Source organism: Columba livia, chromosome 4, assembly GCF_036013475.1.
Source record: "Columba livia isolate bColLiv1 breed racing homer chromosome 4, bColLiv1.pat.W.v2, whole genome shotgun sequence".
Lineage (NCBI taxonomy): Eukaryota > Metazoa > Chordata > Aves > Columbiformes > Columbidae > Columba > Columba livia.
In genome coordinates, this window is record NC_088605.1 from 5,968,441 (window position 1) to 6,030,813 (window position 62,373).

At 42.4% G+C, this 62,373-nt stretch overlaps 1 protein-coding gene across 1 annotated transcript; it reads right to left on the minus strand.

Moving 5' to 3' along the window:
- Positions 1-40,825: 40,825 nt before the first annotated feature.
- SUCLG1 (succinate-CoA ligase GDP/ADP-forming subunit alpha) lies at positions 40,826-60,547 on the minus strand. Its single transcript, XM_065060249.1, has 9 exons — positions 60,381-60,547; positions 50,116-50,219; positions 49,292-49,408; positions 48,594-48,806; positions 48,448-48,505; positions 46,329-46,412; positions 45,570-45,721; positions 44,028-44,216; positions 40,826-43,040 (listed from the first exon to the last, which is right to left on the minus strand). The coding sequence occupies exons 1-9, from the start codon at positions 60,430-60,432 to the stop codon at positions 43,014-43,016; spliced, it is 996 nt and encodes a 331-aa protein (XP_064916321.1). The 5' UTR covers positions 60,433-60,547; the 3' UTR covers positions 40,826-43,013.
- Between the last annotated feature and the right edge of the window lie 1,826 nt (positions 60,548-62,373).

The window sequence follows — 62,373 nt, forward strand, 5'->3', positions numbered from 1 at the left end:
ATGTTAATTAGCTCTGTTTCTGCCATTCAGCAGCCTGTATGTGATCTCTGAACCCATCTCTAGGTTGCACTGATGATGTTTAAATTGCGACATTAGTCATCACAGCATATTTATAATACCTGAAACCAAATTCCTCACAAATTACTTGGAAAACAGTCAGAAGAACAAGTGAGTATAAATCCTGCACACCTTGTTTTCATTTCTTTTCCTGACCTTCATGATTATGGCTACAAAACCATTTCCTTCTTTTTGGCTCTTCTTCATGAAAAATGTGGCAGAAAAGTTACTCTCAGAGAAGTTTGGGACTTTGAAGAAAAATACGTTGCACAAAAGCTTGAAGATCCCAAGTAAACCACATTGTTTCTCTAAGACACTATGTCCTGTTAATGAGTTATAAGAATCCTTACTCCCTGAATAAACAACAAGAACTTGCATTTTTTGTCTCAGCCTTTTTAAGCGTTGCAAGTGACATAAAACCAGAATATCACCACTAATTTTAAACAGCTAAAAGTTAGATGTGTTAACTGGGCTTGTAATCAAGAGGAGAATCCACACCATAATAAGAGATATAATAGATCGTTCTACAGAGGTGCTGATCTCTCCCCATCATTAAGGAAGATACAGCTTTCTGTCAATAATATGTTTTCACTAAGATGTTAAATTAAATTCTACAAGGTGTTATTGCAGACCGAAGCACCATTGCCTCACCAGGTCTGCACAACAATGTCCAAACCCCTCGCAACTTCATGGCATCCTTGTCACCGGTGTCTGGGGTGGGTCAATCCCCAGTAAACAGCTCTGCTTCTCCACAAGCAAACCCCAGTTTAAACAGATCCTGGGTCTTTTGGGGCTTTGGCTTTTAAACCTGATGCAAACCAGTGGTCAGTTTTCTGCCTTTCTTTCTTGTACATGTTCTTCAACTCTGGGAACTATTGGCCCTAAATCCAGAAGAGATCTTTTAGTGCTACCCTGCTCCAAGGAATATGTGAAACAAGCTGGGTAAGGGTTGCCAAAGAGACTTGGAAAAGGAAAAGAAAGAGAAAACAACAGCTTAGCCAGAAAACATATCACATAGCTGTGACTGTTAAACCTCTGCTACCATCTGGGACATGCTCTGTGTAGCTCATACTGGGCCAGCTATTCTACAATATTAATTTCTTGCTAACCAAAAGGTTGGAGAAAGCTTTTTCCACTTTTTTTCCATTGCAAGCCTTTTGTGTGTGATAAAACAGGCCAGAACAGCATTTCACAGCCTGCTGTTCACATCTTACACTAGGAATTTACTTCTTTTCCCCTCTTTGCCTTCTTTCCCCCCTATTTATTTTTCACCCCTTTGGACAACATTTCAAGGTAGAAACAGCTCTTCTGCAAACAGTCGAAAGAAAACAAAACAAAACAAAACCACGCTTTATTTCCCACTCTCCTTAACCAGCAACATTGATTTTTTTAGTCATTAGCTTCTGTGAGCTGAATGTTAGTGAGCCTGCACGATATAAGTAATGATAATGGATGCTTTCCAGGTGCACTTATGGATAGTCAAGCATTATGTCTTTCCATAGGCTAATTGTAACAGCTCTTACCAACAGGGAGCCACCATTTGGCACATATCAATCCATTACTGTGCTATATTTTCACCGAAGCTCAATGTATGGGGTAACCTCAGTTCATAGAATTAATGCCTAATCACTCTGATTTGGGGAATCCCCCTTCCTTCACTTATTTATTTTTGACATGGGAAAAAACTGTATTCTTTTAAGTTTTCCCTCCTGATGCATTCTCATTGAACTCAACAGCCAAGACACACTTTGGGGTTTTTGGTTGCTTTGGCTCTTTTGGTGGTGTTTTTGGAGGGGTTTGTTGCTCTTTTATTTTGTGGTTTTGTTGGTTTTGTTTCTTTCTTTCATTGGTTTGAGCGTTTTGGTCATCATTGTTTGGTTTTGTGGGGTTTTGTTTTGGCTTTCTTTCCATCCCTAAATATTTGCCACATGCAGGTATTCCCGACTGAGGCAAGTAGCCCCTAGGAAGGTCACAGAGACATTTGTATCAAATAAGGAGGAAAAAAAACAAGTAATTTACATTTTGCAAGATATTCCTTCACTCCTTCCTTCAGCAAAATTCTCAGCCCTAAACAAGAGCTGAATAATATATGCAAGTAATGACTCAACAATTGCTCATTTTCAATATATGTATCTCTACTAAAGTAAGCAGTCAGTGAAGAATTACTAGGTTCTCTTCTGTTGTTCACATCTAAGACAGTAGATATGTTGCTGGAGAACAAGGCATTGGCAGATCAAGCTAAGCATCCTTCTACAGAATTACTCAGTCTCACGTAAGAATTAATGAGGCTGAGCTGCAAAGCATTATCCTGGACAGCAATGAAGGGCAAGTAATCTGACCAGACTCTGTTGGGTGGATACTTCCAAATGCAGACGTGGTTTCCAAAAGAACAGCTTTTGTTAGAAGAGTTTAAGACAAGTTGCTTCTGTCATAAATGTTTTCCAGGGAGAGATCTGAGTGAGCACCGAGACATAAGCCTTAAATAGTCTCCAGAAGTAAGAAAAATTTTAGAGAAATTTGATCCTGAACAGTAAGCAACAATGTTTGTGACAAGGATTAATAGTGATGTGCCTAGACATCTTGCCTGTGCTCTCCTTGAAGAGATCAAAACGGCTTTTCAACCCCAAAAGGCTATATTTTAATAGAATATAAGCTAGAAGAGTTAACTTTTGTAATAGAGAAAGCCTGAAGAGACTAGATTAACCAGTATTGAAATAAATGGAGTAATGCAATACTTTCTCCATGCCTACTGGGTCCTTGCTGGGAGTGCTGGGGCCGCAGTCAGATGACAAAGCTCTAGCTGAAATCTAGATAACTGAACAGGATGTGGAAAACTACCACAAACAACACAAGAAAGTGCTGGATGTATTAAATAACAATGCAAGAAACCAATGAAGTTACAGATAGCACTGTGAGGCACAGACAAATTAGACAAGTAAATAGACAGGAGCACTAGGGACTTTTTGGTGAGCCAAGCCTAGCAAGGCCAGCAGCAGTACCTAGGGAATTACATCAGCAATACTGCGTAAAGATGCAATTGCCTACATATCAGAAATAGGAAATAATTATATCAGAAACAGCAACTTTGAATATGGACATGGCAAAATTGTCATCAATGCAAAAAAAAGGTGATTAGGTAGGAGTTGATTACTTGGAAGGGAATGAGGGTGAAAAGGAAGAAAGGGGGAGCAAATCATACTATCGGGTTTGTTCAGCGTCCCTGCAAGCAGCCCTGTGTCATCACTGAAGTTTAGGGCATGACAATAAACTTACTGTTTCCATCATACCCACACATTTCTTTCATAATCAGGAGAGACGCAGAATGTCTAAGGTAACGTTGATGGGAGCCCTGGGAACTCCGTTCCTGGCAGCGTTGGGGAATACGGGGATGGCGCCACCTAGCTCCACCACCCTTTCCTACCCCTTTAATGGAGAGAACACTAGTTTGCTTTGCCCAACTTCATCAGATGGCAAGCTTTACGAAATTGAAATATTCTGACTACTTTTATTTTTCACCCTGCCTCTCCACGCTCAGACCATCCACTCTCCTCAAAAGGACAAAATCCTTGAGGAAACCTCCTGACACTGGGTATATTTGAAATAAACTGCCACAACCCAGTGGAAGTCTGTTTTTTGAGCATGGGAGTGACAGTATTTGCAAGATTTTAGCCACAGGAGGAAGATATTGCGAAGGAAGCCAAGGTGGGAACTACAAATTTGGAAATCACCAGGATGTCCCAACTCCTCACCAAAACAAGCTTCTCAGTCTAGCTAAATCATTTTGAATAAGCGACTCCTGCTCTCCTGATTCATTCCAGACTGAAATAGGTAAGGAGGAGAGGAAGGAGGGAGAAGGTTACTTCCCCAGGTAGCAAAGTTGTGTCCAGATGCAGATGCACATCTGCATGCTCACAGGGCAATGTGCAGCTGTGTTGCTGTTCTGTCCCCACCAAAGCACCAGCTGTGAGCTGCATCGCAATGACCACCATGGTCCCCCACCTCCAGCTGAGAATTTAAATGCATTGGATTAAACCAGGGTGATTTACAGACATATTAGCCTAAGCTAAACTGCATAAAGCTGCTTTCCAGGCAAAAATGTGTCTACCTAGAAAGTTAACATCCCACAGATTCAGGTTTGATTCCATTTCCAAGACATCAGATCATTCCCATTTCTCTCACCTGGACTTTCTGGGACAGGTATTCACAACGTTTGTATATGGAAAAAGGCAAATCATTGATCAGCTGGACAAAGCTAATCTGATCACATGAGGATCTGAGTGCAGATCTGTTTCCAAATGTCTTCACACCTTGACGAGCTGTGCTCCAGTACACAGCATTTTCTTCACCACAGACAATATTTCTCCCCTCTTTTGGGCCTGACGCAATCCCTGCTTTCTATTAACCAGCACAGCCTCAGGTAAGGAAAAACCAGCAGCACTTCCAGCCATAATTTACCTTATAAAGGAGCAATTCCCTGTTTTGAGATTCCTCCTGCCTCTAAGAGTTTACCTAAAGAAAAACGGCAGTAGTAGGACAGAGAACTCATCCTATCCAAATGGTTCCTGTTTTCAAGTTAGTTTTCCTCTTTTTTTGTTTGTTGGTTTTTTAGTTTGGTTTTTGGTCTTGGGGTTTTTTTGTGTTTTGTTTTTTTTTTTTTTTTTTTTGTTTTGTTTTGTTTGGTTGGTTGTTTTTTGTGGGGGTGGTTGTTTTTTTGTTTTTATCTAATTTTCAAATGAAAAGGAATAGCCAAGCTGAGTGGTGCAGCACTAGAAACAGTGGATAATAACTCTCAGCTTACAGCCACATGAAAGCACTGGTAATTGTCCTCTACTTGCTCTGGAAATAAGACATGGAAACAATAAGGTCTGGAGGTAAGATTTTAAATACCAATAAATGTTTTTGCTATCCACTGAGATTTTAGTTTGGACCTGACGGTCACCATTGACTTATGTGTCGCTTGAGCAGGAATTCTGGTGTCATTTGCAGGGACATGTGGCTTGATGGGCCTTTTAGGAACAATTACACAATAGTGTAATTTACAGCATTAGCCTGGCATACTCAGTGTGTAACAGGATACACACAGCAGTAAGGCACAGTGTGGAGGGAAGGAAGTCAGAAGAATACAACACTGCCTGGGCAAACTCCCTGTAAAGATAGCAGCTGAGATGCGGGGCACGAAACCACATGAGATCCACTCCGACAGCTGCAGAAGACTATCCTCACCTCTAAGCTCATTTTAATGCTGATATACAAATTAACACTGGACGCTTTTCCTTTGGAAGGCAGAACTTCAGCATTTATGAAACTGCCTTAGGTTTATCGACATTTAAGTTCTCCAACTGTATCCATTAAATCTTTCCACCAAAAGCCATAACGATGATGGCTGTCATTATTATTATTATTTGTCATCACAGTAGCAGCATTTTGCAAGCACCCAGGAGCCCAGTCAATTGCACTGCAATGTTTAGCCCTAACTCGTATCGATTCTTCAGCTCCAAGTCTCAAATCAAAAGCCATTTCTGAGATTTTTAGCTTGTGCGGATCAAAGGCAGAAAAGAGCCGTGGGATGCATTAGAGTCACTCTTCTGTAACAAAACTGTGAAGAGTGGTTTTAAACTTACAGTTCACGGACTGACTTGAGACATCTTCCAGAGTTTACTCTGTCAGTCAGGTCAGAGACTCTGTTTCTCTTAACAGACTCCATCTGAAGAACATCTGAAGCCAATAGAAGGTCTCACAGCATCTTCTACTGCACCTGTCAGCCATGCACCAGGTCCAGGTTCCAGGATATAGAATCATAGAATCAGTTTGGTTGGAAAATACCCTCAAAATCATCTGGTCCAGCAGTTAACCAGACACTGGCACTAAGCCATGTACCTAAGAACCTCATCTACTTATCTTTTAAACTCCTACAGGGATGGTGACTCCACCGCTTCCCTGGGTGGCCTGTTCCAATGCCTGACAACCTCTTCTGTGAATAATTTTTTTTCCTAATATCCAGTCTAAACCTCCCCTGGTGCAACTTGAGGCCATTTCGTTTAGTCCTATGAAGAAGAGGAAGGGCCCAGCCAACCTGGGAACTGACCAGCCCATCTCCTCTGGTGCACCAGGGCTCAGATGACACAGCTACAACATGGTTGTTGGTAGGGTAGTTCAAAATCCCTCTCCCAAAAGGTGTACATTGGGCTCACCTTCCTGAGCTGTTGGCTCTTCTCTGTAGGAGACTGCTGCTAGATAGAAAACAGAGCTGGGACAGCAAGCCACAGCTCTCACTGCTCACTTAGCCCAGTGCTTAGGTGCCAGGGTAGAAAATTATTTGCCCTCCCACTCCAGTCCATGCATTGGATTCTTGCCCACAGGGTGACACAGCAGTGGTCTTCAACAGTATACAGCTTAGGAAGAAGAGCCATGCAACTTTAGAACCCTAAGGCTGAAGAGAAAATGACAACAGATATGCTACTTCTGGACCAAATACTCTTATTACATTCTCACGCAGTAGGCAGACATCACTGACACCTGTTGTCTTTTTAAAGAAAAAAAATGGCCAGTTTTCCGTGCTTAAAAAAAAAAAAATTAAAAAATTAAAAGCCTAGATGGAAGGTACAATTTTGTCCAGCAAATCTACCTTCGAAGACTCACCTGACCAACAATCACAGGTGCACACTAAAGCCAGGAAGATACATAGGGGCTCAGCTGGACTTGGACATTTCCCATTACCTGTCGTGGCCTGACAGGTGCTTATGAGCATCATTTCCCAGTGCATCATTTTCCCTATTCACTATACACAGGAAGTAGGTACCAAGCTGTCTTCTGAACCCCTCTTCACTCTCTGCCCCAAACTGCTGCACAGTCATGCCTTATTATTTGGAATTAGACTTCACCAAATTTCTGCTGCACATTTTTTAGCGGGAACTGCTTCAGAAGTGGCTGAAGTATTGTCTACGCATTGCTCAGTTTCAGGCATAAAAATTTTGAAGCCAAAAGTTTACTTGCACGTTACTGCATTTCCATTGTGCTCTTCACTCACAACTGAGGAAGGTGACTCAGAGCTCTGAAACCCTTTGCCCCAAACAACAACAGAGATCCCTTGTTTTAATCCCATACTTAGACTGGTATTTCACTAACGACAGTTATTGAGCACTGAGTACCTCCTGCCCCACCACCAAAAGGGGACAGTGAAGTTGATATTAATGTATTCTTACCGCATGGACATTTTTGCTGCAATTGGGCCAGTGTAAAAGGAATAGCCTCTGGTTTAGCTGCTTTGAAAACTGTGACAAACTGCAGAGTAAGTGATCACAAAAAATTAATCAAATCCCCTTGCCATGCACAGCAAAAATAATCCATGTTCTTTTTGTAGAAGAGTTGACAGGCCTATAAAAAGAAATATTTCATTAAAGCGGTAAAGCTCATTGTCTGCAAATGTTGTAAAGTAACATAAATGAGAATCAAAAATAATTCTTCATTAAGTTTTGATGAAGACTCTGTCCTTGAGCTGTAAATCCATAGCACTCCTCTTATAGAAAGCCACTAGTAAAACAAGGCCTGATGGTTAAGAGATGTATACAGTATACCACAGATGCAATATGTTCTTGTGTATCCTATTGTTACCATGCTAATCTCCATGGAGGCCACCCACTCCACTGACTGTCTTGGAGGTTCTTCTGGTCTCTCATGGCCCTCTACTGAAATCACTGAGGAGTGTGGGTGTGAGTCAGAGCTGAATTTGTTTTATCTCTTCCCAGACTGTCAAGTTCAGGAACCCACAGATGGCCTTGCATGCTGTCCTGGTTTTGGCCAGGGTAGAATTAATTTTCTTCATAGTAGCTGGTATGGTGCTACGTTTCGGATTTAGGATGAGAAGAATGTTCATAATGCATTGTTGTTTCGGTTGTTGCCAAGCAATATTTCTATCAAGTCAAGGACTTTTCATTGAGAAGGCTGCAGGTGCACAAGAAGCTGGGAGACAGCAAAGCCAGGACAGCTGACCTAAGCTGGCCAAAGGGGTATTCCTTACCATAAAACATTGTGCTCAGTATATAAACTGGATTTGGCTGGGCAGCAAATACAAGCGCTGGCTGGGGTTAAACCATGACACCTGTGCAAGGACGAAATCACGTGGACAGTACCGTCAGGAGGGTTGGCAGCAGGAAGAGCTGTGCCCAAGTACTCAGTAGCTTGTGTCTGACATCCACTCCAAAATTTCATCTTTACCTTTAGCTACCTAAAAGCTAGACACCATGGCAAGGGTGGTCACCCAAGTTCCTCGTGGGCAATAAAACAGACAGGTACTTCCATAATGAACTTCATCTGTTCATACTCCATCAAATGTAGGTGTCTTTAGAAGATACCTTCTGTCATTCTTGGGTGATACCCATTTCCCTTTAATAACTAGACAAACCTGAGACTGGAGGCATAGCTATTGCATACCTGAAGTTAGACAATCTGTACTCTACTGCAAGATCCACCAGTAGACTCTTCGGTAAGAATGAGCATTCTTTTATCCTAAGGCAGACATACATGGAGTTCCAGGCAGAGGAAAAGATATGAAGCTATTGTAAAAAGGAACAAAATTATTATTACACTTCTACAAGGGGGTAAGGCTGAAATCGGAAAAGTGGTAGAAAACTGTTCTGAGGGCAAAATGTGGATGGAGAACCCTTCTTCAGAAATAAGTCTTGCCCTACCTGATAAAGAGAGTGCTGAGGGGATCTGATTCAATTTGTACCAAGAGACAGAGAAAAGTACCCTGAAGCTGAAGGAAAACACCGACAAAAAGAAAAATTGGTGTAGAACTGGCCATTAATATATTTAAACTGGCAATTAGAAACAAATTTCATTAAATCCAATCCCAGCTGGAGCTTAAAGCAGAGAGAAAAGCCAACTCTTTAAGCCAGAGCACACTGTCTGACAGAAGGGTATGAGGTGCAACTTGACCTATGAGACCCCTTCCAACCTCATGCCACTGTGTTCTCCAATACTGTCACTGTTTTCATCATTACAAGTGCAAATAGAGGGTGCTCAGCACTGACCGGTCCCAGATCCCCATACAGCAGAGAGCTCTAAGGCTCAAATCTGCTTTTCTCAGTGGCTGAAAGTATTGGCTCAACAGAATCAAGAAAAATGCCAGCTGGGCACAGCATCCCCTGGCCCTACTCATTTCTTCTGAAATAATTTCTCAGAAAACATGTTTCTACTTTACAACAGACTCCCAGGAAAGTCCTGGATCATCCGTTTTATTTTTTTCACCTGCTCATGCAAACGCATTTTAGCTGATAATAACTCAGGCTGCAGTGGCCCCCTCTGGAAGGATTACAATGACAGCAGAAGAGGCTGATGAAAACTGTGACAACTCCCTCTTCCCCCAGCTGATTTGGAGCAGCAAACACTGATGTGAAAATATACAAATGGCTCTGCATGCAATTTTAATATGATTATCACATGAGAAAAAGACAGACCATCTGTGGAAGCTAGAAGATCTTAATGTGAGATTTAATTGACTTCATTTATCTAAGGGGAGATACATGCATCTCAGGGCCTCCAAACCAGTTTGGCAGATAACTTTGCTGTGCTAGAATTAATGGTTGGCTTGATGGAGGGTGCGGTGTACCTAAGAGATTGTAGCTGTCATACCTCACCTTTATCATCAAGACGACAATTAAGGACAAAGTAGTGTCTTAGTGTAACAAATGGATGAACGACTGCCACAGGACCCAAAGGCCTCAGACTGTAAAGCAAATAGCTGTGATTAAGCAGATCAAAAGTCTTTAACTTATCCAGGGCCATAAGGACCAAATTAAACCCCAAACCATTTAGGAAATAGCTTTCATAACATTTCTTGTTACAAGCATCTTGGCGAGCGTTCAGGAAGTTCATTAGGAAACAGGAGCGACAAATCCAATTTATTGAGTCAAAAAGATCAAGTTGCTTTGAACACAATGTGTCAGAAGGAAAGTCAGCAGCAGAGAGGACCATGGCTTTAAGTGAACACAAACCATCCAGGCACCACCTGATTGCTCAGAAGGGTTCAAATCCTTGTACTCCCCATCCTACATGGCTGCATTAGCATTGCGTGCCTTTTTTTACTTCATTTTCCTTTTGATGACTTGTAAGGACATTGTCACCCACCAGCAGAAATTGGCAAGGAATTTCTAATTAAACAGTGTTGCAAAATGCCAGTTTGTCCAAATTCGAGATGTGTCTGTGTAAGGGAGACAGAGACAATTCTCAATATTTTTTCCGAGATTTTTAAAATTAATATGAGTTTTCCTATTCAAAACAGTATTTTCTTCAGAAATGTTATTTCTGATTACTAAAAATTAAGAATATAAGATAACGGTTGAAAATTAAGATTTTTTTTTTTTTCCGGAGTGACCAAAAGAAAGTATTTCAACTGACACAAATACCTTGGCCTCCTTCTGCCCAAATCAGTAACTTGCACATTTATCCCACAACTCCCCAGCTGGATACGCATAAGTAGCTCTTGGTGACAATGACAACTCAGGGCACTCAACCCATGTTGACATGAATCTGTGCAGAGTGCAGGCCCCGGTCCTCATTCACTGCTCCTAGTTATTTTATGTGACTTTTCTACCCAGCTACACAGTTCTACACGAAACACATCTACTTGTAAAGTAATCCAGTGGTGAATGTATCAAAAGGCAAGTCTTTAGCACAAGAGTCGTCCAGACTCTGCTTCAGTCTTCAAAAAAACCACCTATGGTACCAAAAAAAACCCCTCTCACATAGTTGTTCGTCACTGAAATCACCATAGACCAAACACAGAAGAGTACAGCTGCCTCTCTCCCCATCTCTGGGCTATGTTTCAGATGCCTACCAGATGAAGTTTACTCACTTTGTTCAAGAATTTATGGCTCAGATAAATGGAGGTGCTATTACTAACAGGCACTTTCATTAGGAGACACAGTCAGTGATGCGTCAGCACAAGGTGAAAGCGAAGTAAAGTAGCCAGAAAGCTCAAGAACAGCTCGTTTGTTGACTTAATTCATCCAAAAGCAGATGCAAGAAAGACCATCCTACTCATGCACGTCTCCCAGTGTGAGATTTAGTGTGATGTACCAATCAAAGGGAGAAAACAGGTGATAAGGGGTCTCCCCAGTATCCTTAAAAAGTCCTGTATGATCTTGCCTATATTATTACAGTACACTTAGTGTTTGTTATGCAAGACCTTCCTTGCAAAAAAAGCAAATATAGAATTCTCACACTTCAGAATATCTGTAAATATTAATGTGCAAATATACATGTATTATCTCAAATGGCACAGCTGTTCTCCAAAAGCTTCCTCAGCAGCAGCTACCAAGTTTCATTTTCTTGAGTTATAAGAGATGTTTTATAATCACCAAATGAGACATTTAGACCTCTCCTTTCCAGACCCATTGAGATGACAAAATGAGATGTTCTGGGACTGCTACTATTTATCCTGAGCTGTGAAAAGTGCATTGGTGAAACAGCAGCACAGAGGATGCTTACACACTTCTTCAATTATTCAACCACTCTTGATAAAGCGAGACTAGCTTGGGAAAGTACAGATTTGCTCTGCAGTGCTGGAGTAAGTCATCTCAGTAGGGATGAAGAGGGTAAATTGATAGTCCTCATAGTATTTAACCCAGATTATATCTGGCCAGATGTGTTTTCTGAACCCTCCCATGACTGACCTGTTTAAAGCTCCTTTTACACTGCAATTTTTACAGCTGCAATTTTGGGTGAGCCCTACAGCCTGGTTCCTGGGGATCCCCCAAACGGGCTGTCGTATCCTTCCAAAGTAATTAGCATCATATGTATGAGAGGAGGATGGGGCATATTTAAACCTTTTTCCAGTATGAAGAGGCAGGATCCTGAAAAACCTTGGTCTGACAGCATGTGCTTTGCCTGGACCCCTGGAAATCAGACTTCAAGTACAGCATCACACCTCAGTGCTGCACAGAAGTTTTGAGCATTTAACCACTACTTCTGCACCCAAATATCACTATTAAATTGTCTTTAAACAACGCAGCAGCTAATGCTCACACACAGCAAGCCCTGCCACACACAGACTGCAGCAGGCAGAGGCCAAGCCTGCTTTCAATTTAAATGCTTGCCGTCAATCTGTTTTTAAAAAAAAACCCACTCTCAAAAATAGCTTGTGCTACTCTAATAGAAGCTTTTTCTGTGTAATACACTACCCTCTGCTGCTCATACATGCTAATTGCAGTGCAGTGTCAATATTCCTGTGCTTCTGAGCTCAGGAGATACCTGGTGTTAGTGTTAATCCTGGCATTAAAATCAAAGGGTCTGACTTATTAATTACTGCAATCTAAAGGAAGTAGTGGCATGTCTGTTCATGATAATTGGATTTATCTAAAAGGCATATTTGGATTCTATCTGAACTTTGAGGGTTTTTTTAATTATTATTCCTGTATCTACACTGAACCAGAATTTGTTCTGCACAGAAATTGAGGTCAAAGACTTTCTGCAGCAGAGTTTTACTGGGAGCCTGATGGATCAACGAACAGCAACACTTGCAAAATGTGTTTCCAAAGCAGTTGTTCAGTCAGCCCACCCCTTTTGTTACAGTATAGGAATTGAAGCTCATCTCATTAACTATAAAAGAAAAACCACATACCACAAACAACACACAACTTGCTTCATCAGCTTCATTACAGAAAATAGCAAAGTGATGGTATTTTAAAGACAACCGGTAGCTGTGGATCACACCCTCACAGATTTACTTGATTACATTTGTCTAAGACAAGGCACAGAGACACATTTTTCCCAGGTCCCTTCCTGCTCATTCTCAGTGATGAAGGAGAGCTCACTCGCACATCACCTCTGTGTTAGGACCTGCAGGGAACTCCACATCAGCCTCCTCTCACCTAAAAATTCCCCAGTCGGAGCAGCTGCCAGCAAATGGATATTTCTGTGGAAATTAACTGCTAGAATTGTTTTCCCATCTTCCCTAATGAACCAAAAGGCACCAAACCCTCCTGCCTCTCAGGAACCATCCACAAGCTTTTGGCAGGGATGAGAAGGAATAAAAATAAACCCCAAAGCTGAGTCTAGCCCTCCAATCTACCTGCAAGGATGCTACTGGTAATACAGAGGATGAAATCAGTGTTTCAACATCTTTTGATTGCTAAGTCCCTCTATAGTCATTGCTCCAAACTACATCAGCACAGATCACACAAAGACTGAGGGAACTTGCTTGGTTCAGTACATTAAACTGTTCTCTAGTAGATGTTTCTGGTTTTTGAGACCCATAAAAACTTAATAACCTTCTTTCTTACTGCTTTACCTCCCACCACAGATCTGGAATCAATTCCCAGAAAAGTATTTTCCTGGCATCTCTTTAATGGAAGGAGAAAAATAGCACTTGTTGGACTGGACAGCCATGCCAGAAGGTGAGATACACTCTTCTGCTTCTCTAACAACACTCAGAAATTTCCCCAAAAACACAGAAGAGCTGACCCAGAAGAAGCTGAAGGAGGTGGGGGGGGGTGGACTTCAGCTCAACACATTCAGAGATACCATCTCTCCAATTTTATTTCCTCTTGGCTATTGCAGCCACCCTTAGTTAGATCTATTTTCGCAAAGCTTCAGTGACGTGTGATTAATTTTGTGCTCTGGGCAAAGTCCCCTTGAAGGCAAATGTGCTTTAAACACACAGGCAGTGGAAATTTATTCTGTTTGCAAAGCCAGGTACATACATAAGTCTTTGTTGATTCAGGATCATGTTCACAAGAATAAAAGCAACTGAATAACTATTCTTTGTGTGACCCTGCTCAGAAGAACTTGTGAGATATTCCCTTTTAAATTTCTTGAACTGGTTGTAATCAACTTTCATTCAATCCAACTGTTTTATCCTAATTTGTGCGTAACAGCCCAACACCTTGTACATAATGTGAATAGAAACTGCAAAGTCCCTGGTGAACTGAGTGTCTGGTATCGCTTGTAGGAACTGATTTCTTCTTAGTGCAATATTGACGGTTTTACAAGGATTTTTTGTTGCAAGAGGGAGGAAGATTGCAAGTCGGTGTCTAATTGGTTATAGTGTCATTCTTTTACATAACCATCTCTTCCTCTTACAAGATAAAATTGCTTAATGCATGTGACAAAACAGGCAAAAATATTTGTTTTAGTTACTCAGCAGGTGTCAAATACAATACACAGATCAGAAATTATGAGCTACAGAACAAGAGGGAAGTTTTAAAGTAAATCTTGGCTCTCAGCCTTCACTGGAGGCACTTGAGCTTCTCTGAGGAACAGCAGCAGCATCACAGAGTAAACGAGAACTGAGGAAACCTATAGAAAAGCACTGGAAAAATACTTCCCCGGGTCATTTTGTCTATCTTCTGGGGAGAACCAAAGTCTTCCTAACATGCTGCCAAAGACTTTTGACCCCAGGTGTAATGGAGACCAGGGCTTCGGTGCAATGAACATAAAGGAGGATGATCCATGCTCCCCACAGGAGACATGAGAAGTTCGCAGTATGCAGTCTGAAATGGCTCAGGAAAAAAAAGAAAAAGAAAAAGCTTAAAATACCTTAAGAGATGGTGCAAGATCAGAGTGGAGGCTCCTTGGCATGTTGGAGCATTTGGGCAATATGCCTCTATGTGCTCTACGTGGATTTGCCTGAGAATGCTCAAAGAAGTCCTCACCTTGCTGATTTTCTTCCCTTCTAGAGACTAGAAATAAGTTCTCATCTCTAACTGGACACTTATGTTTCTTCAGGTACCATTCCTAGTCAATTTTTGGTTTAAAATTTAGTGGCAAGACACACAGAGCTAGCAAACTTTGTTTCCTTAGGAAATCAGGATAAAACAATAAATTAACAAACCTAGCGACATCAAACTCTACCTTGAAACTTCAGTTACTTATTAGCTTTGCAGGTGCTAAAGACAAAATTTGCAACATTGGATCCCTCAACAGATATTGAAAAAAGGCAACCAAGCTCCTGAGGCTGGGGGACTGGAAATCATCTGTTTCTCTGCCAAAACTAGAAGAAAGTTAACAAGCAATTTAAATTTCAAGGCAAGCCGTTTTCATGTGTGCTGTTCATTTATTTGTCTTCACTAGGTGCTTGTTTCCTTTTGGTCCTTAACTTTTAACTATACAAGACTGCCAGGGAGGAAAATGACATGTTGTGGGGATGAATTTGAAGGAGACTCAGACAATATAAAAGTGCTTGTTTTAGAGGCAGAGACAGTGGGGCTGAATCAGGTCAACTCTGGTAGATCACAACAACAAGATATACACGTAGGAATAAAGCGATACCATAAAGTCATCAGCCTACCTAACCTGGAGACAAACCACAACATAAATCAGGCTGCTCAGATTCACTGGTGATGTTGTATTGATTGTGTCTTGTGTTGTGCTGCCTGAGAAGAAATACAGATTCAGCTGCACCAGCTCTGTCATCCTCAGCCATCCAAGCCACAAGCTCCTGTGCTAGAAAATCTGTCTGTAAAGGGAGAAACAAGATGCAAGCTCTCAGCAGGTCTGCAGAGGTCCTATAAACAAGCTGGCTGTAGCAATGTTTGTCCGTCCTGTTCAAGGAAATACTCAAACTATTTCAACTATTTACCCTGGTGAGAGCCCAGGAAGGCTCACAACCCTTCCCAGCCTTCCCACTCTCCATGAAATCCTTTAGCTCAGTCCCAGCGCGATTACTCTACTCTTTTTTTTAAGTCCATATAATTCAGGTGCTGCTGCTTTTCCTTACAGGTGAGCTGTGAGTCACCACTGACTGATTCTGCTGTTCAGACACTGAGCTGACTCCAGAGGAGGGGCTGTGACCACCTTTTTTGCTGCTAAATCCACCCCAGCAAAGCTCTTTGGAGAAAAGTGCACTTTGGAGTGATTAAAAGGTAAATCATTAGTCATTTGCACTTCAGCTGCCAGGATTTATGTTTTGTGTTTTTTTTTCTAAATTGGGTGATTGAATTTCAGTTGGAGGATTAGTTCCAGAGGCACATGTCCATGTATTCCACCTTTCCTTCCACCACCACTTTGAGATCTTCCTGGATATCAAAACCTAGATGATTATTTCCTTCCCGTCATAGAATCAATCATTTTGGTTGGAACAGACCCTCAAGATCAAGTCCAACCATAACCTAACTCTGACACTAAACCATGTCCCTAAGAACCTCATCTATATGTCTTTTAAAGACCTCCAGGGATGGCAGCTCAACCATTTCCCTGGGCAGCCTGTTCCAATGCCTGTCAGCCCTTTCTATGAAGGAATTTTTCCTACTATCTGATCTGAACTTTCTGTGGTGCAACTTGAGGCCACTTCCTCTGATCCTATCACTTACTACTTGGGAGAAGAGACCAATACCCTCCATGCTACAACCTCCATTCAGGTATTAATAGTTGTGGAGAGCAATAAGGTCTCCCCAAGCCTCCTTTTCCTCCATGGAGACATGTTCATAGTAGAGCATGTCTCAGGACTGAGGCAAGAGAGCTACCCAAAGAACTTGGCTAAAAGGAACAAGGTTGGAATCACTACAGGGAAACCCAGGCATCTCAAGGTCACCAAGTGCAAACACAGAGGGCCAGGACTTACAAGATCTGCACAGAAACCCTTTGAAGACACATGGGCAGGAGTGTGACAAATGGACCAGAAGGAAAGATCAGTTCAGTTCTGTCCCAGGGTAGTTCTGCTGGTTACAGTAGCAGTAGGTCACCCGTGGTTTATTAGGTGCTAATTCACATCAAAGTTCTGTGGCTTCCTACAAGCTCCCCCTTCCTGCTCAAGCCCACATCCTTGTCCTACCTTCAGCTGTCTCCTCTTTTCCTTTCTCCCTTCAGTTCCACCACACAACCTTGTAAGCCACATGCTGACAGATGGCAGCTTGGCCAGGCTGTGAGCTAAATGCTGATTCTGGAGACAGGGCAACTGCCCGAACAACCCAGGAGAAACAACCACTTCGCCCTTTGGAACAAGAACAAATGGGAAAGGAGTATCAAAAGCACCAGCACTGCCAAGGTCATGCAGAGTCAGGAGGAGGGAGACCTAATGTGTCTCAGATACCTGATGCGTTGGAGGAATGAGCAGCTGCTGAGGCTTTTTGCAGGGCTCAGAGGCTCCAGGCAGCCATCTGTGGCGGTTTCAGAAGGTACCATTCCACTGTTCTCTGATCCTCTGCCAAAGGGATGGGGTGGACAGACAGAAGCAGTAACATTTTGGATCATCTGCTTCAAGGCACAGAGCTCAGTTCTTGGACCCTTATGGTTCAGTTTTGCACCTAACCCGCCTACTCTGTCAACAGGCCAAGTAACACTGGGAAAGTCTCACCAATTTTTGCAGAGCAGTTGCTATCCATGGAAATCTGTCACACTGGGGTTTTCCCAGAGAAGTAATTTTAGATGGGGTGGGATTTCTCAAAAACTCACAATTCTTTCCAGCTGTGCAGTCTGTGAACATGTCATTATGCTTCAGTATTAGCATATGTCTTTGTACTATTTCTAACTAATGTTAAATGTTTATGTGTTTCTGATTTATAGAGCTCAGGATCATTATGACAGACCCATTTAACTTCAGAACCACCAGTCAGCAAGTATATTCTTCATAACTAAAAAACTTTCGCCAATCTGAAGACCTGTGTCTAATCCTTTAATTTGTATCTACATGCCAAACACTGTTGTACCAAAAATCAACTAGACAAACAGGTCTTCATTGGTCTTTCTATAAAAGCATATCCTTGGCTTAAAGGTCACCTTGGAGAAATAAGCCCTGACACAGGTTGGGTGTCATGTAGGGAGAAGCAGCTGTTCTGCAAGATCTGGTGGAGGGAAGGGCCACTGCAATGATAGTTTAAGTGGTTCCTCATTCTCTGTTAAGGTCCCTTTTGGGCATGAAGCCATATGCCATGTCACTGAACAGCAGCACGCAGCTTTCCAAGGTTTCATGGACAACCAGCAGTTCACAGAACTTTATTCAGATCCTGCTTCTTTGTACACCTATATAGTTGTGTACATCTCCAGCCAAGCTAACTATATTTGGGAGAAAAATAACTTTCCCTTGCTGAGGGACTAAATGCAACATCCTTATCCTCGCTGATTAACCTTTCTGTTTTGTCATCCTTTACTGCATTGCTCCAGTGACAACTTCAGAAGATGACTTAAACTTCAAGGGACTGCCATAATCTTGCCCACAGGGAGCAGAGTTGATGATGCCACAAAACACTTGCTCTAGCAGTAGCTATGAAGTTACTACAGCTACAATACATTCTATGGGTGCAAGGCTTCAGGCACTGACTTTGTAGACTCACATGCATATTAGTTCCAGATTTTCTGTGCATTAAATTAGGCCATGAAAGTACTTAGACCTCAAAGTAAAATCACCATAGACACTGAAAAGTACCTCAGCATTGCTAATTAGCAGGGAATTTGCAAATTTCCTTGTAGCCAAACTCTTGGGAAAGCCTACAGGAGCTGTCTGTAGTCTTCTTAGTGCTGGCCCAGGCTGCCCAGAGAGGCTGTGGAGTCTCCTTCTCTGCAGACATTCAAACCTGCCTGGACACATTCCTGTGTGATCTGCTCTGGTGAGGGTTGGACTGGATGATCTCCAGAGGTCCCTCCCAATCCCAACCAGTCTGTGATTCTGTGTATGATTCCACATATAAGGACCATAGACTTGAAGCTTTACCCTTTCATACAACAGCTTTTGCCAACACTCTTCACCATGGTCAGCTGTGCTGCACCAGTTCTCACTCTATAATAACCATGGCTGGGATCAGACATGCTGCTACTGTACATATTTCTATCATGCCTCAGGACCCCACATTAGTAGATAACAAACATACACTAAACACAGATGCCTACAGCAAAGGCATCTTCATCTCAGCCCACCTTGCCAGGCTCTTCATCAGCAGTGGAGATAAAGCACTTCAGGTCTGGGTCTATTCCTCCTGACACTGATGTCCCAAAGAGATCTCATTAATTACCCACCATTTTAACACTCCTGTTTCTCTCCACAGGTTCAGGTAGGGGTAGCTCAGCAAACATCCTCGGTGCAGACACATACCATGAGAACAAACCTACCCTATCCCAGCCTGGCCTAAGTATGTTCCCTACCCAAATTCCCAAAAATCAACATCTCTGCAAAGTCTGAGGTGCTGTCAGCCCAATCTTGAAGCAGTGAAGATGAAAATGATCTCTCAAGCATTTTCCTAGCCTTGCTTTCTATGGCTGCATGCTTAAATCATTCATAGCGTTATTAACCTGCTTTCAATATCCACACATTGTCACCTTATGGGATACCTGTCCTGCAAGGGAAATGCTCTGAGTTTCACTGAAATCAGAGTTATTATAAACACACTGGGATTTCTCGAGGTATAAAGGCTGTATTCCTATTTACAAGGTGACAAAATGCAAGACCCAGCAAATGAAAAGAGTAACCTAAGCTAAAGGTGCAAAGGTCAAGGCATATACCTTGCTTCATGTATAGATTTATACTGGAAATGAGGTGCAGTCAGATAACAGCACCTAATAGTGCCAGTGGAGGAAAATAACAAGGTGGAATTCAGACATTGGTGGGTTTCTGAAGGGAATTAGTGGTTCACATGGCTGTGAAAGCAGAGAGCTGGCATTACAGCTCAGGCAATCCCTTCCCACACCACATGCCCACCAGCAGCTACAACATTCCAGCCCTTTCCACGAGCAGGTTGCTACAGCATTTTTTAAAACCCCCACTCATGCCCAGCACTCCTGCAGAGATTGATCTCCTTGCTGCAAGACAAATGCTCTTTCTGCAGCTACTGCCACTGCATTAAAAGACTGATTAGGTCATTAAATCTATCTCAGGGCCAGTGCAAGATTTTCCCCAACATGTATTTTCCAGTTCTTTGTTCAGGCTGATTTTAATGACTTCACTACCGAGCTTGGCTGCGTGGTATAAAAGCACCTTGAAATAACATGGGGAACAATGTTTCTTCCAAGGGAAGCTGCTGTTTGCAATTTTTTGTTTCCCTGACTCCTTCAGATTTTACAACATTTTTCAGGGCCTGGAAACAGCTGAAGTGCTGTCATTAGCAGCCAAAGCAAAGGAAGGAGAAAAAAAATGGAGCCATTCTTCTAACCATATGTCTGTTCCCCGTGTCTGTCTACAGAGTGCAATTAGCACTAGGTAATCACTTACTTTAGAAATGCTAGGCCCTCTAGGCAGCTTTTGTGACTGAACACAAGGGATATGCAGTATTAAGTAGTTACTCTGCCTCAAGAGATAATTCTCAGTAACACTTAGCAGGTCAGAAATCCTGACTGCAATCGAATTTAGCTTTTACATCGTGGTCCAATAAAAATATATCAGGTGCAATTTAGAAACAGAAGAAGAAACTTGCATACAAGCAAACACAAAACCAGGAACTTTCACATTTCCCTACCCATCCTTTATAGGTTTGCTCTTCATTAGAAAAAGAGGAGGCCAAGATCTGCCTCTTTGCCACATTGAATTTGTTGCGAGGTGGATCTTCCTCCAAGCTCAACCAGCTCACAAGCTACATGGGCAGAGGGAGAAAAAAGTTAAAGTTTCGCTCCTGGAAGCTTTGCCTTTCTATAGATATGCATCCTCCTTCTTCCCAGGTAACTCCTTCCCTTACTGCTTCTTGGGTGGAGTTACTGCAGCTGGTGAGGAGCTACAGAGACATCGCTGGGAAGCCCTGGCAGAAGATGCAGAGGGGACGAAAGCCCCAAGCCTGACCCTGCAGCTGAGCTCAAGCAGCTCATTACACAGATGTCTTTCCTATTGAGAAATGTGAGCCAGGGAGGCCAGAGAGCTGGTTCCTGTTTCCCATCTGCTCAGAGACTGTGTGACCAAGAGCAACTCTTCTGTTCCTTGTGCCATCACTCTGTGCCTTTGTATCACAGGTCTTCCGAGCAGGGCCAGCACTAGATGTCCCAGACTTGGCTGCTGCAAGGGGATCTTGCCATCAATTTATATCTTTAAGCACCACTACAACACAAGCTCACTAATCCTCTCCTGGCTGTAAGAGCAAGCAGGATGGATTTTTCCAAAGCACTGAAAGAAGCTTCTGCAAAACAACTCAGTTTCTTGAGACAGGGAGATAAATAACTGCAAGGAAGAGCAGCTTCTCTTGCCCCCATACAGGCAGCTTTATTTATGTTTTTGGTAGTTCTGTAACAATGCCCTTGACTAACACATGAAGTACTCAGTGACCAAACACCAGGTTACAAAACTAAAAAAAAATAAATCAAATTTTCAGTTTTAACAGGTGACACGGCCATCCCAGGTCAATTGTTACTGCTGCTTCTGAGAACAAAAGTGGGCTGGCTACAGGGAGCAAAGAGGGGGTGAGAGCCTGCTTCCCCAAGGCCCCCAAAAATAAATAAATACATCCCCTCTCAGTCTTCCACCAAGACCCCTGAGAAGTTCAAATGAAAAAGCTTCAGCTCAGGAAGCAAAGGCAGAGTCAGGAACACCAAGGACCATTCCTGGCATGATCCCTCCTTGACCTTACAGACAGCAACTTGTTTTGCCCCAGATAAACCCCACCAAAATGCTCACCCCAGCATCACATTTCTGGCAGACTTATAATTTGAGGAGCATTTCACAACCCCACAACTGCTGTCAGTGTTCCTGCAGTACCTGGAGTGCTCCAGCCAGAGCCAAGAGGTTCATAGAATCATAGAATGTCCTGAGCTGGAAGGGACCCACAGGGATCATCAAGTCCAACTCATGTCCCTGCATGTGACAACCCCAAAATTCACACCATGTGTCTGAGCACATTGTTCAGTCTCTTCTTGAATACAGCACACATATTTCTCTTGCTCTATGCCCTCCACCTTCTTCCCAAAGCCAATAGAGATGGATCTCTTTCAACTCCAACATATTTTAGATTGGTATGTTGCCTGCATGAAAGAGCCTTCATTTGAGGAGTTTTATTAGAGGCCAAATGAGAAACAAGCTTTGGTGGTAAGTATGGATAACAATGTATGGATGATTTGCCTTCAACAAATATTATTTGGGCTTTTGTTAATAAGGCAGAAGGGTAAAAAGCCTTGAGATGTATTTATTAGTTAAGTTTGGAACAAGTTTTTATCAAGGAAACTATCTGACATCCACAACTCTTAGCTGGTTCATAAGACAATGTGTTTCAACTTGATACTGTTAGAAACTAAAGTGCAGGGTTAAATATGACATTATAACTCAATGTTTTTGTGCTATAAATGTGGCTGCAGTTATGCTAAAATCAATAGAATGTGGTAGCCCAAATTTACTGCAGAGTCACAGCATAAATAGCTAATTCATGGATATTGCTTTACCTGGTTTAGAGGTAAAAGGGTTGTTAAGAACAAGGCTCTGGAGCTGTTCCCCAAGGCTGCATCACAACGGCCGTCATTCGTCTTCCACCCATGCTGCCAGGCTTTTGAGTGTGTTGAAACAGACTTTGATTTTAGCAATAAAAATTGGTAGCTTGAATTTTGCTTGTTTTGTTGCTGCACAAGCACAACTCCCCTAGAATAATTTCACATGTCTCAATTTAAAGGGATGAGCCTTTCAAAAATACCAGCCTAGCAAACATGTTTTTAACTTCATGAGATAAATGGAATCTACTTGCTCCTCAAAAAGCAGGTTACTTTATTTTTTAACTTTTTATTTATACCAAAGTTACTCATATTAATTAGCGCCTATATGCACACACACAGTTTTGCAAGTGGTATTGCCTTAGACTTGCAGCTGCCTTCCCTCTTGTTGCTTGGTAAAAACACCTCCCAGAGGCCCCTATGTCTTTGGAAACAATCTTCCATATACGCTACAGGGTTAAGAAAGATAAGAAGAGGTAAGAAGTCAGATGCCATGATAACTCACCAATACCATGTGCCTTGAAAGTGTTAGAAAGTATGATGCAAAAACCTATCTTAAAGGGAGATAATTGTGATATGTTGTTTCAAATTAGTTTTGATTTTAAAAAATAAATTGAAACAACTCAGATATGTTACACAGGAGGAAAAAACATCTTTTCACAACTATCATCTCTGCGCCTTTCATTAAGGAGATTTTTCCAGCTCTTGTTTGTGTAGATTGAGATTTGTATGCACCTGGGTCTTAAAAGAAGTGGTGGGTTTGTGCTTGCCTGGGAGTTTCCATGAAAATCTTGTCTTGGGTTTTTGTGAAGGTCTTACCATGTTAATTCTTCTGGAATGGTTGAGAAAATTCATCTCTGAAATCGACTTTATATGAAAGATTATGCAACTTCACTGTGATGTTTATACATCTGTTTGTTTCTGCTGGAAAAGAGATTTTTGTCAAAAGTAATGTATATTCTACAATTAAATCTTTTTTGTAGCAACCTTTAAATCCTTTTGTCAGCAGGAAATTTCCAAATAAAGCAAATATTTGAATCTACTTTGTTTTTTCCAAATAATAGATTACAAAGCGAAAGCAGAATTGGAACAGAAACTTTTTTAAAAAAATAAATTAAAAGTATATGTTGTTTTGCTTTATTATTTTCCTCAGGGGGTTAGAAAATAAATAGCTATATAATAAAATGAATTAAAACAACATCAGTAGGATTCCTGACATATTTCTTAAAAAGAAAAATGAAATACAGTTGTGTGTGTAGAGCTGCATTGATAGATATTTTTTTCTTACCGCCATTTATTTTGAGAGAGAGGAGGGTTATTTGTATGGTTATGGCCTCTTACCAGGATTATGGTTTCTCATAAGATGGTATTGCTCCATCAAACACGGCTCTGAGTTACTTCAATAGGTTTTGATATAACTTCAAATTTCATAGGAGAGGGCAGGGAAAACTCAAATAGAAAACTTCAACTGACTTTCTTTTTGCTTTCAGTCCTCGGTTCCTGCTCACATATGTTTATAGCCACGTCCAAGGATGATAAGTTCTTTGAAAGGGTTGCAATTTAAGCATTTTTATGTACCCCAGGTGTATTGCACCTATATAACTCTTATTATCATATAACTCTTCCTAACCATAAAACTCCTTTAGGGAACATAATATTGCTTGCATTAGCTCAGGAGCGAGGAGCCAGCAGGCAGGATCTGGGGCACCTCACGCAGGGCATTGCACATGTCCACATCCTTTATTCCAGGATGAAACTGGGCCCAGGAGCCCTTTTATTCCTTTTAATGACCAAATAGACTGTAAAAAAATATTTCTTCATCCAGAATGGCTCTGGAGATAAGAAATGTTTATCAGGATTCAACAGGAGCGAATTTAATTTTGTAAGTGTTATCTCCAAGTTCACTATTGTGCACCTGATGACTTCGCACGCTTGGCTTTGAAGGAAATCACGCAACGCCATTACTGACAATGAAAAACCAATAGTGGGAGATGAGAGACTGAAAGCTCGTTTCCGCAGATGAATATTTATAGCTACATTGTGAGCATCTATTTTCTTGGATTACACTAGGAGATATGATAACAACACTGGAGGAAATTACTTTATGAATTTAATACCCATACATTCTCCGTAGTGATTTGATTCTTACAGGCTTGGTGGCGTTTTACGTGGATGGTAAACTCTGTTCTATCATTATTCTTATTACAGCTAATAACAACCATTATTGTTATTGTAATTAATTGCCAATTTCCTCCTGAAAATCTCCTGTAAAAACAACCAGAAGAAAAACAGAGTAACAATAGAAATAGATATATGGGGCATTCAGAAATTGCTTAAGTGGTCACACTGCCTAAGATGTTGTGCTAAGGACTTCCTGCAGCTCAAATGCGCCTCTGACGTACTTAATGGCATCCTGCTCAGCACTGAAGTGGTGAGATTACATTCAAATTAGGAACTTGTATCCTTTTAAAAAAAAAAAAAGCACAGCGAGGGAGAGCCTGTCTCAACTACCTTGAAAACCTCTTAAAACTGCTTCAAGTAGGGAAGGGAGAACTTCGTTGTGTTTCAGGCAGTGACCAGTCCCACCACCCTCACCGTCTAGTTTGGCTCCCAGCTCACCATTAAAATCCCCCATATCTCTCCGAGTCTTATCCATGACCTTCCCCAGCTGGCTTTTCCCTCACCTCAGTAGTTTGTGCTCAAAGATATAACCATATTTTAGACATGTTTGTGGGGAGAGTGAATTACCATTACTTCTACTAAAAGAGCATGTAGACACACTGCAGTATTTCCAGTCCCATTTCTCAAGGCACCACAGAGATGGGTTTGAAGAGACATTCACTTTCCTGAATTGGGTATAGATAAAGCAGGAAAAGAAACACCCAGGAAATTTCTTTATAGTTACTCAGCAGCAGAGCAAGGAAAAAAAAAGCCAGTCCCAAGCTTGGTGTTCTGCCCGGACAGTTTTACCATTCTGCCTTTTAATACATTTAACTTTCCCTTTAGCTGGCATTTTGTTGAAACAAACTTTATGGTCCGCCGCATCAACAGTACTAAAATATAACAATTAATCACAGTCAGCTGCCAAGTTTCCACTGAGTTCAAGCATTTAAGTCACAATTAGCAGACACAATATTTCAGGGTATCAGTTTAGTTGAAACACTGAACCAAATTTGATCTATGACATTGGCAGAGATGCAACCAGCCCATTATCGTACAGCTGTATCCATCATAATTTATCTAGTCTCTATCAAACACTGCTGTGTTCACCAGGCCATGAAGGAAAGGACTATAAGTGATCCTTAAATCCACAGCGATGATGGTTCAAGCCTAGTTCACTCAGCAAATTTTACTGTCCTGTTTCACACATGCAGAGCCAGTAAAGTTCCTAAGAATGAGCACTTTTGGGCCAAAGAGATCAAGTTTTGCAGTAACGTGCTCCAGTAGTGCCAGACCACCTGTATATTCAGCTCCCAAAGATGCTGCCAAAGCAACAGCAACCAGCTCCAGAGCAAGGCAGCTTTCTACCGGTGAGACACTGCGCTGCTATGTACACCATTCCCCACTAGCAGAACAAACAGCCACTAAACACCAAAAAAAATAAGAAAAAAATACCTTTAAACATCAAGAAGCACTCTTCTTTCAGCTCTGTCTCTGTGACACCAATGTGACATTTTAGAGTAGGGCTGCTGGAAGACACAGAATATTTGAGAAATATTAGTGGGTGACAGAATAACTGTTGAGGGCTCAGACTCTTAAATCAGCTCACCAGCAAATCAGAGCCTCTTCAGGATCAGCCTCAGGTGCAGACTAAAAGACTGGCACAGGTGAAGCAGATGGAGCTAAAACTTCCTATTGAGAGGCAGGTGTTGCTTGGGCTGTAATTGCACCTGTGACCACTAACACAGAGGTAAGGGGGTCCTCCCCTCTGAGCTACATGTTCCTCCTGAGTCTTCCTAATTGCACCTCGCAGCTGACTGGGGTGTGCAATTCCCCTCCCCTCTTTCCATCTGCTTCTCTGAGCTTCATTCAGCATCACCACCAGCTTCAGACGCATTTAAGATCAAGTCATCAGAGAGGAATAAAAGCAATCTGGCACATCTTGCTGTAACACCAGTGTCACTGTGTGTGTCTTAGCCCACCCTAACACTGGACTCTTCCAGCCTGAAAGGTACTAGTGGAATTATAGGTGTTAGATAAATATAAATGGACAATTCTCAAAAAACAAACAAACAAACAAAAACATGTCATGAAAATAAACATTCCCAGCTCTCCCTGAAAAAAAAAAAATCCTAAATGGTTGAAAGGAGAGAAACAGAAAGGGAAATCAAAGAAAAAACATGAAAATACATTAGAATTGGTCCCTTGTTTGGCAGGCACTGATGGATAACAGGGTAGAGGAAAAATTAACCCCAAAGCGTTCATGAGGATGTGCCCAGTGAGACTAACGTGTTCCTTACAAATAAGCTGCATGTAAAGGCACAACATGGCTGCATTGGACAGAACAGATCTTGTACATAACTATTCTTTGCTTGGTTACTCCACTGGGCCTGACTGATCAACCATTGCTGGTTTTCTCCATCTACTTGCACCCACTTCCTGACATGGAAGAGATCAAAGAATCATAGAATAGTTTGGGTTGGAAGGGACCTGCAAACTCATCCAGTGCCACCCCTGCCATGAGCAGGGACATCTTCACCAGATCAGGTTGCTCAGAGCCCCGTCCAGCCTGGCCTGGGATGTCTCCAGGGATGGGACATCCACCACCTCTCTGGGCAACATGGGCCGGTGCTTCACCACCCTCAGTGTAAAAAATTTCTCATGTCTAACCTGAGATCTTGAAGCCAAAGCGCTCATCATGTCATGGTGCTCTAAATGTCTGCCTCTCATGTGAGCCTGCAGTGACCCTCTTACACACTGAGCAAGATGTCTGGAGCCTGAACCCAGACTGACTGGTATTCATCAACACCCTCTGAGCCGTGCCATTCCTGGCTGGGCATAAGCCATCTGGACTATGACATCTTCATGGTGTTGATATGGATGTCTCAAAGCAATGGACGCCCTGTCCAAGTCTCTACATGTGACCAAAATGACCTACTTTCCCCACTTGTCTGGATTTATAAGTCTCGTAAGCAGGTTGCACAGAGCCTATTTCTGGCTTGGCAAATGCATGCTCTTCTCCACAGTGAACTTTTTAAACTGGTGGCGCTTAAGATGATTTATGAGATTCCAAGAGCCAAAGTCAAATCACATCACTGGGTTATTTTTGTATTACTATTCATGAAGCCCATTCAATACTCAATTCAAAAGGCATCTGTAAGTAGTTGGTGAAGAGCTGGAACCCCTACTGTAATAAATGAGTCATTTCTCAGTGGAAAACAAAAAACTTGCCATGTCAGCACATGGTAGAGCATTGAGAGAAAGATAAAATGGGATTAAAGGAATGGAAATATAAGGAAATCTTAAGAGAGAGACCAAAATAAATGGGTAGAAAGAGCCTCAGATGGAGTTGTATAAGGAATTGTTCTTATGAAATTCTTCAAAAGCTCCAGAGCTTCAGAATGAGATAAAATAATAAGGTTTATAAAACTGCTTTGCACCTCCCTCCCCATCGAGCTTGGTCAGAGACTGAATGAATGGCCAGGTGGAGCAGAGGTGGTGCAGGGAACCTCAAAGGCAAATGGATCTGGTAGATATATTGATCCATGCATAGGGAAAACCTACAAAGTCAGGACATGATGTTCTAGAAAGTGCTTGGCTTGGAGCAGACTGGATGGCAGATGGGGAAGGTTTCCACATGAAACACCATCCACCAGTCTAGTACCATGGTTCTCCAAGGAGAGAGAGCAATGATCCAGGTAGGATCATTCAAAGTACACATGCTGAGGAAAGCAATCAGGAATATTTTTATCTTCTTGCTGCATTGTCCATAACAAGTTTTGGATCCTTAAGGACAAAAACTACCCTTGTCAGGCCAATGTCAGCCATTCCTAAGCCACTTTGCACTCCTGCCTGATGTTTGGTTAGAAAAGTACAAAGTGGCCTTAACCTTTGTGTGAGGTTAATCTGAGCCAAGCTACATCAGTGTCCATGTAGTCAGAGGAGTGATTGCTCCACAGGGGTTGCCAAAATAGAGCCAGGCAATCATCTCTCTAATACACAGCCCTAACAGCACCAAGGATGAAGGCAGACAACCTCCACAGTTGGCAGTCACACACTGTTGCTCACACAACTTAGAAGACAAAGCACAAAGATTCATCTGCCTTTCAGGCAGGGCTCAGCTGGAGGCAGTTCGGTCTAATTTAAAATAACAAGGTGTTAAACCACCTAAAAAAATATTATTGGGCTCATTAAATCCTTCCCCACCTCAAAGAGGAGATCTTTACTGGGTCCACCTTTGTGGCTGTGTCCTTGCCACAACATGACTATGCATTTGGAAACATGCTCCCTACTTACATTTTCAGGCCAGAGAAACCACTGGTATTTTGTTGTTCTTAAAAGCATTGGTTCCTTTAATTCACTGTGCTTTTCTCAAGAAAATCTGCTGGCTGAAGTTCTTCTATATTTGTTCAGAGGTGTTTGCTTTCATCACTTTAAAATGTGTTTCATTAGGAGAGTCCCTGCTCTAGTATGACTAGAAAAGCCCGAGTGACAGACTCACCTTTTGCAGCATCACCTTCTACCCTATTTCATTGAAAAATAAGACCTACCCTGAAAATAAGCCCTAGCATGATTTTTCATTATTTTGAGGATGCTCAAAATATAAGCCATACTCCAAAAATAAGCCCTAGCTACAGTTCATTAAAAAGTCAATTTAAACAGTGTCCGGGCAGCTATACATGTTAAAAAAGGCATATTTTGGAGCAAAAATTGATATAAGACCCTGTCTTATTTTGGGGGAAACAGGGTATTATTTTTTTTTAACAGAGGCTTTTTCATAGAACTGATTAATTTCCCTTCTCTAAGCTCTTCTTATTGCTACCCTGTGCTTTGCCAACAAGGTGATCAGAGTTACACCGCCTCATGGTGTGGGTCTCGAACTGACACAATGCTGTGATATTCACAAATTTGTTCTTGATGTAATCTACCTTCTTGCTTGCTTTGGGGCCCTTCATTGCCCACTAAGCAAAGGTTTTTCACAGAACTGACAAAAATGAGGGCAGAGGATTTTCCCCTGCATGGCGGCTGCTGCTGTAGAGTCCATCACTCCATGTGGGTGGCAGGAATGGATCTCCCCAGATCACGTAACCCAGTAAATCAGCATTTTAAAATTTAACACCTCAGCTCTTTTGCAATGATCATGGATGTCATCCTTCACAATTACCTCCAAGTGGCACTTCTTCTGTTCAAATGATTCATCTTGTGCAGGGACTGCCAGGAACACATCAAAGGAAGGGAAAAAAGGAGGGATAAAAGAAGAAAGAGATAACTAAAAGGAAAGAAAACACAAAGGAATTTCTGCGCTGTCTCCTTTGTCTGCCCACCTCTCTTGTTTCTACTCTCAGAATTATAAATACGGCCCCAAATGTGCAGGTTGTCTACAGAAAATTCTGAAATAGTTTGCAACAGCAAAAGTGGTGAATTGGTCCCAGGAAGGTGGAGCATAGGAGTCAAGGACCCTTTGAGGACACCAAGCTGTGCTTCATGCTACCTTTCTACATCACATTGCTTTGGCTTCTTGTCCCTTCTTTCTCATTTCCCAGCGTAGAGTGAGCCAGGACATGAATGATTTGTTCATATTTCTAGTTTTGGTATAACCACATCCAGCCTCTATTCACCTGTTTTTCCATCATTACTATCACTTCAGAAGGTCTTTTCCTTTCTTCTCCATCCCTGTCAATGATCTCCAGGACCTCATAGTCAAGATGAGGGCTCTTCTCACAGACAACCATTCACTTCCATCCTCACACCTGGAATGGAAAACTCCGTGGATGTTGCTGTTAGTAATTCTGCAGGTTTTGTGCTCTGCTCTGGACCAGCATTTTGAAAGCTCTTCCCTAGGTGACAGCTCTCAAACATCACATCCTCTCTCAAACACTCACTGTTCCAAAGCAAACTCTTTTGGCCACCTTGCAGACAATCTTATTCTTCTTTCTTGGAGCCATCATAGGTGACATTCTCTATATGTTTTCCAGTTTAATATAATCTCCTTCTGAGCATGAGTTACATACTTGAGTCAGACTGCACCTCAAATCCTGTGTTCAGTTTTGGGCCCCTCACTATAGGAAAGACCTTGAGGGAGTTCAGAGATGGGCAATGAAGCTGTTGAGGGGCCTGTAGCGCAAGTCTTGTGAGGAGCAGCTGAGGGAACTGGGGCTGTTCAACCTGGAGAAAAGGAGGTTGAGGGGAGACCTTATTGCTGTCTGCAACTGCCTGAAAGGAGGTTGTAGCATGGAGGGTGTTGATCTCTTCTCCCAAGTAACTAGTGATAGGATGAGAGGAAATGGCCTCAGGCTGCGCCAGGGGAGGTTTAGATTGGATATTGGGAAAAAATTCTTCACAGAAAGGGTTGTTGGGCATTGGAACAGGAGTCACCATCCCTGAAGGGTTTAAATGAAGTGAAGATGAGGTTCTTAGGGACATGGTTTAGAGGTAGCCTTGGCAGTGCTAGGTTAACAGTTGGACTCGATGATCTTGATGGTCTTTTCCAGCAAAAATGATTCTATGATTCTATTATAAGGACTCACCATACCGTTTACAAGAGCATTTATGGTCCCTGTCCTGGAAGTACAGCTTGGGAACATTAGTGTCCTCTTTATTCTTGCATTATGCTCATGGCCTGGCCAGATACTGCCATCAACCCAGATGCTCCTGTAGCTCCTCCTGTGCCATAGCATTTGGGTTTTGAGAGGGCTGGTCCTTCTCTGCAACTGCTGAATAAATCTTTATCCCACCTGTGCTCTTTGGTCCCTTTATCTAATACCAAATATTTGTCTTTACAATGTAGCTGGGATTTAAACAGTAGGTACCAGAATCCACTCGCCGTACAAGTTTCATTTATATTGGCCTGTGGGCAAATCTTCCCTGCTCCAAACAGCAACTTTCTGAAACAACTGCTGCTGCCAGCCTGCGTTTGCTGCAATGACCTTGTAGCTGACCCTGCTTTGAGCAGGAGATTAAGCTGGAAGCCTCCTGAGGTCCCTTCCCAACTGCTGTTATCCTATGATCCCCCAGTGTCTCACCTCCTGCCATCCGGGTTGTGTATTCAGCTTCAGTTTCTCTGGGATAAAGTGTTAGCAGACTCTGGTTAAAGCCCTCCAAGAACAGTTATCCGTGTTACAAATCCAGACCACTATTTTGCGTGCTTTGCAGGCTCAAACAAAACAGAGCACACATCAGGAGGGAGCCCTGGGATGATACATCCAAGTCTGCAGAGAGAAATGATAGAACAGGTGTGCGGGTGTTGAAAGCCAGAAAGAACCGCCATGGCCATTGAGTGTGACCTCCTGAACACACGGGCCAAAGCGTTTTAGCCAATGATGTGCAGAAAAACACTTCTTTGCAATGATCGCTTTGCTCATAAATGCAGAAGCATTGCAAACACTTTCAGAAGTTGAGATACTGTAAGATCTTAACCCCTTAGGAGCTTGCCAGTGTAGCAAAGAGGCATTGTAACCCTTCTGCAGACCCAGGTGCTTGCTTATTAACCACAAAAGGAAAAAGGAAGCCACAGAGACCATTTAGGACCTGAGGAAAAACCTTTTCTTCTCCACAGGGCTCACCTGCTATTAAGCCTGGGTCTGATGTTCACATCGAATTGGCCCAGACTCAAATAACTTCTTAAACCTCTCAATGATGAAAAGTGACAAAACGTAACCTTTACATCACAGGCTCAGGATGAATTTGAAAACACTTCTAATGTTTTGCCAGTTGAATAAATATATCAATAGCTGAACACTGAGCTGCCCTCCCTGGCCTCCATCTGCTCTCCTTTAGCCCACAAGTCTTCCATAGTTGCTGCATCATATTCACCATCTCCATGTGGGAAGCTGAATCCCACTCCTACATTTGGCAGGAGCTGGATTTAAGTGCCTGAATCTGGAGCTGAGGAAAACCATTTTCTTCCCCTTCAGCTCCATCTGTTTGTCTCCTAAAATCCCATCTGAGGAATCATTTGCTAGTTTGTTCTCGTTTCTAAACACTTTTCAGGCTCCTTATGGGGAAGGGAAAAAACAAATCACTAGATAAGTCATTAATAACCAGGATACCAATATCCTTATTCCTAACAAGCGGGATTTAAGCTGCCCCATCTGTGGAAGTAGTTGTTCAAATCTGGGTCTGCTTCTTTAATATTTTGTACAGGAGGGCTTCGCCAGGCGATAAGAAAGAGAACAGGAATGGCTTGATGCAAACAGCAGGTGAACCAGGGGTCGTGGATGGCTCAAATGAATCATCAGACTTTGTAGCCTTCTGCCCTTGAGGAACCTTCTGCTACCTGACATAATTGGCATTTATTAGCTGTTCTTCAGAGCCACATCTGTGGAGAACACCGTTTTCAAATCCTAAGCCTGGAATTCACTTCTCTAATCAGGAAAAAAGACACATAACACAAATAAGTGAAGAGGATAAAAATATTCACAAATCAAAATGCCAACAAGCTGCTAATCTCACCCTCTCTTTAATCACCGGCTTTGTTTAATGAAGTCAAACAATGCTCTGGCTGGAAAGAGTCCAGGCTGCACTGCCTTTGCAAAATCTCCACAAACCCAACCTCTCAGGATACATAGTGCTGGTACTTCTGCAGCCACATGGGAACGGGGTGTTCTATGGGCCTGAAGGGTGACAGACACTTGGATGTGCTTTCCACACAGGCTCATGGCCAAGAAGAACCTGCCCTACCCCACATCACAATGCCCTCCCCAGGAAATTTCCAGCTAAGCATCCTCTTTGCAAAAGAATGATGCGGGGGAATTACTGGGTGAGAAGAAAAGCTTTTAAACTTGCGATGCTCTCCCTGTGGGCTGTCGCTTTCCTCTGTCATGGTGCAGGCACAAAAGCCGGTTAGAAAGCAACAGGGTGCAGTGCTCCACCGTCCTCCTATGGACCACATGGAAGCCACCCCTTGCCACCCAGACCCGAGGCAGGTGACCCACATCTACTGAAGAGGTTCGGTCAGGAAAATAACCTTTCTGTTTCTTCCATGATCAGATACTCTCTGGGAACTTTGGCCAGGATGCTTAATGGCTTTAAAGACAGGAAACTGCTGCAAAGGTTAGAGGGGTCCTTAAACCTCTTTAATCCTTTAAAAAATTTGTTTTCTTGCTAATGCTTTTGCAAAAAGGAACTCATCAAAGGGATTTTATGTCTACACTCTCCTTCAGAGTACAGAATCATAGAATATCCCGAGTTGGAAGGGACCCACAAGGATCATCGAGTCCAACTCCTGTCCCCGCATGTGACAACCCCACAGTTCACACCGTGTGTCTGAGGAGGTTGTCCAGTCTCTTCTTGAACACTGTCAGGCTTGGGGCTGTGACACCTCCCTGGGGAGCCTGTTCCAGTGTCCAGCACCTCTGGGTGAAGAACCAGGTCACAGGCAAGTCAGGTTTTCAAGCTTCTCACCACAGCCCTGGGGTGAGAGCTACCGAAGTTCCACCCCGATGAAGACACCGTCCTTGCAATAGGCTGGCAGCCTCATGGGGACGCTTGGCTCCCAGAGATGGGCATTTGAGGAGCAGAATTAAATGACAAGGCACACGACACGAACTTGAGAGATGGCAATACGACTTTTGGGCCAAACTTTATGCTGACTTCCTCTAATACAAGCCATCTTCAAGCTTCGGTGTGACTGATGTTCAGGTGATTCTTGTAGTCAAGAGAAATGAAACCAACTCCAGCTCATTACAGCTATCCTATGAAAAAAAAATAGCTTCAAGCTGTAAATCCCAGCACACAGACTCTAAAACCTCAAAAACAATCTATCCAGGAGAAGATGTTCTCCCCATCCTGCTAGCATTATTCACACATTAAATCAGAACTGACAAAGCAATCTTTGCAACTGAGCTGTTCTCATTCGTCTTTTTTTTTTTATCATGATGAAATAATTCCCCTTTTTAACAACTTCCAAATGTTCGTATTGGTGCATTACTGAAGTGACAATGCAGATTTCCAAGAGGATAATGTGTTTGATTTCTTTCAAAGCAATAGATAGGCAGGATGTTAATGAATTGGAGAAGTATTAAAAATCCGATTTGCAAAAGGAAACACTTTTAACTATATAAACCATTGCAACAACTGTTGATTATATTTCCACCACAACAAGGCAGGCAGAGGTTGATTTATGACAGCAGCCCACCCTAACTATCTAACCAGATTTAATACAGTTGCCATCCCGTCTCACGATGATGTATGTTTTTGTGGCAATCTAGAAAATAATTTGCAGGGAGTAACAGTTCGTTCTCCAGACATCAGCCATAAAGCTGTCAGGGGAGGGTCTGTCTGCGGGACGGTGATATAGCGATGAGCACTGAAACACCCAGTGGGCTGGGGGAAGGACAGGGGGACCTCAAATTTATGGATATGGGCATTTTCAAGAGACTGTGTTCTTACTGCTTTTATTTTAACCATAAACAAAAGGTAGCTAAGTCTCTATAAGAATATGTGTGGTTGACAAACCTCAGTTTCATCGTCTGACAAAATAATTCAAATGAGGCCTTGCTGTGTAAGATGACAATGTAGTATTTAGTTGTTTGGAGATTCTTTCCTGACAGCTCTGGAAACCTTTGGGGACCATGAGGGCAAGGTTAAGAGGAGGAGGGTGGAGTCCTGAGGAACAACACCCCATTTTGGAGAAGAGGAGACTGAGGGGTGACCTCATTAATGTTTATAAATATATAAAGGGTGAGTGTCAGGAGGATGGAGCCAGGCTCTTCTCAGTCACAACCAGTGATAGGACAAGGGGCAATGGGTACAAACTGGAACACAGGAGGTTCCACTTATATATGAGAAGAAACTTCTTCTCAGTGAGGGTGCCAGAGCCTGGCCCAGGCTGCCCAGGGGGGTTGTGGAGTCTCCTACTCTGCAGACATTCAAACCCACCTGGACACCTTCCTGTGTAACCTCATCTGGGTGTTCCTGTTCCATGGGGGGATTGCACTGGAGGAGCTTTCGAGGTCCTTTCCAACTCCTGACATTCTATGCGGGGTCAGTGAGGGTGAGGAGCAGCGTTTCCAAACAGGCCCCAGGGACTCAGGGGATCACTGGGTGCTGTGGTGGCATCCAGATCCCAAAAAAGTCACATTTTTCAGGGGAAGGTGGTGTCTTCTAGTGGAGTAACCCATATATAAAGCCACATGTAAGTTAATTGGTCAATCAAATGAAATACATAAGTCCCCGCTACAAAGAGAAAAGGCCTGGAGAAAATGAGGCTGTGGGGAGAACTCGGAAGGAGGTGTTCCAGCTCCAGCAGAGGGGTTGGGCTGTATGATCTTTTGAGGTCCCTTCCAATCCCTGACATTCTGTGATTCTGTGATTTCATGAGGATTTCTTTTTTTCTTTCATTTTTGCACATTGTTCTATCACGCCCATTTGTTGGTACACTGGCTTCTCCACCAGGTGATCCACAGGAGCGCTAAAACATCCAGAGATGCTCCAGAGCAAACCTGAAGGTGGAAAGCAAAGACAGGAGGATGCAGGTGCCTGCTTCAGGCTGAGTGATGGGCACCGCAGCAGGAAAAATTGCCCTAGAGAAAACAAACAAACAAAACAAAACAAACAAACAAACAAACCCATGTCTGCAGCCTCTAAGGATGCCTTATTTGCCAGAAAAAATAGAAACAAAACACAATGACAAGCACCCCTAAAGAGAACCACAGAACACAGTCCTTGCTGGAAACAAGCTGAGCATATTTTCTCTAGTTGACTAATTCTTGTTTATTTTTTGAAGGCTGCTGCTATAAAATTCACAATCCAATTACCATTTCCAGGCTGAAAGAATGGCTTCTAATTATATTGTTTTCCATCATTGCAAGTAAGTGTAGATTAATGCTGTATGATTTCGTTCCTTGTACAAGAATCAGATCTCAACGTTCTCAAATGATTTACAAAAGACACATTAAATAAACTATTAGCAGTGGTTTTGCAAGAGAAATGGGCTGCGCCATAAACAGGACAAATTGAAAAATATGGATTTGCTGCTGTGCTTCAATACATCAGAAATGAGGATAACACGGTGCATACCGAGTAAAATGGTGTAAGCTTGAAACTGGAAGGAAAACTCAGGTGACTTTTGAGATGTGGGACAGGGCTTCAGGAGAGCTGGTTTGTTTTCTGGCCTGGCAGAAACTCTCATGGTGACTTTGGGTAAGTCACTTGGCCAAAGGAGAAGAGTACCACAGCTCCAGATGGAACCAACCTCATGGGGTAGCTGCCTCCATGCAGGTGTGAAAGTGCGTGCACTAAGTTTTTTTTATAATCAGTAGAGATGAATAATCAAATATGGGTCAATGATCAAGCACGTCTACATGATTGTTTCAGAGGTGCTGCTGTCCTTGCCTTGTTTCTCCTATGTGTTAAATTCTGCCGTGTATCTAAACTTCAGAAGATACACATGGATCTTGCCCCAAATTCCATGTTTCAGGACAGGGCTGAACCACAGTCTAGGACGATATCTATCAAGCTTAGGCTGGATTTACTCCCAATCCATCTACACCATGGGAAAAAAAAGAAATTGGTGCCTGTCTTGAACAAACAGTTCCCTACAGAAAGAAAAATAAAACCATATGCAGTTAAATGACTGAAAGGACCAGAGACTAAATCTCTTGGCTATCGCTTCTCCTCCTCGCAGCCACAGGTAACAGTAAGACTTGCAGCTTGAAAGCAAAACAAGAAAGGAGACGATGACCGTGAGCAAGACACAGCCCTTCAGGCTGTGAATCCTTCAGAGTCAGCAGTTGGTGACTATTTCATAGGTTTTTATTTTATAGGTTGGGTTTGTCTGTTTGTTTTTATTTTGGGTTGGTTGTGGGGTTTCAGCTGTTGTTGAGGGGAGGGTGTTTTTGCTTTTGTGTTTTGTTTGGTAGTTTTTCTGTTGTAAATAAATAATAACAAAATCCTTTTAGAGTTGACAATTCATTTCTTTCCTCCCTAACAGCGCTGCCCCTTCTCCTCCTCTTCTGCCCTCCAGCCTTGGGCAACTGAATAAAAACAAGCCAGAACTGCTAAGCCCTTGTAGTGTCTAAGCCATTTCTTGATCATTTCCAAATGACGATGGGTATTTCTCTAAGGCAGATCCAACTTGGCTGCCAAAGCCACCCAGTCCAGACAACATTACTCATCCCAGCTTGAAAAACAAGACGAAATTTCAACATATCGGGCGTACTGAGAACACAGGGAGGAAAACCAGCATGGTTCTTCACCACCTCTCTCCAACTGGCATAAAGGGATATGAAATCAATAGAAAGAATAAAGTACCAGTGTTTTGTCTTCATCTTCTATTTCTCCAGTGTATTTTGAGCCCCTGAGTTCAGAGCAGGAACCAAACCTGTGTTTTGGTGTCAAAACCTGCCACCTAGAGAGCAAAACCGCAACTGAAAAGAAATAGGTTTGTAGGCTGTTGGGTGTTTTTTAAAGCAACTATCTTGTAACATTACAGATGTGCTGAAAACTATAAATCTGCTGTGCCTTTACAGCAGCAAAACAGATTTTAAGAGACCCTTAATTATGTATCTGCACAGCACAGACATCGTTACAGGCTATTGCTCCTCCTCCCAGCACAAACATTGCTGTGTGTGGTTTAGTGATTATAGGACAGAAAAACATCTTTTTTTCGTCCCAGTTCTATAAATTCATGTAGTTTGGGTAAGCAGAGAGCAATCTCTTTCCTTTTCTGTTGAGATCACGTAGCTGTTGCAGGAAGCAAGTCGTTTTTTAATGAGAAGTTTTGGGTGTTCTGAGTGGTACAAAGCGTCTGGGGCTGAGTCCTGCTGGTGAGCTATGGATGCTCAGCGGGTCTGACGAATATCCAGCTAAGGACACATTAAAATAAAGGAGGAAAGAAGAACAAAACACACACATACAGGCACAACCCCTGGGCACTTCTGAGAAAGTTTCCTGAGGTTTTTAACTGGAGAAAACTCTCAGATTTTGACTTTTAGGGAAATAGCCCTGTTTGCATCTCAAACTCAAATGGAACAAGTTGCCAATTTCCTTTTGAAAACTCAAAGTGTTTCAGCATTTCTTAGTCAAGAAACTTTTCAAAATTGTGAACTTTGATTCCAGGTCAATCCAACACTAAAGCATATTCTCACAGGTAAGAGGAAAGGGGACATATCGAAGTAATCTGTCCCTAAAAGTGCTACCCATGAGGTTTTAATTCCTGTACGCATCATTTCCATAACATACCTGGCCATAGGGCTCCCATGCATCATTATACAGACCAGGCAGGACAGGAGGAACAGAGGAAGATGAGCCATTGCTATAAATTCAGAATAGTGCATCACTTACTTTTAATTGTAACTGCCTTATGTAGCTTCCCCTACCACCCATCTCAATCCACCCTCCGCGATGGGTCCTCGGTGCTTTGGGCTGCCCAGAGCGAAGGTTTAGATGCAAATTAAACAGCAACTCCCATATGTGCTGCTGCCTATAGCAACTCGCACACCTTAACTACAGGAGACAAATACACCACCCAGCACCATGATGTATCTATGATAGAGAAATACAGATTAACTCTTCATTAAATAATTCGGGACCAATTATTTAACAATACGACCCAAGACATGCAGCATAAATCCCATTTAATTGCTAGCAGGGTACTGCAAGTTGATGTGCAAGAGAGTTCTCTTTTTGTCATTTTGGTGTTAAAATTTCTGTGAAAAACGTCAAACCTGGACCCTCCCCCCTTCACCAGCTATTTGTAGTCAGCACGAAGCCAGGGACACCTCAGCACCGTACAGATGATCCAGAAGGACCAACCTGCTGGATAAAACACCCCAAATCCGCTGCCTTCCAGGTGTCCACAGCAGCACAATTCCTCCTTCAGAAATCGCCAGCAGGTTCCTGCCCAAATGATCAAACCTCAAGATTAGCCCTTTTAGGAAAAGCTTTAATCTCATCCAGCAGGAAAAGGGAGGGAAAAGGTGATGGTAAACTGAGCAAATGATTATGTTAGTGCAGGTAATATTTAATTCCACAGTTTTAACACAATTAAGAGGTTGTTCTTTGGGCTGCCACCACTTTGAAGCCACCAGCACAGAAGTCAACTCCCAAGGTTCTCTTCCTTAAACCACTGCTGTGTCTCTCAGGGCTCAGATCCCAGCATTTTCTGGCCCAATTTGCTCTGCCCCCACCCCTCACTCGGCTGCTACCAGGGGATCCCATCACTAGACCTGCCCAAACGTGAGCAGAGGTCAAACACCACCCCAGGCTGAAAGATGTGACTTTGTAGGTACTTTCTGTCTACCTAATTAGTGACCTTGGCCAGATTCACTTGTCACCAGTGGGGCCCATTAGTAAGCACTCCTCTCACCTTAAAACTTGAAAGCTATTGTTTGAACCGCAAGGAATTAAGTTGCATCTTCAATTAAAACCACTAAATCATCTCAATACAGCAGCTGACTGATTTTAATTAGCCTGGTGGAGTTTTAACCCACCACAAAAGGAAGGAGGTAAGCAAGAAGATAAAGGAACATACCCAAAAAATGGGACAGCTTCAAGAACTTCGGTGAACTTCAGAAAATACGACAAGAGCTACTGAGAAATCCACTATCCTGATAATCCCAAGAGAGTATTACGAAGATCTTGACACTGGAGCAGAGAGCTCGCCACCTTTCAGCAACCTCTGCTTCCCGCTCAACCTCCAGTGCACAAAAAAGACCTTATTTGACCAAATTAATCGGCATTAGTTTTCTTAGGTTTTCACTGGTGAGCTTCAATAAAGCGAATCTTTAAAAATCCCCTTGTTAGAATCTCACATCAGAGCATCGAGTTAAGTACAAAAGTACAGGGAGTGACTTACCACTGTCTTCCCCCCAAACTATTAAATAACAAAACATTCACCCTGGAAAACAGCAGAAACACAGAAGAAAAAATCAGGCATGAATACATTCTAAAAAAAAGAAAATAAACCCAAAAAGCATAGCATTTATTAGGTTTACAGACTTCGCTCATCAACCTCTAAAGCAAGCACTAGCATCACCAAACCCAAGGAGCACCTCCTAGTGGGAGTATTAGTGGATCTACGTCCTCTTCTATTTGCTCGAGAAAATCAGCGTGGCAATTGATTCCCGCGACCAAAATGAACATCTAGAATTTATCCCTCAAAAGTGCAAGTGATTTATCAACAGACGCCATCGCGAAGGCGGACCATTCCATAAAACTTAATGAGAACTCAAACAGTAACACTGGCAATGCTTGTCTTGCAAATAAAAACTACTTACTAAGTTATAAAGTAGCAGCAGGCTTAAGGCTCAACACTAACTTAAAAAAAAATGAACCATTTTCCAGATCAGATTACTCAAAGTATTTATTCACAAGTACACAGGGTATTAAAGGGATGTGGATGTGTTTTCCAGAGAGACATTGTCATTAGCAATGTTAGAGGCTCTGATGACATTTGTCAAGTGCACATTTTTTAGGCAGCAAGAGAAAACTGCTAAAACTAAACCTTTCTACCAGACCAGGGGAGGCTTCTTCCCCATCCTCAGGCAATGCTCAGTTCCAGCTCACACAGACGCGTTCCCCAGGCTTTATAGAACAGGCAGGTACAGGTACAGGACCAGGTGAGCGCTGCAAACACCCCAATCAAGGTCGCGTTCGTAAACCCATACTCAAATTTCAAGATACAAGAAAACACCTCAGGGCACAACGGTCATTGGAGTTTCTGGCTGTTTTCTAAAGTAGCTGATGCCTCTAGAAGAGCTTCCATGGAGCAATCCCTGGTAGGAAACTTACTGCACGTCCACTGTCCTGAACAGTCACCTGCTGTAACACTGGTGGTATGATGAAATCCAGGCAGCTCATCAAGGAGCATTACCCACCCTAAATTAACGTTGTGGAGAAGCCCACGGCTAGAACAACTTACTTTGACTAGCAGGCTCGTAAGACAACAGGCTGTGATATCCTGACATTCACTGGTGAAGAATTGCACTTTTACACCGAGACACGGTAGCGCTGCTGTTTCTCTCATTGAAGGGCACTGTTTGGGGGATTTTTTGCTCTAGATTAAATGGGGCACCACCAGAAAACTGAGCAGATCTAGTAAGAAAATTCCTATCTGTAGTCATAGGCTTTATCAAATGATTTACTGCTCAATACTGCTTTCAGTGTCTAGAGATAGGGTGTCAGGTTAATTTTAGTAAATCACACCAAGGTGAATAATGCAGCATCTGATCTCTGTGTCCTAAAGCCAATATCACCCATCTGATGCCTGACTGTATACAAAGCATATTAATGCAAATTCAGTGCAGTGGATATATGATCCTTCCTTTTGTGCATTTTTTCAGGGCTTAGCTCTAGGAATTCTAAGTGTCAGCATCAAGGTACCTGCCTACCGCTCGCATTAGGAAGAGAAATTCCACAGGCACCTGAGTAACAAAACTAAGAACGGCTTTAAACAAATAATGAGACGAGTTTTCGTAACAGCACCTTTATGGGACAAAAGGTTAGCGTTAGACAAGGGCCAGGTTACATGAATTTTCAGTCTTCTCTATAACAAAAGCAATCTTGAGTTTAGTCCATCCTGATAAAAAGTTGTAACGCTCATCTATAGGCACAGTGCTTGGGCTATTTCTAAAGAGAAAAAAGGGCTTTGCATTACTGTGCTGGGAGTGGTTAACAAGCAAGATTCCTTATTACATTCTTTTCCACAGAATAATACTTGTCCATTACGTCCCAATGTCATGAGGATTTCAGAACACACAAGCAATGCAATCCTGGTTAAAATAAAGAGGAAATTTAGGTAATGTAAGCTAAAGACCAATTCAGTTTCATAGTTACAGGCAATTTTTAATATATATTCGCAATGGGAAATCAGATTCGTTTTTGTAAACCAAAATTCCATCTCCCCACACAACAAACAGAATCCCGTGCCAGTAGAGGACCACACTGTGCATGGTTCACCAGCCTTGAAAAGATAGTCTGGACTTCAGGCATATCCCACTACGTGGACCAACAACCAAGCCCTTCCGATCCAGCAGCTTTGGTTTAATGGACGGAAACTTTGGCCTATGGTTCAAACAAACATACTTGCCAGCAACAAACACGTAAGATGGGATTTTTTAAAAAATAAAGTGAAGTGGGACATATATGTGCATAAAGTCAGTGCCTTGATCCTTAAAAATATCTCTATAAGCGACTTTACCTTAAAATGGGTAGTGCTTAAGTTACAAAAGATTCAGACCTTCAAGGCTGATGATTTTGTTTATGATGGTTGAAGAAACGGCTCTGCTTCAGAATTCAAAGGATGAATGGGATTTAGTAGTAATTTATTAATTTGCTGTGATTTACAATGAGGTGATCATGTCTGAACCAAGGAGACATCAAAACGGGTTTAGCCAGGAGGTTTTATGGCTTCCAAAGTCAAATTCAAAGACCAGCGTCAGTCATTTGGGCAACTGAAGATTAGCAGACAAAAGATAAGCGGAGGCCAGGTGCTGCGCTGATGTTTTGGAGACAGTATTCCAAAGTGGCTTCTCTTACAGCAATTTCCTTTTCTCAAACTCCTGCAAACAGCACACAAACATTACAGGTAGGGGGAAAAAAATAGAAAAGCCTTCTATTACTATTTTATTTTAAATTACTTTGTATTTATCTTAGCAAATCTGATTTTTGGAAGAAAAAATTAAAATATAAAATGCATAATGTGAGTTAGAGGAAAGGAGGGTAAGTATTAGCCCACCTCACGTTAACAAACTAGCTATGAAAAACCTACAATGCTCGACTGCAGTCAGTGCACTGCGCTCAGATTGCAATGCTGTCAAAGAACCACTTGCTCCCAGGCATGGCATAACAGGCTTGAAAATACACTAATTCTGCTTAAGAACTGCAGCGGAATCCTCACAGTAAAGGATTCAAGCCAGGGAAGCAATGAAGTAAAGATTTTCACTTTAGTAAAGGAAAAAACACAACAGAAGAATCCCATAGCGGCCTGTGATGATGCAATACTATAGAGCCACCAAGGAAAAAAGCACCTGGAACAGCTGAATTATGCATTTCCTCTAGTTGTAAAGCAATGCCTTTTTTTGGATATGAATTAAGAAAAACACAAAGAATCTTACACCATACATAGGTTTTTCAGCTGTGTGCATTCAATCATAATTCTGAATTAGTACTTGAAATAGAGACACATATATGCCAAGGCTTGCTTCCCTCAAATACCACACTTTCAAATAATGTTTTCATATTTTAAATTAATTTGGGTTCTTTGCATCCAGCAAATATAATTCAACAAGCTGCTACGCTTGAAAGCAAAATGTAATCTCTTCTCTATTTTGTGATGTTTACTTTTTTATAAAAGCAACATTAGATAATATGTGCACGTGGTTTCATGTAAGTAATAACTGCAGCTTGTTCAGTCAATAGAGTCCTTATGTTTAACCAAGTTCAGAGCAACAGAATATTTGGGTAAAAGGTGTACTCCCAACTTCTATTCCCTCAAAAGTCGCTTTTTGCTGTGGATGAGTAGGTATACCAATTTTTGAGCAACAAACCTTGTAGATGGTGCTACCCAGCTGAGCAGGAGACATGCTGACAACAACGCCAGCGTTCTGCAGAGCAGCGATCTTCTCCTTGGCTCCACCTTTTCCCCCAGCAATGATTGCTCCAGCGTGACCCATCCGCCTGCCCGGAGGAGCAGTCAGACCAGCGATGAACGACACCACCGGCTTGGCATTTGGACCCTTGGAAGAAAAGACAAGAACACTGTGTTACGTGGGGGAGGGTGAGAGGAAAAGCAATTTTTTTTTTTAATAACAACTAGCCAGGAAACTATATTAAACAGCTATAAACCTCACACAACAAAGAACCAAGAATCTGAAGAGTCTGGAATACTTTCTCTCCTGATAAGCACAATAAACCAGAAGCAATCAAACTTCAGAACACCTCTGTACGGAGCCATGTATATTACGAAAACCAGAATGTTCACTACAAATATCATTATAGGACTAAAAATCTAAAGTTGACATTGCTCACCAGTTAGATTTAATGTGGATAAAGATCCAAATTTCAATTCTTTCTCTTTAATAAAAATATGATGGGGTTTTTCGTCAAGAGAGATGAGAGATCACAGAATCGTTACAGAATTGTAATGAATATGTGATGGTTCTGTCAATACAAGCCATGTATGACAAACTGGTTGGCGGCAGACCTATGAAGGGACAACCCTGTCCAGCCCCAGCACTGATTATGAAATGCTACTTTTAAAAGCACAGAATGTCAGGGATTGGAAGGGACCTTGAAAGCTCATCCAGTCCAATCCCCCCATGGAGCAGGAACACCCAGATGAGGTTACACAGGAAGGTGTCCAGGCGGGTTTGAATGTCTGCAGAGAAGGAGACTCCACAACCTCCCTGGGCAGCCTGGGCCAGGCTCTGTTATCCTCACTGAGAAGAAGTTTCTTCTCATATTTAAGTGGAACCTCCTGTGTTCCAGTTTTAACCCATTACCCCTTGTCCTACCACTGGCTGTCACCAAGAAGAGCCTGGCTCCATCCTCCTGACACTCTCCCTTTATATATCTGTAAACATTAATGAGGTCACCCCTCAGTCTCCTCTTCTCCAAGCTCCAGAGCCCCAGCTCCCTCAGCCTCTCCTCACACGGGAGATGCTCCACTCCCTTCAGCATCTTTGTTGCCCTGCGCTGGACTCTCTCCAGCAGTTCCCTGTCCTGCTGGAACTGAGGGGCCACAAATGGACACAATATTCCAGGTGTGGTCTCACCAGGGCAAAGTAGAGGGGCAGGAGGACCTCTCTGAACTACTAACTACCCCCATTCTAATACATCCCAGGTACCATTGGCCTTCCTGGCCACAAGGGCACAGTGCTGGCTCACAGTCATCCTGCTGTCCACCAGGACCCCCAGGTCCCTTTCCCCTACGCTGCTCTCTAATAGGTCATTCCCCAACTTATACTGGAACCTGGGGTTGTTCCTACCCAGATTCACGACTCTACACTTTCCCTGAACTGAGTTTTCCTTGACATGGCAAAAGCTGGCTAAGTACCAAGGCATCTGGAAGCAAGCTGTTTAAGACTTACAGAATTATTTTCTTTCAAGAATGCTGCTGCATCTTCTTCAGCATTTCCTCCGATTTCTCCAATCAATATGATCCCCTCAGTATGAGGATCCTTCAGGAAGACATCAAGGCAGTCAATAAAATTAGTTCCGTTGAAGGGATCGCCTCCAATCCCTGAAAAAAAATTAAAACCACACAAAAAAGACTAACTCAAGGTAATGATACTGCATTTACAACAAATGTTTCCAACTCAATTTCAGCATGAAGAGTATTCCCAAACGCTCATATGAGGAGCAGCTTAGAAGGTTCTTCCAAATTCAGTGTGCCACATTTCTGTTCCAAATATTCCCCTTCCAAAATTTACAGAAAGTTTTGATATCTGAATAACCACCTTGCAAACCATATGCAAAATATTGTGCATTATAGAAAGGCTCTGTATAATTTTGCTCTAAGAAAACTGAGTTTACTGAACATACCCAACTACATCATGCCTAAGAATGCCCTGTACCTTTATAATACTAATTTTATTGGGAAAATGTGTTTCCAGATTAACATATTTGCTGGCAGATCTGCATTCAAAGCTATTTTTTTAGGATTTTGTTAATCTGATATGAAAATGAGAACAGAGAAGGGTTACATTTTTCGCAGCACATAGGGATCTCATTCTTCAACACAATTGCCATTCATCAATTTCTTGTAAAAAGAGATTACTTTATATTTCTTCTTGTAAAGAAAAAGCTGATCCATCAAGGTGCAACAGGCGGCTCCTGAGGAAACCTACCAATGCAGAGAGACTGGCCCAGTCCAACCTGCGATGTCTGATGAACAGCTTCGTATGTCAGGGTTCCAGATCTTGACACAATACCTTTAGGAAAGAAAAGGAGATAAGCTTGACACTAACACAGCTACCCAAGCGCATGACTAGAGGCAGCTGTTCTTATATTCATGAAAATCACCTTAATAAATTGAACATGAGATGCCAAGTTTTCCAGCTGTCCTCGCCAAAACATGATAACTCTATATAATATTCTATCTGTACTGTTTCTTGCTTGGCTTTTTTTGACACTTAATTGTCAACGGACTAAGCCTGCCTAGAAAGTCAGTAACACTGGCTGAGGTGCCATTCCTCACACTGCAGCTTTACCAGGAAAGAAAACTGAAAATTAAGGATAAAAATATACTTGTCTTGTATGCGAGTAGCTGATGCACCGAGCTTGAAACAGAATTGTAGCTCAACACTAAGCAAATGAATTCTGTATTATCCCTTTTCCAGTATGGCCAGGCACAGACAGATCCTCCAGAACACAAATATGCTGTGCAAATGCAAGTTATCCCTATTAGGATATTTGTTGCTGCAGCTCATTGCTCTGCAATACACATACAGTTATCTACATACAGCATTTCCACTACAACATTACAAGAGATCACAACGCTAGTTTTAAATTCAGGATGAAAGATACTATAAAGCCTATATTAGGGGCAAAACATTCCCATGTTTTTTTGTTCATTTTTCCAAGTCAAGACTTCTGATAATACTACAAGAGAGGAGATTTCCAGGAAAAACAGACATATTGCACCTATTTCAAGTCATCTAACAAGGAATATAGTGAGTATATTTCATTAACAGAGGAAAAAATACACCACTAGACTAACAACTTCAGTTTTATCAACCGCTTGCACTGTTGGACAGCACAGATTACTGGCAAAAGTTGTGGGGTTTTTTGTTTGCTTGTTTGGTTGGGGTTTTTTTTTTTTTGCAAAGTGCTTCTTCCTGTTTACTATAAAGATCAAATTAGCTCACAGACACGACAGATAAAGGTCCAAAGACTGTGGCTATTTTTATAGCTCGCATGCCAAGATTATCAAATGATTCTTGGACACCTCACAGTAATAGAAAGCTGAGGAGCATATTACCAAAGGTCACAGTCTTAAACAACGCTGGGAGGATGGCAAAGTTACATTTTTATTCCCTGATCCTTGGGTCACCATTGAAAACATTTCCAGCAATGGTGGGGCAACTGGACTCAGGATTTAAAATATTCTTTTGCACTTGATGTGCCTTGCATTCCAATTCTAATATCTTGTGACTACTAAACATTTCTTGTAGATGTTCAAAAAAATCTTAACAGAGCTTTGATTCAGAAATGGTTAAGCAGCAGCAACAGTTTCTTGTGTTAGAGAAACTGCACCAAGTCCACATAGTTAAGAGCATTGAGCAGATTTTGCCACAGTAAACACACTTTCCCTCAAAAGAAATGGTTATGTTGCAAGGGTACTGTGTTCAAATTAAACTGGTTAACCCACTGACAGATAACAGCAGCATATGCTGACTACATTTTCAAAGCTCTGTTGAAGTACAAATGTGTATTTTGGAAGAATTTTCTCTATAGCTCCTGAATGGCATTATTTTTAAAATAACCTGGCTTTCTGACCTTAATTCCACTGTCTAAGAAGTGGGTATATTTGGCACTTCCACTCGCCATGCTGTAGCTGTCTAAACTATCGTTATAAACTTGCCTGTAATCTCTTTGCTATAATGCTGAGCTCACTGTAGGTGTAGGGTCTAGTCCAGGAGCCAAGCTGCTGGAAGGAAGAGTGTTGGAGTGCTTGGTGCTCTCAAATCCTGAGATAAATGGAGGTGTTAAGGAAACTAAGTCAATCACATTATCTACAGAAATTTCCAATTGTTTTGCCTCTACCGTCAGTTTTCAGTGCCTGCTACCGAATCATTTTGGCCTTTGGGATTGATAATTGTGAAGTTCACTTATAAACGGAGGGAGAACAAGCTGATACACAGAGTGTCAACTGCCTTCAGGGCAGCATGTGACAAGCCTCACGAATAAGAACACCAGAGCACCAAACTTCAGGTTTAGATGATGCATAAATATTCAAAAACTCACCAATTCTTCCCTTCTTGTGAATGTGACCAGGCATGATACCAATTTTACATTCTCCAGGCTAAGGAAAGAGTGGGAGAAGTCAGATGGAACATTCAAACCATCACTAAGAATGGTTCAGCCTTGGAGTAAATCCAGCAGTCACTTACATTGATGACTCCAGGGCAGTTCGGGCCCACTAGTCGAGTCTTATCCTGCCGAACCAGTCTGTGTTTAACCCGAACCATATCCTGCTGGGGAATACCTTCAGTAATGCAAACAACTAAGGGCATTTCTGCATCGATTGCTTCATTGATCGCGGCAGCAGCAAACGGAGGAGGTACATATATAACAGTGGCAGACGCACCAGTTTGTTCTTTGGCCTACAATTGACATAACAGAAAAGATACTGAGTGTTTAGCGGGACCAAAGAGGATGTTTGACAACTAATCATTTAAAATATGTCCCTTCACAGGCATAAATTTAGTAAATGGATACTTATTAATTTACTGTGATCAAAGCAAGTGTTAAATTGACTGAGGATGGGACACACACAGCGCAACTAGGGAACTGAGAACTAAGCACTGTCTGGAAAGGATCTGCATTTGGAACACCACCATAAATACACCTAGATAACAGTTTACTAAATATTCATCATACACACCAGAATCAATCAGAAAATAGCTGCACACAAAGTGTATCCAGACTCTGAACTTCACACTGGAAGCCAAACTCATGTCTGACTACACTGAACTGTTTTACACTGACATCCATGGCTCAAACATTTGCCTCTTCGGTGTGAGCAATGAAATAAGGAGCCCTTCAACAGCATTAAATTGTCTGCCCCCCAGACATTGCTGCAAATTACCTCCTTCACAGAATTAAACACAGGCAGACCCAGATGAGTTTTTCCTCCTTTTCCTGGAGAAATGCCCCCGACTAGATTGGTGCCATAGTCCAACGCCTGCTGGCTGTGAAAGGTGCCCTGTGAGAGAGAAAGTTAAAAGGCATGTAATAGCAAATAAATTAACTAAAACATAAATTCAACGTTACCTATAATTCTGAAGGCAATTTACAGCACTTATTCGCAATGAGAAGTTTTCACTATGTACACACAACCAGCTATTTTGAAGAGTGCATCAACATGTTTTAAATAGCTTCAGAATACACTACGCTTTTCCTTTTAAATCAGAGTACTACACACTAAAGGATATTTTGTCTTGTATTGCTAATACACCTGCAGGCATAGCAGCCATGTTTTATTTTCCACATCAAGTCTGGCAGATGACAAACACTACAATGGAACAGCAGAAATGAGCATTCTCATCCATGATGGTAAGGTTTTTGTAGTTCGTAAACCTCCCTTTACAAGAAACAACCACCAACTTTTCACTTGTATACAATAAAAAGGCTTAAAATCAAAAGAGATGACTTAAAACCAAGTTTTAAGCTTGTCTACAAGAGAAAAAAAAAAATCTGGTCTATTGAATATAAGGAAAGGAAAAAAAAAAAGTCTATTTGGACCAAAGAAAGAAAACTACAGTGCTGAAGAGACCTTCCTGATCATGAAGTCCAGCTTCCTATCAACACAGGCAAAGCCAGCATACAATCCCTTTTATACATTATTATGGGTTTTGACCAACTAACTTTCTGAATTAAAAGGCTGTCAGAAGAAAGAGTTCATTTACATACCTGTTTGCCTGTAAAACCCTGACAGATAACCTTTGTATTTTTGCTAATATACAGATTTTTCCTTGACGCAGAGTAGGAGCAGTGTCGGACTCCATTCTGTTGCACTAGAGACAAAAAGAAAAGAGTACAAACCTTTAATCCACTGCTTTGTTAGAATCTAAGTCAAAAAAGCCCTATCAAGTAAGCGTATATATATTAATACTAAAATCAAAAGATTAGTTGATCGAGGTGTTCATGTTTTCAAAAGGCTGCTCTGAAAGTTGTAAGTACTTAGGACTTGTTATTCTAAGTTATTAAACACCTGTAGTTCACTCTGTCTATCATCGCGATTACTCAGTTTGCCAGGAATCAGGCTGGGTATTTCTCATACTGGGTACTTAATATCAGACCTGCAGTAATGATTAACAGACAGAAACAACATGTTGACCAGTATTATCATTTGCAAATGAACGTGTCTCTGTCTTCTAATAAATTCTGCAAAGTGACAAAGCAGAACTAAAATCCCAACATTCCAGAGGCTGTTACAACATAGGTACTATGTTGTATTAATACCAGATATTAAGACCATATTATTAATACCTTTTGTGAGCATAGCACAGCCCATACTAAACAACAAGACACTGAAGAGGTGGAGGGTCCCTCAGCCCAGGTGAAATCTAATGCCAAGCAAGACACATAGTGAGACCTTTTCCAACAGATGCCTCACTATGGAGCACAGGCATCCCTGCTTGAAATGCACTTGGGCTCGTGAGGCAATATAGCTCTCCAGATACTCCACTAGAAGCGTTTTCAGTTTAGTGCTCACAACAATGGTCCTGAAAAATATGAACAACTAGAGAAAATCAGCAGAACGCAATGCTTGTATCCAAAAGCCAAGGAGAACGACCGAGTCTCTGCTGAAGGGAAGGATATGTTGATATCAAATGATGAAAACAAAATGCACAGAGTATTATCATGCAAGAAAGCTTGAGATGAGGACAAAGAGGTGTGCTGGTATAAAAAAAGGATGTGTACATTGCCTACACCCATTGCCATAAGCTTTTTGAAGTATCAGAGTTCTGATGCAATTGGAACCAATCTACTCCCTGCAAGTGTTTTATCTAAAATCTTGTGTTTAAAGTGAACATGGCACGGTACAATTCTAGTACAGAAAGTGGCATCAGTACGTTACTATAGACCTCTTCAGTTCTATTAAAACTTTTCCACTTAAGATTTGAGAAAATAAAAAGCAAAATCAAAATAAAACCAGGAGATCCTGAATCACAGTCCCTGGATTGTTCCACATAGTTTCTCAGGCATGCCCAAAACAGAGAGATCTTTTTCCTTTTCATTTGCTGAGAAAAGAAGCAACAGCTATTGATAGGAAAAGGGTAAAAAAATTGTATTCTTCAATATCAACTGTTAATGCACAGAATTTATTGAGATGCATTATTGACACTTTGTAATAACACAATTTCTATAAGGCAGTAAAAAGTGCAGAAAATAAGATCCATGAATTTACAGATTTCTACCACAAAGAGCTACATAGAAGTCTTCCACAGTGCTTTTGCCAACGATGCACCACTTTAATGCTTTACTTCTATTCAAAAAAAAAGTGAGAAGCAAAATCATGCCAGAAGAAGCCCACAGACAGTGTTATTGCTAAATCTAAGGTCCTTTCTCTGTTCTTAAAAAGCACTGGCAGTAATACAGAATCACGGAACTTCAGCCACCTCCTGGCGCTCTCCAGGGAGCTGTGGCAGCACCTCGTCTTCTGACCAACACCAAGTCAAATTCCTCTCTTTTTAGAAAAGAAAGGTACAGTCTTCCATGCAGCAAACTTGTTACAAAAGTGATAAAAGGGCATATCAGCTTACTGACCTGCAGGGTTTTAACCTATATCACAAGTTTATCCACTAATACTGTTACAAAACTTGTTACATCAGGGAGAAATACAAAGCAGTAATGGCCAAAATACTAAGTTCTAATAAATCAGGTTATGAGGCTGGCTGCGGAAAGGTAGAAAAAAGTCTTGCTGTTCAGTGCCACAGCTACAGAAGTCAGTGCAGTATCGTCTTTGAGGATGATCCCCCATGAAGAAGCTGTTACCATCACGACCTACCAGCAGCGACGCCTCCCGGAGAATGTTTGGAAAGCCCTGCAAGGGGAAAGAATGAACAGGCAACACCAAACTAACTCAAATCCAAGTTCTACACCTATTGTCTGTGCTACAACACCGACCAGTCCACCTGCAAAATGAGAGGGCTGCTTGCCAGGCACACAGCACTTCGTAATTTTAGCATTTTGTAAAAATAAAACCACAACCAACGGAACAACTCCTCACACCACGACTCTAACAAATAGTCACGTCTTTCTCTATACCAAAAAGGCAATTCTGCAGTTCCAGTTCAGCTGTCCGTTTGTCCCGTCCCAAAAGATGGGATGAGGGATGAGTTAACTCTAAACACGACACGTGTCCTGGCTCAACAGATGAGACCAGGTGCGAGTTAAGTCTGGGTTAATTCTGCGCAGTTATGTGAAGTGAATGACAGACAATCACCTCCGGGGTCCAATTCAACTGTGAGTTTTACTAAAAGTACTTGTTGGAATATTGGTTACAGCAAATACAGCGAATGGTGACTTGGCAAAAGTATAACAGAACTTACCAACACATTAACAGCAAAAGTCCTACTACGAGCGGTGTATTGACAACCATCAGTAGCTATAATATGAGATTTAACCAGAAATCAACAGCAGAGCTTAAAGATGGTATTATCCTTATATGTTCAAAAGGGAAAGAGAGTGGTAGAGAAGGAAGGAAAACTAAGGTATAAGGGAGAGAGAAAGATATATATATAGATAGATAGATAGACAGATAGATAGATAGATATACATACACATACAGAAGGAGAAGCAAAGAAATGGGGGTATCGAAAAAAGGAGAGAAGGAAAGAGCAGAGAGAAAGGAAGAAAGAAAAGATTGAGGGATCCAGTCTCTTAAGGCCCCACAGTGTGGATGACAGGACTTGTACGACGATGTGTAGCCTCGGTGTTCCATGGCGAGGATGCTGGGGTCAGGAGCGCAGAGTCCTCCAGTGTCTGGTTCAGAGTGAACCTGGTTCCTCAGGGTGCTGGTATTCTCTTGGTGAGGCCAAGCTGGTATTTCCTTTGGTGAGACTGGTAGGCCACTCTGGTCAGGCCAAGCTGGTATTCCCCGCAACCATGCTGGTTTTGGTGGGCTTTTCAGAGCTCCCAGAGTAAAGTCTGGTCGGGGTGGGGGGGGAAAGTGGTGATTGCAAAAGAGGGACAAGTCTGGACAAGTCCTGGGCCATGATAAAGGGTCTCAACTTTTCCCCTTTGTTTGCCAAGCTGGATATCAGGAGATGGGGCTATGTGCCCTCCAGCCCTCCATCTCTGATCAGTCAGCCGGCCTGATCTGTGGCTCCTTAGCTCGTCATTGATGTGTAGATCACAGTTCCCTCTGCTCTGAATGTGTCTTCTTCTGGCTGAACTAGTCACAATGTTTTCAGCCATGATACTTATCAATACTCAACACCGTTCTGTATTTAAAAATATTTATACCCTTGCACAAAAATGTTTTTGAAAGCTTAGGTTTGCCAATTCTCAGTTTTGAGAAGGCTATATAGATATATTTTTCAAGGATAAGAAGCTTTTGAGCATTTCCGAGCTATCAATATTTATTTTTATTCGCTGATAACTACAAACCAGCTTAAATTCCAAGTTTTGTACAGATTTACTCATGAAACTGTATGTGCTTCTTACATGACTGAAGAGCCCTGGTCCAGAGAAAATGCAGCTGGTTCAAAGAAGCCATAGGCTTGAGCTGTTTGCTGTCTTCAAAGAGAAGCAGTTTAACATGGGTACATGTCTGGGGAGAGATATATTTTGAAAAAATATATTAAAAAATTTAAAAATCACCTTGTACTTTCTGAGCTGGAGTAGTATGAGCTTTGGTGGGTTTCTAATATAATGCAGCTCTAAATTTCTCCCTATGGCCTTGTCTGAAGCAGAAAAGTTTGCCCCTGGTTATCAGCACAGCAGGAGCAGCAGAAGTATTGGTTGAGATGAGGTTCCACTACATGTGGCACAACCAGAAAGTCCTGGGTGCAAACAGCTGGCAGTTTAAATAGTTAAGACAGATAAGATGAGAAGGAAACAGGTGGAAAATCAAAATGGCACATCCAAGTTCACAGCAGGTAAGAGCCAGAAATAGAATCCAAGTCTCAATTTCCACCCAGGACCTTCATTCACCAGCAGCTACTGCTGCACAACTTCCAGCGTGGTTCAGGCAATTGCTTTTACTAGAACAAATCAGGGTGGCTGAGTATAAGTGTATATTCTCAAGAAGACAGGACAAAACCAAAAAAAGCAACATGATTTGCTCTTCTGGTTACCAGGATTCAGCTGTGAATCAGTAAAATCCAAACTCATTGGTGATGCTATTTTAATGCACATGTCTAAAGTACAAGCCAAGTTACAAAGGTCCAGATGAAGCCCTAAAGCATAAGGACAAGTCTTATTAAACCCAAATCTTACTGAAAGCGCAGTGAACTGCTTTATTTTGTATGATCAGAGGTCTAACATAACATAATAGACCTTTTGAAAAGAGTATTAAAAACTGCATAATCTTTCCCAGGCAATCCCTTTCACTTCTGCCCTATCTCTGGCCTGTTTTGTGTATTTCGTGATTAAAAAAAAGAAAGTTATGCAAATAAAAAGATGCATTTATTTGAGGTTCCCAGTACTTTAGCATCTATGTAGCTAAAGAAACATACTGTGGCAAGAAGCTATTTTGTCCATTGTATAGGACAACCAAGTAGTCATGAAGAGTACTCAAATACCAAAACTCTGCTGTTGCAGGGTAGGCTTGAAAAGGAAGATCTAAATCGAGCAGAGGGGCACAAGCCTGTATATAAACCATCAGTTGTTTTACAGCCAAGAAACTTTACTAGAAACAAAGGGACAGAATTACCTCCGACACACACGCTGCTGGGAGTTATTCTTGCATTTCCATGGAACAAGGGCCCAGCTGAGCTCAGAACTCAACTGCAGTCTGAGTAACAAAGTCAGTTACATTTACTTCTCAACAGAAAACTCAATTTGTAGCCTTTAAGCTCACTTGGGTATTACAACTAAAAAGCTCGCCTGGAAAAATACACTTATTTCATTAAGTCCAAACACAAATTTACACGTTACAAAGAAAACTGACCCATTTGCAAGGTATTTTAAAGCACACATCAAATGTAAATACTGTTTGCACTGAGCTTTCAGGCACCTCTTGAGCAGCACCTCCCAGCACAAATCTCATTTAAAATGACTCAACCCAAGCTATATTTGCCCAGCTTATTTGGGTTGTGCAAGCCAGCTGACAGGACAGATACTAAGGGCTAAATCTCTTCCTCACTCAAACTTTAAAAAGCTGAAAAGTTGTTATTTTCAGGACTTCTTGCAAGATTTCCTAGGCCCATGGAAAGAAATCCAATCAAAGTGCCTTTCTCTTACCCACATTTATCCCAGACAAAAAAAGATGAGTTTGGTAGTTAAGGTAGCATCTGAGGATGCTCATAAAATGAGCACAATATAAAAGCAAGGTGAAAGAGCAGATTCCTCTCTAGGACCTGAGCAGATACCTATGTTGCCAGAACACTGACAAGTAATAGGTGAAATTCTTCCTCTATTACTCCTTGAAATAGACAGAGAACTTGGAGATGAAAAAGATACTCCTTTTTATTTCTGTTATCTGTATAAGGAAAGAAGAAAGCCTCAGAAATCATATGGGTGACAATAAAAATAGGGAAAGCGGAGGCCAGTGCAGGGAAACTCAAGGAAGCACTGAGGTACAAAAAGCACTACTTAGACACTAAGTGTTTTTCCCACACACGCACATTCCCCTCTCCCTTATTTTCCGTCAGTTACAGATCTTCAGTTTGTTTCTGAGAAATGCTTTCCAGATTTAGTAATAAAAATGCAAATTAAACACATACAATCTCCTTCCTCTGCCTACAAAGGCACGGCCTGAAGAGGACAAAACAGAAACAGCTCTGGATAGCTTCTTACATTATAGAGGAGTATATACATTTTAAGTTTGTCAAAGACCGAAACCGTGCAATAAGTTTCAGAGTTTACTGACTAGAAGCTCAACATTACCATACTCCACATGCAGCTTCCCATCCTAGTTCTTCATTAGGTTTTAGTCTTCGTTATCAAGCCGCACATATATATTCACACACACAGAACTGGAAAATTTTCTCCCAAATTCACCCTGAAAGATATCACTTACATTAGTAGAAGATGATCCTTATCGATAAAGAAGTTTCCAGGCTATTGAGGGATTGCTCAAAATATTTTACTCCATTGTTTAAGAGGATTATGGGCTCAGAGGATTTCTAGGTATCACTCCCCAGCCTCTCTTCTCTCCCCCTTCCCTTGCCAAATTCCTCTTATTTATGGAAACCCCAACCTATGAAGATGGCACAGGACTTAAGGAATTAAGTAAATTAATCAGGCTGTAACGAACAGATGCAATGACCAAGCTACACCCACCAAATTAAACCAGAACTAGGACTAATGGGCAAACGACATCCATAATAATCGCAGTTATTTCAACACACCTCTCTTTCCTAATCAAAAAACCCCACTCATGGTGATGGACATTACACTATGGGGAACCACAGGAGACATGATGGCATTTAAAGAAAAGCTTTCTCCTGAATTTAAGAGGCTGAAACAAAGTGAAGCATCTCATTGAATTTACAATATTGACATTGCATTGAAAATGTAAAAGAAACAAGCAAATCTTCTCAGTCCAAATCAACTATTTCTTGTATGCCAACAAACTCTTTTTCCCCATGTAAACTCCACTAAGAACATGCACAGATAAAGGTGCGCGAGCTTTCCTGCCTCCACACTGTTGACATAAAAACCACTACGTAATTCTTCAGTTTGGATTCTTATTTCTGCAGAAATTCTTTTTAAAGTTACTCACATTATTTACCATAATCTTTTCATCTAAGGGCTCTGCAAAGCCTTCTAACATGCCCAGAACAGAACAGACTCTCTTCAAAGTGTGGTACACACTGATATCGGTCTTTCTTGACCTGCGTCCATACACAAACGGTGCTCTGAGCTGATCTCTGAGCAAGCACTTACCATTCATTGACATATTTCATCCCAGGTTTTCACAACCTCCTGAACTGAACCTTAGGGATCCACATCCTGCGTGTTTGCTTCACCGAAAAAAACAGATATTGCATCGCTTGTGCAACGAACACACTAGAAACTCATGGTTTTTAATCACCACTAAGAGAAGCAGATGTTAATTATTTGTTATGAAAACAGGCAAAGTCCAAATTTAAGGTTTTAGCTGTCTTACCATTTTATAAAGAGCATCAAATCAAGCAAAGAAATTGCAATAAAGAACTATTTTGTCTTGCAGGATTTTTCTTTAAATGACCTCCTGAACTGTTTAGAACAGAACATTTCTCGAGCCATTTACACCACTTCTTCTCCACACACCAAAATGATCTTAATCACTCTTCGCTGAATCTCTTATTGCTCTTTGTAAAGCGATCAATGTGGGTTTTTAACATGTAAAACTGCACCCAAGAGCAGCTTTGCCGGGAGTACAAATTAACCTGAAGTGGAGGTGCTACTGTCCCATCTGTTCCTCTCCATCAGAACCAATTCTCATTGGGCTCAGGGGAGACACTTCAAACAGCTGAACTGGCATAAATTTAACAGTACAGAAAAAATACAGAGTTTTCTGCTCCTGGTTATGGAACACGAGGTAAGAATGGATACCTGGAGGGATGGTAGGTGTGCCACAGGAACAACTTAGACCAGCTTAAAATGTTGTGGGGTCACATTATTACATCCTGACCTGCAAGTTACCACCACACTGAGACTAAAAATTCAGTGAAATGAAGTAGGTTTAAGTTTGTCCATTCATCCTCAGCTGCAAGAAGAAAGACTAATGGACCAATTCCCCAGTTTAGCTTCCAAGAAACTGCTCTTATGCCCGGGCATACCCATACTGATCTCAGCAAAAGATGCAGCATTAACTGCATAAAAAAACACACTGAAAAGTAAAAAAGAGGCACTTTATTTTTTTTTATGGTCTTCCGAACAGCACATATAAAGAGATTCACGCTGAAGTATTAGACTGCCTGTGTTCACCATAATTAAAGGCTAATATTATTCTTGACAACAAAAACAACTTTAGCAACTCGTGTTGAAGTCACAGGACAATTTAGGGGCCTCAAGAGGTCTCCAGTCCAAACCACCACTAAGTGACGAAATCCAACTCTATCAGCTTCTTCCAGGTCTTGTCAAGTTTTGAGTATTTCCAGTGATACAATGAAGAGAACAACTTTTCTGGGTCTGACCACAAAATCCCAGACTTGTTGGGGTTGGAAGGGACCTCTGGAGATCATCCAGTCCAACCCACCTGCTAAAGAAGGTTCACCAGAGCAGATCACACAGGAAGGTGTCCAGGCGGGTTTGAATGTCTCCAGAGAAGGAGACTCCACAGCCTCTCTGGGCAGCCTGGTCCAGGGCTCTGGCACCTCACAGTAAAGACGTTTCTCCTCATATTCAGATGGAACCTCCTGTGCTTCAGTCTGTGCCCATTGCCCCTCATCCTATCACTGGGCACCACTGAAAGGAGTCTGGTCCACCCTCTTGACACCCACCTTGAGATATTTCTAAATATTGATGAGATCCCCTCTCAACCTCTCCTCTCCAGGAAATTTCTTAATCTTGTTTAACTTTTAAAAATAGTTTTCCTTGCAGCCACATGTGCCCTGTACCACTGTGCACCTCCCAAAGGAGCTTCCATCTTCCCTGCGATACCTGTATTCCTAATTATTAGACTGCATTTTAAGAAATTATAGAACTCATAGTTTAGGAGAACATTAAGGTAGCAACCTTTAAAGATTAACCAACCTTGTAACCATAGAATCTTTGTACTTAGTAATCATACACTATTCTTAAAACTGACATAGATTTACAACATATTATTTTAAAACAGATAACTGAGAAGTAACTGAGAAACATGCGAATGTTACTTAGCATTACATAAACAGATAGCTTGTGTTAGAATAAGCGTGGAATATGTTCATGGTTGTCAAGAACTGTAATGAATATGTGATGGTTCTGTCAATACAAGCCACGTATGACCAACTGGTTGGCGGCAGACCTATGGAGAGACAACCCTGTCCAGCCCCAGCACTGATTATGAAATGCTACTTTTAAAATCACAGAATGTCAGGGATTGGAAGGGACCTGGAAAGCTCATCCAGTGCAATCCCCCCATGGAGCAGGAACACCCAGATGAGGTTACACAGGAAGGTGTCCAGGCGGGTTTGAATGTCTGCAGAGAAGGAGACTCCACAACCTCCCTGGGCAGCCTGGTCCAGTGTTCTGTTATCCTCACTGGGAAGAAGTTTCTTTTCAAACTTAAGTGGAACCTCCTGTGTTCCAGTTTGAACCCATTGCCCCTTGTCCTGTCATTGGTTGTCACCGAGAAGAGCCTGGCTCCATCCTCATGACACTCTCCCTTTATATATCTGTAAACATTAATGAGGTCACCCCTCAGCCTCCTCTTCTCCAGCTCCAGAGCCCCAGCTCCCTCAGCCTTTCCTCACACGGGAGATGCTCCACTCCCTTCAGCATCTTTGTTGCCCTGTGCTGGACTCTCTCCAGCAGTTCCCTGTCCTTCTGGAACTGAGGGGCCACAACTGGACACAATATTCCAGGTGTGGTCTCACCAGGGCAGAGAAGAGGGGCAGGAGAACCTCTCTCATGTCCTGACCAACCCCCTTCTAATACACCCCAGGATGCCATTGGCCTTCCTGGCCACAAGGGCACAGTGCTGGCTCAGAATCTCAGAACGGGCTGTTAAGAGTCTGTCACTCGGCCGTGTTTACGGTACCACCTCACGCTGTGGAAGTGGAGCCACCGATACCGGAAAACAGCACCGGGCCCCAGCCCCGCCAGCAGGCCGAGGCCGGGCAGAGCGGTTTGCTCGCGTCCCCCAGAGGCCTCGCAATACCCCGGGGTACAGCTGCCCCGTCCCCGGGTGACCTTGCCCCGCCGCAGGCCCGTGGCGGGCGCAGGCTGGGCGCCGGCAGAGCGGCCTCCCCAGGCCCCGCGGCCTAGAGCGGGGAGCGCAGGCCACGGCGGAGCGCGGTTGCCAGGCAGCGGGGAGAGGGCCCCGCAGCGCCCGCGGCCCGGCGCGGGGGTGGTGCCGGCGGCCCGGTACTCACGGCGGAGGAAGCGGCCCAGCGGGCGGGCGGCGGCGCGGCTGCAGCCGGACATCGTCCTCTTCGGCAATGACACCGGCCCGGCGGATCGCGGCGGGCGGGCGGCCCTGCGCGGCGCCTGAGCACTGCCCAACCCGGCGCGGCTACGGGCAGCCCCGCGAGCCGATTGGTTCAATCCCGAGGGCCCCCCCCTAAGGGTAGCCTATTAAAGACGAGATGGCGGGGCGGGGAGGAAGGGGCTCCGCGGGGCATTGTGGGTGTTGTAGTGCTGAGGTGCCGCGCCGTGACAGACATTCCTAATGTCTCGCCTTAGAAAAAGGTTCTTCACCCAGAGGTGCTGGACACTGAACAGGCTGCCCAGGGAGGTGTCACAGCCCCAAGCCTGACAGTGTTCAAGAAGAGACTGGACAACACACTCAGACACGGTGTGAACTGTGGGGTTGTCACATGCAGGGACAGGAGTTGGATTCAATGATCCTTGTGGGTCCCTTCCAACTCAGGACAGTCTATGAAAATTGTTTAAAAACAAATAAAAAATAGAGAATTTACAATCCTTTCTTGTTCATGATGGACAGTTTATTCACCTGGCTGATCCTGGGCCAGGAAAATGAGTGTATTTGAATAAATCAAACACAGTCCTGAAGCAATAATTAGTGTTTTCTTTCCTCCCTACAGAGATTCTTAACAGCAGCATTTTCTTTCTGCTGAACTTCAGGGGGGCATTTGTTCTGCAAGAGAAAATGGTTAATGAACCACAAGAAAGGCTCAGCTCCTGTTTTTTGACGAGGGAGTTTCGGCAAACATTCACAATAAGAGCGTTTGTCAGGGACAGAGATCATGGGAGAGGCATCTCCAGGGCAAACAGAGGGTGTGTCTGTACCTGGGACTTGTAGGCAAATTAGAAAAATCAGGGAAAGCTCTCAAGTCAACTCATTTATTTAAAAACGTGCAGTTCTTGCAGCCGTGAGTAGGTTGACTTTAGATTGGTGCCACAAGAAACCACCGAACTCTACAATGAGGCTTCCCACAAGGGGTTTTAAAATGCTTTGACTCACACAGCTGAGCTTCAGACACAGGTCAGTTTGCCACACACACCACCAGCCGCCTTCAGAATCAGCACGTATATAAATCTGTAGGGGGGCGGGGCGAGAAGGGGCAAACTGTTCCTTTAGGACAAAGGTAAACATGCAAAGCCACGTTCTGATTTCGTCCTGATTATTTCATTCATTTCATGTCCATTAAACTGAGGACATAATAAATAACTGAAGCATCCAAATGTCCAATTTCTTACGAGGTACATACGATCCCCTTAGGAGGACGTACACACTGATTTTATATGTAACCCACTCACTACTAAAAGATTTATACCTGGATCCATTTCCAAATCAATTTTTCCTTGACGTTAGGCTTTCACTAAGACTCTTCTGGGAGAATTTGAGTTAGAGGCCACTGTATTAACATTCTGTATAAGGGAATATTTTGCTTTCAGCAGTTTCTCCACAAAACTGTATTTTCAGGAGGAAGAGAGAGAGGAGCTGATCTACGAAGTAACACACAACATAAATGAGTGAGACCGGATAGCGGGAGACCGAAAATAAAAGCAAAAACCCCAACTGTTCCTAAGTGATCCCCCTCCCCTTGGTTCGTAGGGGCTGTGACAGGCAGGACTGTCGCACTGCCTGGGGTCAGAGAAGAGTCCCAGCCCCGCCACAGGGAGATCTGGAGCTTTTGACCCCAAATAAATCGTACAGTGGGTTGTTTTTTCTCTCCTTTTTCTGTTCAGCTATGTAGTGTCAGAAGTCCATCTGCTGGATACCAAATGCACTTAAAACAACCCAGGCATGAAGTCAAACAGTACAACAAAATAAGGACAAGTGCGATTTTTTGTGGTTTGTGGTAGGATTGTGTAAGACGATGGTTTGGGTTGTTGGCTTAGTTTTTTTGTTGGTTTTGTTTTTGTTTTTCTTCAAATCTCAGAAATCTCAGTAGTAGAAAC

Bases quoted from the DNA above. Each gene is read 5' to 3' on its own strand.
- SUCLG1 (XM_065060249.1), bottom strand. From the start codon at position 60,432: ATGTCCGGCTGCAGCCGCGCCGCCGCCCGCCCGCTGGGCCGCTTCCTC. The intron at 46,413-48,447 runs GTGAGTTTTTGA...TCTTTCCTAAAG, and splicing joins TCACAAGAAGGGAAGAATTG to GTATTGTGTCAAGATCTGGA. The intron at 45,722-46,328 runs GTAGGTTTCCTC...ATTTTTTTTCAG, and splicing joins GGGCCAGTCTCTCTGCATTG to GGATTGGAGGCGATCCCTTC.